At 52.0% G+C, this 70919-nt stretch overlaps 3 protein-coding genes and 1 long non-coding RNA gene across 4 annotated transcripts in view; 2 read left to right on the top strand and 2 right to left on the bottom strand.

Annotated features, from left to right (window-relative positions):
• Positions 1 to 2165, top strand: part of LOC119091970 (paired mesoderm homeobox protein 2B) — a 34950-nt gene extending 32785 nt beyond the window's left edge. The window contains exons 3-4 of the mRNA XM_037214911.1: positions 1 to 174; positions 1714 to 2165. The exon at positions 1 to 174 is cut by the window's left edge and continues 31 nt beyond it. Of these exons, the coding sequence (XP_037070806.1) occupies positions 1 to 174; positions 1714 to 2003 (464 nt within the window). The 3' untranslated portion in view covers positions 2004 to 2165. The remainder of the gene's footprint in view (positions 175 to 1713) is intronic.
• A 10056-nt stretch (positions 2166 to 12221) lies between these two features.
• Positions 12222 to 24049, top strand: AIF (Apoptosis inducing factor). The gene is made up of 13 exons (XM_037215030.1): positions 12222 to 12300; positions 15132 to 15222; positions 15972 to 16135; positions 16554 to 16838; positions 17448 to 17578; positions 18316 to 18491; positions 19720 to 19893; positions 20389 to 20585; positions 20917 to 21057; positions 21351 to 21462; positions 21846 to 22030; positions 23261 to 23416; positions 23876 to 24049. The coding sequence occupies exons 2-13, from the start codon at positions 15132 to 15134 to the stop codon at positions 23948 to 23950; spliced, it is 1887 nt and encodes a 628-aa protein (XP_037070925.1). The 5' UTR covers positions 12222 to 12300; the 3' UTR covers positions 23951 to 24049.
• Positions 24050 to 26225: 2176 nt separating this feature from the next.
• Positions 26226 to 57861, bottom strand: LOC119092262 (uncharacterized). The gene is made up of 23 exons (XM_037215233.1): positions 57833 to 57861; positions 56527 to 56735; positions 55751 to 55848; positions 54671 to 54786; positions 54083 to 54225; positions 53629 to 53777; positions 52365 to 52466; positions 51276 to 51463; positions 47072 to 47260; positions 46261 to 46423; positions 42851 to 42979; positions 41682 to 41887; positions 40961 to 41058; positions 38013 to 38137; positions 36760 to 36866; positions 36581 to 36711; positions 34241 to 34348; positions 29954 to 30075; positions 29485 to 29601; positions 28586 to 28703; positions 27922 to 28202; positions 27119 to 27259; positions 26226 to 26476 (listed from the first exon to the last, which is right to left on the bottom strand). Exons 1-23 carry the CDS (start codon positions 57859 to 57861, stop codon positions 26351 to 26353), a joined length of 3195 nt encoding a protein of 1064 aa, XP_037071128.1. The 3' UTR covers positions 26226 to 26350.
• Positions 57862 to 70149: 12288 nt separating this feature from the next.
• The window catches only part of LOC119091203 (uncharacterized), a 7111-nt gene continuing 6341 nt past the window's right edge, over positions 70150 to 70919 (bottom strand). Inside the window, exons 2-3 of the long non-coding RNA XR_005093373.1 lie at positions 70727 to 70904; positions 70150 to 70233 (exon numbers count right to left, since the gene is read on the bottom strand). This is a non-coding gene — a long non-coding RNA (uncharacterized LOC119091203). The remainder of the gene's footprint in view (positions 70234 to 70726; positions 70905 to 70919) is intronic.

Below are 70919 nucleotides of genomic sequence, written 5' to 3'. Positions count from 1 at the left end.
GGAAACAGGAACGCATGAACCAGCAGAAACAGGCGGTCAACAACAACAACACGGGAGACGCGGGCGCAGGCGGCCAGGCGAACAAAACGGATGGCAAGCCACCGACTGGACAGAGCAAGGACACGAAACCGACTCCGCCCGGTCAGGAGCTGGACTCCAAACCACACCCTCCAGGTACGTCCCGTCCGCCTTACCGTGGTACCAGACCGGGGTGTCGGTGGACCTGGGTGCATCCTTGGGTGGTACACCCTGAGCTGCGTTCTGTGTCACTGGACCTTTTAACCTCCGCGTGGTACACCCGTGTCCCGTGCCAGTGGACCTGTTAACCCCTGCGTGGTGCACACCGGACGGCTGCGTTCTGTGGTACTGGACCTGTTAACATCCGCGTGGCACACCCGTGTCCCCTGTGTTTGAACCTGTTTACTCCTGCGTGGTGCACCAGACCGTGTCCTGCGCCACCAGACCTGTTTGGCCACATACCGCGCGCCACTGAGCTATGAGTCGCTAGGACTGTCCACTCCTGCACGGCCGAGCCCGGGCTGGAGACAGCACCGGCGGACCTGTTTACTCCCGGGTGTCGCCGGCGTGGCCGTCGCCCGGCTCCTGGGGCAGACGCTAACCCAGATCAATGGCGCCGGCCGGGCAATTTCCAAGATTAAACGTGGCCGTCAGAGCGGCCCGGCCGCCGACTGTTCCCGCGGTCGATTCGAGGACGGGCCGCCCCGACCTGGGACGGGACTCCCCGACCTGGGGCGTGCCAGGTCCGCGCGGCCGCTGTCCCCGTTCAACTGTCCCCGGCCGGCCGCTGCTGCTCCGAGGCGGGCTCCTTTGGCTGGTCAATCCGACGCGTCGAAGGTGTTATGTCAGTACATTTTAATGCTGTACATGGAATGCAGTAACAAAGTTATTGTACAAATGATCTTAAGAAGGACAGTGATGTACTGGTCGAACCAAAGACGAGGTACAAAGCCGTCACTTCAATAGCGGGAACTCATTAACAATTTTATTGGTGGCATTTAACATTTAATGTGGATATCAAAAACGCTAATACTCATTAGTGTTTTAAATAAAAAAATGCAATAGCACTCTAAACGGGTCACTCGACAAGCGAGGAAAATGCCAGGTTAATCATGTGCTGTGGAATACAATATGCCTTCTAGCGTGTGATGAAATTACAAATGGATTTTGAATTTTTTTATACCAGAGATTGTTTTACGAGCGGGTGGAAAAATGATATTTCAATAGCGCGGGCGCAGTAATGTAATGATCACGCGAAATGCTGCCTTCGGTTCGAAAAGATATGGTATGCCTAAAACATATGTAGTCGTGAAGGTATCTTTTAAATTAAGATGAGAATGAGGCAGCTGTCACCTTCGTCTATGCATGTTTGATATCAGACTGAGACATCTTGTGTTTTTACATACCACAGCATAAAATATCACTCTTTACTCGAGCATGCTCGGTATTAAAACCTTGACGACTGACAGTTATACATATTCTTTTTTGGCAATTAGGAGTTTTGGGAGTGTCATTTTGATTCTTCTTCGTTAGAAATAGATGTAATCATTGATATAATAGAACAAACGAACAGCGTACATTCACGGGAGTACCTGAATTAGGAGGCAACAATATTATGTGGCAGAACCTCGCGCCAATCCGAGTCCCGAAGGGCCGCACATTTCACCCGTTGATGGATTTCCATGTTTGTTTCAGTCTCGTCCCCGGACGTCAACAAGTGGGCCCCTGTGGCGGGCAGCTCCAACAGTCCGTCCCCGCACCAGGTGGCGCCTCCGCCACCACCGCCTCCGCCGCCTCCGCCGCCTCCGCCGCCCCGGTCTGGCCAGAACACGCCGCCGCCACTCAGCACCGCCAGTCACGTGTACGGCCCGCCGCCGCCGCAGAGTGCCCTGCCCGGCGGACCCTTCTCCAGCCTGCTGAACTCGGCCGCGCCCTACCTGCTGGGCGGCGAGACGCGGGCACTGACCCACCACCACCTGTTCTGAGCGGCGAGGCTGGGATCGGCCCGTCACCGTCTCCTCTGATTAGCGGGACTGCGAACTGAACTACCATCTTTTCTTCTGAGCGACTGTCTGTTCCGAGCGACGAAAACAGGTAACTGACCCACCACCGTCTCTTCTGAGCAGCGAGAGCCGAAGACTGACCCACCATCGTCTCCTCTGTGCGTCCTTCTCTTCTGAGCGACGAGACCTGGGCACTGACCCACTACCGTCTCTTCTGAGCGGCGAGACGCCTAAGGCCGTCGGGGAACCCGCAGTCATGCACCGGCGGTCAACTGGCGGGAAGCCGGTCTAGAGCGAGACCCGTCGAATGCGGGAACCATCGCTGGTCACGTACGGACCGCTGGAAGGCTCCGAATGGGGTCGGCAGAGACATCTAGCGGGCGGGAGCGCCGTCCGTGCCACGGCGCCCTCTGTGTTCTCGATCTCGGGGAGGAGAAAGGTGGCGCGCCTGGCGGAATAGGACGCGTACAGAGGCGTGCGCGTGGTGGACGACGAAGCCACGCAACGCGGGATGACATCAGGGATCCGAGAGTCACCTGCCATGAAACGCCGTCAGCCGCCCTAGCGCTGTTCCAGGCGTTTCCAAGCGCCACATGTCCGAGTGTGAGCCAGTTGTCATCGAGTATGCTGCTGAGTTTGAGTGAGGTGGTCGTTGCCGGCGTGACGCGGGGCGTGCTGCGTCGCGGCGGGTCGTTACTCGTGTGACATGACCCATATTTTCGGGATCATATCACTTAATGTGTGTCCAAACCGTCTTAATTTGTTGTGGGCCTTGTTTCCTGTGTCGTGTGACACGCTCGTTTGACCGTGTCATTCGACACTCCCACCCATGTCGGTGTCGCATGCCTGACGCATGAACGATATCACGACGCGAATATGAGACTTTCCGTGTCGTGTCACTGAAGGTGCGCTCGTGTCGCGCCGCACACGCATCGATTGCGCATCGACTGCACGACGCCCACGCCGAGGCTGCTCTCCCGTGAGGCAGGCATGACCGAGACAAGTAGCGCGTGTGACAGCGTCGTGCACGTGCACGCCGTACGTGTGACAGTGTCGTGCACGTGCACCCGTGCACCATATCGCGTGCGTGACTGGATGCTCTAGACGCGGCTCCGGTTGTCTGGCGTGGTTTAGCGGAGGTGAACAGGCGATCGCGTTATCAAATTCGTGGTGATGAGAGCTGTTGTGGACTGTGGACAGCCAACAACTGCCGCTCCACTGCTCCACTGTAACGATGTCTCTGTGGCGTGTTGGTGTTAACTGTGAATCGATGTCCGAAAACCGTAAGTGGCCTCCTGGCCAAATGTTTATATGTAAAACCTACTTAACATCATGTAAAAATACATGTAGTAATACGAATTTATCGGTGTGGACGATGCCACTAACTCCCAGGCGAATAGCCTACGTAAGGCATTTGGCTTCAATACTTTCAGCACCAAGCTCCAAAGCTGATTCACGCAACACCAGAGCTCCTTCAGCACCGAATTCACATCCGTCGCTCCCGGGATAAGACCATCTATCTATGGAAAGAGAAGAAGCCGTGAAAAATCAAACGATCAACAAACAAACGAAACATTTAACATTAAGACATTAAAGCAAACAAACGGCTTCAAGAACATGGACTAAGGATCCCATTATTCTTGATATTTCAACAGCGGCCGGGCGAGAGAGTCACAGAGGCCCAGCTTTTGTGTGGCGTAGCTTTCCAGCCGCTTAACGCCAGATGGTATAATTTCATTCATCGGTTTTCAAATGTTTCCACCCGCTTTGGAAACCTCAAGGCGCTTGGCTTTAAAGGTCATCAGTGGCGATCTCTTCCTCGTGGTCACAACGCCGCACGCCGCATTCCTCCAGCACCCGGCAGCATAGGTATGTTTGTCGTAGAACACGCATCATAAGGTACCTCCTTACATTAGTGTTTATTAGGGATCTTTTCACAAAGCATACAGTGGCGCTTTTTTATAACATCCATTCAGGCCAGGCCGTTCAAGGTCCGGCCAGGTCAAATATACCAAAACGACAAACTCTTCACAACAGTGCTGTTCCTTCCATGACTTGGTTCCAAAATACTAGGTCACAATTACTTGCATTTGGTGCAGGTTGACAAGCTCTATGCAGTGTCGTTGGGTGAGGCCAGCTCCCACAAGGTCGCAACCGACATCTAACCCGTGTGGCCTGATCTGACATATCACGCTTCACACCCGCTGATTGGTTTCTACAGGCATATGACTCCGTCCGCCAGTAGCTACGCAGAACGACGTCCCCACCATCGGAGCACACATAGTTTTGAAGATAGAAAATGCATCTAAATTCACAATATTTACCGAAGTGCCCAGGCTCATTCCATAAAAGATAGCCTATATTGGTATTCACTGGCACTTATTTGAAGCGGATCTTAAAATCTATGATTCAGACTCGTGCTTTCCGCTTAGTTCAAGCAGACAGAGAGTTTTCTGGGTGGTAAAGAAGAAGATAGCACCCTCTTAATCCTCGCCACATCAGGTGAACTAAACAACGCAAGAACGGCGAAGGTAACTATGCGACCCAACGGCGATGTAAAGACGAAAGTGATTTAAACAGCGTGCTTGCCCCCATCTTAGGAAAGCTCCGTCGCCCGTGCCGAGGGCGGATCCCGGGGGTGGCAAAGGGGCAATGGTCCCCTTCTCCTAAGGTCGTGAAACCATGATTCGGCCCTCCCCTCCTTAAATAATGGCCGAACATATGCTGTTATGTGCATGCTACGTCAAGTTTCAGCAATTAATTGCGTGCGTTTCTCGTTTTGCTACTGTTGGGACGGCCCGCTGTGTCAATAGTCGACGCATACCCGAAACTCACGACAGTTGCGGGTCTAACAGAAACAGTTCATTGCTAGTGGATGGTTACCCCTTACCACATTGAAGTCTTGACAAATAGCCTACACGCTTTTCTATTTACTGGGTCCCCCAGTGACCCGTTAACTTCGCCATCACATCCAGCCTACCGGTGACAGGTCGTCCTGCTCCCCGCACCCAGCCGTTCCACACGCGACACAGCGACCTGAGCCCAAGTCACAAAGCCACCCGGCGTCGTGACTTGGGCTCCATTTATGAGACACGACGCCACCCGACGTCGTGTCCCATAAATGGATATATATATATATATATATATATATATATGTATATTACGCACATATCTCTGGAACATACGAAAGCAATGCCGTCTGAGCCTTGTTTTTATTCGCTTTCCGTGGCTGTCAAGCGGCACTCTAAGCACCTCTACCCGTAGAAACTCAGCCACAGCAAATTGCGTGGCTTAAAGTTAAACGGTGCTGGGAGCGATCACTTAACATCGCCCGTAGTCCATGCAAATACACCGACTATTGCGTTTTGGTCAATAAATTGATTTCCCTTGGGGTACCCTGGGTGTAAGGCATTTGAGCACTTTCATCTCCTTTGTTAAAGGCAATGTTTAACATTTGAAGATATTGAAACAAGCATTAGATATGACAAAGCAGACTTCTTTATAACTATTGGTGCACTTTTAAATAGAGGACTGTTCTAGAACAAGGCAGTTTCTTTGTTTAGTAAATATGCCCCTAGATACGGCGTTGTTTGATTACGTCATCGCACCTTGCACAACATTGATTAAGAGCCAGTTAACGGCCGTTATATCTGGAGATTGTGCTCACGAACGTCAGATATTAACGACTCGATCGACATATTTTTATTGGCCATAATCGCCGCATGACTTATGGAATGGCGGATTTTAAATGAAGTTATCATGGCGTCATGTGTGCCAAGGTGACCTGAAATACGTTCCCCATCTTCGCGGGCATGTAGCCCAGGAACTACAGTAGTTTAGGTCTTATGAAGGACGGAGCTGTGAACTGCACCAAATTATCTTTAAGATGGCTGTTTCAGCTCAAAACCCCATAAGAATAGGAAACATTCCCCTTAAATTCACCTTTGTTACCTCAGGACTCGCAATAATTGGGCTCTAAAGCGGGCGTGAGGTCTTCAGGCCCGTGTCATGAACAATCATTTGTCAAAGTTTTGGGTTAATCGAAGGATGCTGTGCAGTGCAACTTTGTGTTTCGCGAACAATTTATTGTTGGTAGAAAGATCGTGCACTGGGACTATATATGTCCATAACTAAACAGCCACATTTCAGGTTTCAAAAATTTCCTAATTTATCTATGCCTTTGTCAATTTAATGCCAGTATGACGGAATAACCTTCGCCCGATTCGCCGTTTTCATAACACGGACTGCTGGGGGAGGTTGATGCAATCCCTGGAGCTTCCAAACTAATAAAAATGGACTAGAAAAAGGAGTGGAATGGTGTTAACAAAATATCGTGATTGGTACCACTTTTCAAGCTTTCATGTCAATAACTGACCCCATTATGACAGGTACAACGTGAAAGTTTTCTGAAAATCGTATTTTTCAATTGAACAGTATCTGATCTTCGAAACCATGTCTTTTGGCGACAAGAAATTTAAACAGATGTGCTTATTCAATTTATAGTAAAATGGCTTATTTTAATGTGTACTCTTAGCATACATTTATGGCACATGACTTCTTTAACCAAACGATGTCGGCCCACCGCGCGCATTCCGCGGCATCGTTGGTTGCGTCGGCCGGCCCGCTTAGGCAGCAGCTTGCTGTGCAGTGCTCCACAAAAACCGCCACTGCTCCGGAACCTGAAATGCTAAGAACACGTTTTTCTGTGTCAGGGCACGCACGATACATGCCCCGTAAGCTTCTAAAAATTGGTTGTAATTGCAAAACGTTCCGGAGAGGTATCCTAAATCCGCAATGAGGTGTGTGTGCATCATCCACCCTCCCCCTTTCAACCTATCAAGGTGAGGGTAAAGGAAACTTTGCCTTAACACGCGCCCGGGTGGCCGGCTAAATACCCTTCACTCGGGTGGGGTGGGGTCAATTTGACCCCCCAAGATCTCGGGAACTAAAAAAGCTCGATACACCCAATTTACAGGGTGCCTTAACCTGTACGTGAACTCACTTAGGTCAAGGTCATGACCTTCGGGTCAAAAAAGGCCAAAAAAGATCAAGTTCCAGGTGGGTCTCCGAAGTGCCCCCAGAACCTAGATAACCGTTTCTAAGCAAAAGGCCACATGCTAAGTTAAGGTCAGTGACCTTGTTTGACCTTTTGAAGGTCAGGGTGACCAAAATAATACAAGATTGCTTTGAGTTTTGCATCTGACCAAGCGACAAAGATTACGCTAGGCAGTTTGTCTCTAAAACCAAATGTTGACCTGGGTCATTTTAGGTCAATGGCCTATTCTGATCTCTAATAACTCCATGGATGATGTATAATGCGGTTCCTGATATCAATAAACTCGAAATGAGCACCAGAAACTATCCCATACAGCAAGCCCTAGAGTAACAAAACAGGTTTGTTTTGACCTTGGTATAATCTTCATATCTGTCCTTAGGTCAATGTAATATGCCCATTCAACTGTTGTGTTGCCTAAGAAAGCATCTCAGAGATGTATGGCTTCGTCTAACACTCCGTTGTCGGATCAGATTGAAGGATTCCTTAGAAATTGCCCTCGTTGAAACCATGGCCTGACTTTGACCTGCCAAAGGTTAGCAACCTTACAAGATGCATCTAAATTTTTGATTCAAAACGATCCGCTATCTAATTGTCTACAGCTATGCAAAGTTTGGCGCGGCTGCGCCGCGCCGTTCGAGAACCACTCTGGAAAAACCTTTCCGGGGGGGGGGGGGGTCAATTTAACCCCCCACCCGAGCGCGTGTTAATAAATGTAAATTCGGTTGACGTTTATATAACTTGATGATGCACTACATGATAACAAGAACAGATGGCTACATTTTAGCATTTCAAGCTGTTGGGTATGCTCGATCTCTGGACAGATAGTGGTGCATAAGTGCTCCTGCTCCTATTCCTTCTCCCATAAGTGCTCCTATACCTGCTCCAATCTTTTTTTAGGTTGAAACTTTGTGGTACATCGCGCACTGTAAACATAAAAAACCTTAATAGCTCCCATGGGCTAAGACAAAGCAACAGTTTTCAGGAGTCAGAAAGGTAGACCATTTCAGGAACACTGTCCATGGCTGAATGCGACTATGTTGGCGTTTCGGTTTTTCTTAGACTATCCCCCTTCATATGATGAGTATTCCAGAAATCCTGATGAAAGCGTCACGTCAATGATCAGAGGTTAAATATGCCCGATGTCACAATGAATAGGTCTGTTTATATGCATCACTTTCATCTTACGCTTTAAAACAATCGCGAATACCTTTCCTACTGTGTTTTTTGTCGATATGTGCCGTGTGCCATGTGCCGCTGCTGAGGCGAAGTCATAGCAGTGAAGCGAACCAGGCCAAACGTTAAGTGTCTTTGGTGAAGCGCTGATACGCTGGTCTTTGAGCTTCTTTGTGACGTCAATTTCCGTCAAATGGTCGTCAAATGGTGGGTAGGCTGGTCAAACTTGGTTACAGCGACTTTTCTTGAACGTTGGAGGTCAAAATGCTTTAAGTTCCAAACAGCGTAGGGACGGCGCGAGAGCACCATCATGGAAAAAATCCTTGGAAAATTTATTTTCAGATTGGAGGTTCACGAATACCGCCTGCCTTATCCAGGGGAAAGGCGCTGAACTTGTTACCCAGGGGCACTGGGTACGAGTCGCAGGGTGGGAGCGCTGTTTGGCCCGACTGGCATAGAAACGTCAGCCGGCATCTGGCCAACGATGGCCGACCAAGGCCGGGGGCGGCCGCTTCGCAGTATTGTGCGGCACCCAACGATGGCCGACCCAGGCCAGGGGCGGCCGCTTCGCAGTATTGTGCGGCACCCAACGATGGCCGACCCAGGCCAGGGGCAGCCGCTTCGCAGTATTGTGCGGCACGTGCAACAACCCTTGGTTCTGTGAGGTTGAAGGACGGAGGCAAAATTATTTTTTAGCTGTGTGGCACAACGTAGACGACGCTAAGATTACATGAAATAAATCGCCGGCACTCTTTATTTTGCAGTGGTCCAGTGGACTATTTCTCAACCGATGTAACTCAAAAGCTTTGTCAGAATCTTTATCTAGGCTGCACAGAGATGTCACCATGTCCAAATGGAAATGGATTCCCAACTCGGTAAATCGAAATTGGCGAATCGAAATAGGTCACCAACTTGTAAAAACATGGATGAGCCGTGTTTGCCCGCAAATTTTCAATATTCAGCCAAAATCGATTTGTGATACAAATCATATAGCGCAGTTTTGATCATACGCGTTCGCAAGTCTTCGCGGCAAAAGTCTCGATGCCGGGTGGTGCAGTCTCCGCCGTGCGCGAAGCGTCGACTCGCTGCTTATTTTAAGTCGTGGACAACGTGCATACAAAAATTATGACACACTTGAAAGAAGTACATTTGAACGTTTTAGGACTTTACATCGCCCATTTAGAAGGTAGCCCGGCTGTTAACTTCACTTGTGCGATTTCTAAATTATCGTTAATAACGGACTGGCCTTTGGTACACACCGCAACACCGCAAAGTAGCGCTGGAATCTAGTGGTGGAATTGGAATAGTGAAGGTATGATATATATTTTTTCGCGTTGCTGTAACTATTAATATGTCCGAAGGAAAGTCTTAAAAATGTAGAAATGCGCCCAGCCTCATCTTTCAAAGGTACGGATTAGTTTTGCAAGACATTCGAAACCATTATTTTGCAATGGTCATTCGCGCGCACGGCTTCCTCTGGTGCTACTTGCAGTAGCCAACGCCTTTTAGTTTTACGGAGACTGCAGTCCAGGCAATCGCTGCCCTTGCTCCGGAGATGGCGGGCGCGTAGGCTCAAACAATTTTCTAGTGTTTCACTAATTGATTCCGTAAGAGTAGACGTTCTCAGACAAACATGGGATGGTCTCCTTCCTTTTTTAACTCATGCCGACCAGTTCTATTCAACACCATTGAGACCCTTTTTCTCTTCGGGAAAGGAGACCACTTGATTAGCACACTAGGGGGCACATTATTGTACCCGATCAAGGGCTGAAGGGCCATTCCGTCCCACCGCAGGTTGTCTTCCGGTTGCCATTCTGCCGACACGGGGCGTGATCCCCTGACCGATCCGGAGGCGGAGGCTTAGATGAATAAATAATATCCCATCGGTCCCCTCACTAACGCGGGAGGCCTTCTGACCCGCACCGGTAACCCCGAAACGACGAAGGAGTTCTCATTGGCGCAACAACATCCCTGATAGGCGCAAGTGGTCCAATAATAGGCACAAGGACTCCAGTTCGGCTTAACGGGCCATTGCTGGAATTGGGCTGGGGGCCCACCGTTCGGTACTGGAGGCCTGACGGACACAGGACCCTTCCTTTGCCTCAATGTGAACGATCATCGCAAGCTCTTATGTTTCCTCTCATTGTCAAAGGACCACGATCAACGCAAGAGGCTCTCTGTCATTCTGGGTCCCGTCCCGTTTCTGCTGAGCAAATCTTTCTCTGACCAACTCTGGACCCCTTGCTGACACAGAATATTCTGTTAAGCACTGTGGGACACTGAGCGATACAGAAGCCCCACATTTTTGTGGGGTTCTCGACCGATATAACTCGCGGTCCCGGCCGTGTCCCCACTTGAAAAATGGCCCTAGAGCTCAAACCAACATGGAGCCGACTATTCGGTGCTTCTGACCTCTGGCCGAAGCGGAGGAGCCCTCTGCCCCATCGGTCCCAAATCGGTGCAAGAGGCATTCGAACTGACAGCTGAAATCACGGCCCTACGGGCGTAGATCCTTATGTGACCTACAGCCAGCGCTTTGAACTCTCCAACCTTCCAAGCGAATGCTTGATATCTTGTCTTAAGAGACCCGTCTGTCCCTTTTCGGACCCCCTCAAACATCGCTCCTGGCCGACTAGGGTCTACTTTCCCTACAGGACCCCTGTTAGGGACCGTAGCCTCTAACCGTTGCAGGAGCCCATCACTGTGTCAGGGACCCCGCACATTGGAAACTGCATGCCCCGGCCTTGTTCCTGCTTGGGAAATGGGATCTCAGGGTTCAGACTGGCAAGGAGCCAACTGCCCGGTGTTCGTGGCCTCTGGTCGTCTTAGATACTCGCATTGCCTCAGGGATCATCAAATAATGCAAGAGGACCTCTGGCTGATACTTCAGATCACAACCCAACGGGCCGCGATTCTTTATGTGACATTAAGCTAGTCCTTCGGGCCCTTATGCTCTCCAACCGGGCCTTTGATAGTCTGTTCCGGCGGGCCGCCCCGGGTCCCTCCTTGGGGCTCATCGAACCTTGCCTCATGCCCTTGTTTGGCTCTGGTTCTTGCAAGCACAGGACCCTCCGTTCGGTTCCGTGGGCCTCTGAAAGAAACAGGGCCCCGAGCTGTTGAAATCACTGGCTCAGGCTTTGTGGCTGATTGGGAAGTGGGCCCTCATGCCCATACCGACACGGAGAAGACTGTGCGTTGCTTGTGGTGCCTGCTACAAATATAGGCCCATATCGATTCAGTGGGTCCATAGTCGAGCGCGAAGGGCCCTTTGACTGTCACTGGAGGGTCCGTCCCCGCAGGCCGGGGCCCCTGAATAAGATTCCGACCAGCCCTTCGCGCCCTTAGACCCTCCAATCGGGCCTTGATCATCGGGCTCGGTTGATCCTCCAGGCTCTTCAGGCCTCTTCGAACGCTGCGTCGTGCCAAATCGGGGCCCCTTACTAACACAGGGTTTCCGTTAGTTGGCTGTTGGGCCCTGGCGGACGCTGGGCACCGACCAATGCAAATCGCTGTACAAGGCTCTGTCCCGCTAGGGAAATGGGTCCGCGGGCCCATGCCACCACGGAGCCGTCTGGGCGTTACTGGTGGTACCTGACCGACATGAATACAAAGGCGTCAATAACATCAGACACTATTTTCAGCCGACCGACGCATGGATGAAGATGACTTGAACGATAATCAGCGTAAATATGACTTCTATCAATAATGACCGACCAATGCAATATGCCGGGGAAAAATTTCGATATCTGCATTCAACATGATTTGAGTATTTAAGCAAAGCGAAGAGTTTACCAACACAGAGCTTACCAAGAATCGATGACATTGAATGTCAAGAAATACGCAAACATAGACAGGGTATGGGCTATGCACGATCAACGTTTTTGAACGATCAGATGCTTCAACGAGTATTTTCAAGCAGTGTTTTAGTAGTTCCTGAAGCTACTTACCTGGTACCTGCGCGCCATCTACATTTTACACTGCTGCCGTGGCCGGTGCCCGGGGTTGACATACCCGCTTTGTTTTTTCCTTGCGTGTCTGCACTGCTGCAAGGTAACCTACAGTTTCAGTGTAGTGGTGGCTTGGACAAAATTATGTTGTGCATTGTCTTGTTTGTTGGACTGATTGGTTGCGCGAAGATGTTCTTATTCGGCTGTGATTGTGGCGCATAAGAGACGAGATAATGGCACCTAACAGTGCTGTCCAGTTACGTGCTGTATGTGTATGAATTAGTATGTTGAATACTTTTGCAGGGCACCATTTTTCTCATATTCCATTTCCTTAGTATGACATAATTTAATCAAAGTTGTAAGTCTTTGAGGGACTCAGGTGGATTGTATTGTAAGAAGATACTGGGGGTTGAATATGTAGGCACTAAGATCAGGTAATGGCTGAAAAGATTATATACAATTTGACCACAAAATGGGATTTAAGTCAATGATAATGCATGATGGTTGTGTGTAGGAAGTAATTCCTATTTTGTGCTTGATAAATTTAAGAATTAATGTACAGGATTTGGCATGTTTTCAATAACCTAAAGGGCAGCATCAGCAATTGGTAAATATTTTTTATTGAAACAATGTTTCTTCATTTGCTCCAGGCATGTTACCATTGGGCTAAACAGTGCTGGAAACTGGCAAACTTAGATCGGGCCTTTTGTACTGGAATATAGCTGGGCAGCTACCAGTTTTGTCCTTTCATGTTCCTTCTTTGGTGTACTGGAACATAGCTGGGTAACTACTGGTTTTACCCTTTCATGTTCCTTAACATGAAAGGACAAAACTTGATCAGTCATTTGTCTCCTTGGTGTGTTTTATATTTTTATGTGAACAAAAGGTCTGATGTAGATTGCCCACATGGTTACTAAGCAAGCTTTTAATTCATCATTTTGTTAGCTTCAAACAGATATCACTGATATCATGTGAATGCACAATTGGAGACAAAATGGTCTGGGGGTATGTTTTAATTTGTTCACACTATCTGTAATTCTGATGGAATTGTATTTATGGAGTTCAGTAATATGTTATGCTTGTGAAATGTTAATTTAGATCTTACCTCACAACTTAACATAACAGGCTTCCAAGTTTGACTACCAAAACCTGCCTATCTATCACAGTTGTCTATCTTCGTATCATGGGCCTGTGCACATAACCCAAGGATGGCAATAGATGTACTCAACCTGGTATACCAGCTGCAAAATATGTTGGCAAGTCTTTGAAAGCCTTGTTGCTCCAGCTAGCATTGGGCAACCTAAACTTCATTGCTGCCCACTGACCGGTCTAAAAAACATGGTAGATCTTTCAATAATTAGCCTTCACCCGCAATTTGACTTTCAACCCAGGAAAACTACTGCTGCTTTAACATATCTTTTTGGAAACTCTGGAATTTGGCATCAGTAAAAAAGGACAGTATTAATTGAACAACCAGAATGGTCACTTCAGTCACCAAAATCCACACCCTGCTGAATCACCAGGTGATCACACACACACTGATCACTAGCTAAATCAGTAAGCCGAAAGGCCAGTCTATCACTAGAAAGCTGACTCATACACAAGTGGGGGAGTGGCATCCCAGTGAGAACTCATCATGCAGGGGTGGTGATGCAGCGATTGTGATTATCTGTATTCTCAATCTTGGCTGCATCTATGTGTACTTGCTATTTGATTTCTGACTTGGATGGTCTGTGGCCAGTCAAAGAAGTCATTCATTATTAGGGAGGTCAAATGGCAGGCAGACCATGCCATGCATTGTGGCACAAGCAACTTTTCTGTGATACTGTTCTGTTCTGTAAGCTTACAGCTGATTATGATGGCCATGGTTATGTGAGCAGGCTCTTTTAATGGGATGGACAGCCAGCTTTTGTGAACTGTTTTTAGGGTTGGCTGGAACAGACCACCCAACCCACTCCTAACTGTAAAAGGTTTCTGCCAATCTTGACAATGTAAGTTGACACAATTGCCAAAGTGCAATGATCCATGAGTGCCCACCACCGGAAGCTTCAATGTTTACTCCAAACTGGTGAATCCCACCAGTTGCAAGGTCTTCAGCCTGCTGGCCCTTATAAGAATTTCAGAGTAGTCAGAAAGTTGGGGTTTGCTGCACTATTGCCAGACTGAGTGGTATGCCTTAAACATGACAAACAACAGTCAGCATCACTGGTAGTGCTGAGTCTGAGGACTGTCAAATTTTGGCACATGAGTGGTCAGGCAAAAAGGCAAAGAGAAGGAGACAAATGGTTCCAACCTGGTATATAAGCCTAATGTCATGACACCTTGACCCTCTTGATTTCATAAGTTCATCTCAGGAGATTTATAAGAATATTTATTAGTGAAGATACCTAAGATTTATAAGAATATTTATCAGAAGAATATCCAAACATTTGTGAATCCACCAAAAACACCTGTTTTGGAGTAGGTAATCATAGATATGCTGGATAAAACATATTTTGGGCATGGAGGGGGGCTGGGGGTCGAAGCTCAGTGTGTATTCATGACAAAATACTACGCGTAGGTTTGCTGATTGGCTGTTGAAAACTATGCTTGAGTGCGGTGTTGGAAAATTTGACATTTCCTGTTATAATGTATACCAGGAGATTTTGTACTCCAGGATTGTGACTTGGTAAAATGAAATATGTTTGTACTGCAACATGATGCAACAAGAACAGCTTTTGGAATTCTTATTTTGCCTCTTTGTGTCAGGACAAAATAAAACCAGCGCATGCAACAGCTGGAGACTTGAATGTGAGAAAATGAAGCTGTTGACTTTCAGCCAGGTTTACATCATTTATTATTTTTATGAATATGACCAGTATGTTTCAATCAGCTCAGGTCGTCCTGACGTTCCCATGCTGAAGTGTCCATCCTGACTTAATTTTTGTATTTCAGATGTTTCGCTGTGCCCATGTCCTGCACCAGTCGCCACTCACGGCTTCCAATCTTCTCACTGGCGTCAGGTTTACCGTTCGAAATGGAACAAGTGAGTATGCCTAGTTGGTGATTAGCATAAATATCCTAAGCTGTGCAAGGTTTTGTTTTTTTATCAACAGGTTAGAAGTTTATGCAGCAGTAGCACATATTTGTCAGTTTCTTTTTGGTTATGCCAATTAACACCATTAACACAGATCAGAACTTTTCCGTTTTTTTTTTTAAAGGAAGAGCATACCAAATCACACTCTTGTCCATCTGAGCAGTTTGAAAAATCGGTAACAAGTTTGCCAGGCACCTGTGTGTGAGCTGGATAGCTTGCATTTCTGAATTATGATCATAGTTTTAGTTCCTGGGCCTGAATTCAATGAGAACACAATTCAAAGCTGAGAAATACACTTTGAGAAGACTAATAATGTGTCATTTGTTTGGTGGGCTAACCCTTTTGGTGGACGACCCATTGGTCCAAAAACGTGGCTTGTTATCACACTTCAAAGTTCTCATAGAACTTGAATGTTTTCCAAATTCTGAGTATGTTTATGGCTTACAAATGTTCTGAACGAATGATACTGAGCTGTATGCATAGTGCTATGACATAAAGGCGTCAACCGCACGAAATTCGGAACTCAACGCAATTAGGGAAAACGCCATGGGGCTCGAGTGCCTCCGACGTCTGTGATGTTCTCATAAGCTCCCCTGTGGTCGACAAGGGCTGCATTTTCAACGTGGGGTAGACGGCCATGCAGTGACATGCCATATAAACAAGATCGTCATCTTACAGTCCCATACTAATTGTTTCAGAGAGCGGTCGGCGGTTTTACAAGCAGGAGGCGTACAAGCCGGTGACGATGAACGACCTGCCCGTGCCGCGCGGCTCCTGGGCGCAGCTGCACGCGCTGAAGCAGAGGAACTATAACCTGACGCTGGCCGGCGGCCTGGCGTTCACCGGCTTCACGGCGTTTGTGGTGAGCTCACGGCCGGCCTGCGTCACCGGCCGCCGGTGGTCCGCCCGCCGGCTGGACCCGCTCACCGCTGTCTGGCCTAAGGGTCGGAGGACGCCGGTCCTGCTGAGAGGCGCGTGGTGATGGCCTTCGAGCTGTGGGCTTTAGCTACGTATGCCTGTGGTGGGCGGAACGTGGGGGCGGCTCTGCAATCCTGCAGCCAACAACCAGCGAGAGAACCGGTAGTTGAGGCGTCATAAACCTTTCGTGGTTACGTTGTTGACTTATCGGTAATGTATGAAATTGTAGTTTGATGGAATGTAGAATTCGCATCGTGTCACAACTGCATGGCATATGCTGGAGATTTTCACCTGGTTGGCTGTGGTTCATGCAGCGATTCCTCGCTGGTCTGAATTATCTGACCGCACCCTCACATCCGCAGGCATACCAAAGCAACTTGATCGTGTTGAATACGACTCCCGATCTCAAGAAGATGAACATCCGCACGTCTGTCCCCGAGCCGGCGTCCACTGCCGAGAGCGGCGCTGCGCCAGACGACGTCGCGGCGGCGTCGCCTGCGCCGGCCGGCACCGAGGCGGCGCCGGCAGCCGCGGCGGCCGAGCCGCTGCCTGAGGTGCCCGCCCACGTGCCGTACCTTCTGGTGGGCGGCGGCACCGCCTCGTTCGCCGCCTTCCGCGCGATCAAGGCCAAGGACGCCAAAGCCAAGGTTGGTGTCGGCCGTGGGGACATGCAGTGCGCTGGGCCCTGGCCCCGATGCAGGGGCTTAGCCTTGATGATGCCCTGATGATGGACCAATGTTGACACAATGTTTTCTTTGGACGCAAAGTTTCGCAGACATGAACCCGAAAAGCAGCGGCCATAACTCATACACAATTTAAGGGTAGCCCTTCTAATATCTCAAGACATATGCATACAAATGGAACGATTTTGTCGAATGGGCACTTAAGCGTCATTCCAAGCAAGTATGGAAGAAAGGCCTAGATAGGACGCCTCAGCACCATGCCAAACAAATACCGAAGACGGTCCATCAGGGAACCCTCGAGGCTTGTCAAGGAGGACGTAGTGGACGAATGTTTAGCACCTTCAGCTGCCACAGGGGGGGGGGGGGGGGGGGGGGGGCGGCGGCGGATTCAAATCACGATAAAGGCATGGTCTCTGGGCGCTGATATGGTCTCTGCAGTCGCTGGCGCCCCCATGAGAGGGCGCCCGACGACGTACGTCGTGTCGCATTCAAAAAGGAGAAAAAAAGATGTTTGTCAGAGTGAGGCTCCCATGGACAAGTGGTTGTTAAGTTTGCCGTGGCGTGACTTGGCAGGTTCTGGTGGTGACGGAGGAGCCGCACCTACCCTACATGCGACCGCCGCTCTCCAAGGAGCTGTGGTTCTCTGACGACCCCGAGACGCCCAGCACGCTCAAGTTCAAACAGTGGAATGGAAAGGACAGGAGGTAAAGCGTTGATATCGCATCGACCAATGCGCGGGTCTCGTGGAACTGGTGCATGAACTCACGCCCATCATGTCCCCCTCCTGATGTAAGACAGTTGCTTCTTCTGACGTTCTCTGTTGTGCTGCCAATGTGCGGCGTTGCGGGATAACTCGCGGACGCCTCGTGCCCGGCTACGTTTTACGCGATTTTACTGCTCACGGTCTCCCTCTCAGCCGGTGCATGAAGTCTGTGTTCCGAGCCCCCTCAGCCGGTGTGGGGGTCTGTGCCCGCAGTCCCCTCAGCCGATGTGTGGAGTCTGTGTCTTGAGTCCCCTCAGCCGGTGCATGAAGTCTGTGTTCCGAGCCCCCTCAGCCGGTGTGGGGGTCTGTGTCCGCAGTCCCCTCAGCCGGTGTGTGGAGTCTGTGTCTGGAGTCCCCTCAGCCGGTGCGTAATGTCTGTGTTCCGAGCCCCCTCAGCCGGTGCGTGAAGTCTGTGTTTCGAGCCCCCTCAGCCGGTGCGTGAAGTCTGTGTTACGAGCCCCATCAGTCGGTGTGTGGAGTCTGTTTGGAGTCCCCTCAGCCGGTGCGTGAAGTCTGTGTCCGGAGCCCCCTCAGCCTGTGTGTGAGGTCTGTGTCCGCAGTCCCCTCAGCCGGTGTGTGGAGTCTGTGTCCGGAGCTCTGAGCTCATCTCTCTGAGCTCTGAGCGTCAGTAGCGTCAGTAGAGCGTCCGCTGACACCGCGCCGTCGTGTGCCCGCCAGCATCTTCTTCGAGCCGTCCGAGTTCTACTGCCGGCCGGCGGAGCTGCCCGAACGCGAGAACGGCGGCGTGGCCGTGCTGGCCGGCCGGCGGGTCGTCAAGCTGGACGTGATCAAGCGGCGCGCCTACCTGGACGACGGCTCGGAGATCACCTACGACAAGTGTCTGCTGGCCACCGGTGCGTCTGGCCGGGACGGCCGGGTATACCGGTGCAGATAATGCGCGAGGGGGGGGGGGGGGCTGTAGTGTACTATGTATGCAGGGAGTTTGCTTACACCCTTACCTGTGCTGTCAGGTTCTGTCAGTCAGGTTTCGGTACCCAGAATTAAGACATGCTAGGGTATTTGACTGCGCTCTGGACTGAGCATCTCTGGTTTGATATGTACCGACCAGTCAAATGAACAAATTGTTCTTTGATTTTAACACGTGAGTCGTTAGCATAATTAAGTCTTTTACACGGTTAAAGGTGGCGGTCGCGAGTCAGCCGACTGTCCCGCACTCGTGAGATGTCATCGTTCGAGTCTGAGCACAGCTGCAGATCAGTTTGATGTTGCCACGTCACCGGTCGGTGGCCAGTTGTGCGCCAGCCGGGCGGCCAGCGGTGGCGCCGCCGCACGCACGTCCCTGGATAGGGTGGCCCCGACGCGCCGGAACAACGTCACAGCATTGGCTGCACCTGTTATATGCCCGTCCCCTGTGGCAAACCGGCTACCCAAGTGGTGTTCCTTGCCATCGGCATCAGCCGGTGGGACGACAGACGGGACGGGAGACCGGCGAGACGACAAGCGGGATGGGGGACCGGCGGGACGGCAGACGGAACTGGGGACCGGCGAGAGGACAGACGGACGAGGGACTGGCAGAACGGCAGACGGGACTGGGGACTGGCGGGCGACAGACGGACGGCCGCGACCTCACGGCTCGCCCCGTGTCGTGACTCCACTAACCGTGAGGCTCGCCCCATGTGACTGTACTAACTGTGCGGCTTGTCACTCCACTCACTGTGCGGCTTGTCACTCCACCCACTGTGCGGCTCGCCAGTCACTCCACCCACTGTGCGGTTCGTCACTCCACTCACTGTGTGGCTTGTCACCCCACTCACTATGTGGCTCGTCACTCTACTCACTGTGCGGCTCGTCACTCCACTCACTGTGCGGCTCGTCATTCCACTCGCTGTGCGGCTCGTCACTCCACTCGCTGTGCCGCTCGTCACCCCACTCACTGTGCGGCCTTTCACTCCACCCACTGTGCAGCTCGTCACTCCACTCACTGTGTGGCTTGTCACTCCACTCATTATGTGGCTCGTCACTCCACCCACTGTGCGGCCCGTCACTCCACCCACTGTGCGGCTCGTCACTGCACTCACTGTGTGGATCGTCACTCCACTCACTGTGCGGCTCGCCCGCCAGGTGGCCAGCCACGCTCGCTGCCGGCGCTCGAGGCCGTCCGAGACAAGGTGACGCTGTTCCGCACCATCGACGACTACCGCTCGCTGGAGGAGACGATGCGCAAGGCCAAGTCGGTGGTGATTGTGGGCGGCGGCTTCCTGGGCAGCGAGCTGGCCTGCGCGTTGGGCAGGAAAGGTATGTGCTGGCAGCCTCACATCGGCCCTTCCGCCCACTCAGCACAACGTCCGGACGGGCGAGCTGGTGCCATATCCTCACCGGAGAGGTATCGGCCAGGCCTGCCGAGGCACCGGCTCCTTGTTCATGGCTTATTGCAGCGTTTCATATCTCTGCTTATTAGATGCATCATCACACTTCGTCATCATCTCACTTGACTGCATCTCACTTCATCTAAGCAGGCTAGGTAACAGTCTGGGACCACACCCCATCCCATGGCGCTACTTTGCTCCCACTTGTTAGTGCTATGCTGATCCTTTTTACAAAGGGTGCTCTGAGTGATATGCGCAACTTGGTGGGTTGTCCCAGTGGCGCTCGTCAAGAAGATCGGCTGAATTGTCCTGGCCGACCTGAGCTTTACTTCAGGACGCAGGCACACCCGTAAGACGGGGTGGGGTCCCCCGTGCGAGCGCCTCCGTCCCTGCTTCACCGCAGCCCGTCCGGTCCGCCCCTCAGGCAAGCAGACCGGCCTGACGGTGACCCAGACGTTCCCGGAGCCGGGCAACATGGGCCGGGTGCTGCCCGAGTACCTCAGCAACTGGACCACGCGCAAGGTGCAGGCCGAGGGTGTGCAGGTGCTGACCGGCACCAGCGTGAAGTCAGCCCGCCGACAGGGCGATGCCGTGGAGCTGACGCTGGACGACGGGCGCCAGGTCGGTCGGAGGACACCGGGGCGGGGATGGGAGGCCGAGCCGGAGCTCTCCCGAAGTGTTTGCTACTGCGAACGACGCGTGGGGTGTGATGTGGGTTTAGAGCAGTCTGTCCGTGCTGTCGATAGTGAATACGGTTTGCCACCAGCGCTGTCTGGTCTTGGCCGTACAGAGTCGCCTCAGTTTCTCATCGTGCGCAGTGTTCACCTTCAAATCGCCCATGGTCCCGCACAAGCTGACGGTGCCCGCTGTCAGCGTCAGCTGGCGGCGGACCACGTGGTCCGCTCCCGCCGCTGGTCCCGCGACAGCTGACCGTGCATGGTTTACTCGTCAGCTGACGGCGGACCACGTGGTCGTCTCGGTGGGCCTGGCGCCACGGACCGAGCTGGCCGCCACCTCCGGCCTGGAGCTGGACGACACGCACGGCGGCTACCGCGTCAACGCCGAGCTGGAGGCGCGCTCCAACCTCTGGGTGGTGCGTACAGCGCGGACCGCCCCCGGCCGCCGCATCCAGTCCTTCGGGTGTGCCGCCACCGGGCGCCCATCCCTCTCAAAGCAGAGTGTTATTGTCTGTTAATCAAAGCAGTGTTATTGTTTGGCTGTGCGGATCTGCCCTATGAAATGGATAATCGTGTCGTTTGTTCGTGATGTGCGCCTGACATGGAAAAAATGCGCGACTTGTTGGGAACTCGAGCCGTCTTTATCAGCCATAAGGATCGCTGAGCCGGACGTAGGTCGGTGCGGCTAACCCGGCCCCCTCACCGCCAGGCCGGGGATGCCGCCTGCTTCTTCGACGTCCAGCTGGGGCGGCGCCGTGTGGAGCACCATGACCACGCGGTCGTGTCGGGCCGGCTGGCCGGCGAGAACATGACCGGCGCAGGTAACGGGCCGCGCGCCAGACGAGTGGTGCGGGCAGGCTGCACTGCCGGCGGGCGGGGGTCGGTGTAGTCGGTACGCGCTCGGCTTCTGCCGGCACTCGATTGGCTACAGCTCATGGCAGATCGAGCCCAAACGTGAAGCGTGGAAACGGCACTAGCTGTGATGATAGATGCGGCGTTTCCCATGGTCGTGGGGTTGCGTTTTCTGCCGTGGTAGTACAAGGGCTTCGTGAACACGTGAACAGCTTCGTGAACTCCCGTGAACATTGCCGTACATCGCCGCCTGAGACGGTACTGCGCTTCAGCAGCCGCCTCGGCCTGTGTCGGTCGGGGCGTCCAGACGGCACCGCTCCTGACGCGCTCCCCCCCCCCTCGCCCCTCGCAGGGAAGCCGTACTGGCACCAGTCGATGTTCTGGTCCGATCTGGGGCCGGACGTGGGCTACGAGGCGATCGGTATCGTGGACGCCGCCCTGCCGACGGTCGGCGTGTTCGCCAAGGCCACGGCCAAGGACACGCCCCAGGCGGTGGTGGAGGCCACGGGCGAGGGCGTCCGCTCCGAGACAGAACAGGTGGGCGCCGCGGCGGCGTCGGCGGCGCCGCGCGCGGTGGCGGGCTGGCGGCGGCGCCCAGTGTGTCTCAATGGTGCGCAGTTCTGGTGCGGTGGAGGAATCCCTCGGTCACACTGATTGGTTTTGATATTGTGGGTTTTCGTTGGAGTTGCGTTTTATGAAGCAGAAACAAAAAGGAAAGAAGGAAGAAAAAGCAGACTGCAAACGATCCACGCCGTAAAATCATACGAACCCTTAAGTGGATCGCTCATGTAAGGTTTGCCGTTATCGTGACTGAAAAGGTTTGCTGGACTTGCAATTAAGCGGCGCTAGTTAGGAGACCTGGAACGGGAGCGTCGCTTAGCCCGATGCGCACAGAAAGGTCCGCTGGTAGCTGACCGGAGGCAGCCGAGTTGGCACGGGGAGCGTGGCACGTATGTCAATGGCCGGAAGCATAGCCCGTATGAGAGTGGCCGGGAGCATAGTTCGTGTGGGAATGGCCGGGAGCTTAGCTCGTATGAGAGTGGCCGGGAACATGGCCCATATGAGAATGGCGGGAACATAGCTCATATGAGAATGACCGGGGGCTTGGCTTGTACGGGAATGACCGGGGGCTTAGCTCGTATGAGAACGACCGGGAGCTTAGCTCGTATGAGAATGGCCGGGAGCTTAGCTCGTATGAGAATGGCTAGGAGCTTAGCTCGTATGAGAATGGCCGGGAGCATAGCTCGTCTGAGGACAGCTGGGGACGTAGCCCGTATGAGATTGGGCGCCCGAAATATGCAGTCCTGTGTGGTTTAAATAGCTAAGAAAAAAACAGTCTGGTGAACTAAAATTTGAAATATTTGCTAGTGGGCGCGGTGCACGCACCAAGCAGAGCTTGTAGTTTGCACCACAGGAGTACCCCGGAACACAAAACGACTACTCGCATTCTCTTGGATATATTTCTTAATTGAGAGAAAACCACACGATGTTGGTGCAATCCCGACATGCCCTCATAAAGTTCACGTCCCTTAAGCGCACTGCTGCGAAAGTACGCCTGCGCAATAAACTCGTGCTTTTGAAGCTCAGGCCACAGTGTACCATGCTCGCACTCGGTGCAGGCGTGCCTGTGAATCTGGTGGGCAGTGCAGGCGTGCCTGTGAGTCTGGTGGGCAGCGCAGGCGTGCGTGTGAGTCTGGTGGGCAGTGCAGGCGTGCCTGTGAGTCTGGCAGGCGTCTGACCGGCCGCCCGGTCCGTGTCTGGGCGCAGGCGGCGGAGTCGTTGCCGCAGACGGCCCCCACCGCGCCGCGGCCGCCCCGCCAGGGCGAGGAGTACGGCAAGGGCGTCGTGTTCTACACCAGGGACGACACCATCGTCGGCCTCGTCCTATGGAACGTGTTCAACAAGATGCCCACCGCCAGGAAGGTAGGCCGGCCGCAATGCGCCCGAGCTCAGGCGCGGTGTGGTGTCAGCCCTGCACACACGTCCGACGTTCAGTTACGTGCTTATTGGACATGCCGCCGCACCGCTTCTTGTGAATGGACGTTCACAAGTAACGGTGCAGCGTTTAAGTTCGCGGATGTGCCTGCGTATAAGTAATGGGCTGTGAGGGACTGCGTCAGTGTCAAGCAGGAGAAGCTGTGATGTGATGAAACGCAGCTTGTTCTTAAGTATGATATGGGCAATTCTGCCCCAGGTACGCTTCCAATGTAATTTTGATGGCATTGTTCGCTCGATTTGATGTAGGTATAGACTGTACTGTACGCCCTCTTTCAATTCGGTTTTCTTGTTTCGGGAACTGATCTTCCTCGCAGCCACGCGCGCATCGTACTTTAGAGACTTATCCTCCACTGTTCTTCGCTGTAGTCGGAACGTCTGTTTCAGATCATCAAGGAGGCGAGAAAGTCCGACGAAATCAGCGAGCTAGCCAAATTGTTCAGCCTATACGACTCAGAATGAGCGTCAGCGGGCTGTTAGTGCAAGCGACGCGGACTGGGCGGCGCTGGCGCGGCCACCAGCGGCGCACGGTCGCGCGCCGACCCGGCGGCGGCGGCGGCCTGTCGCCTGCCGGGCCGCTGCGGGGCGGCCGGCTGCTGATCGGCGGGGTGCCAGCCCCCCGGGCGTCCGCCTCCTGAGTACGCTGGTGGGACGCCGCGAGCGGCCGTGCCCGACTGCAGATGTGCCACGGTTGCGCTGTAGTTCGCTGGGCCGGCGCGCCCGGCCGCCAGCGGGCTCAAGATTGTCCGCTTTTGTATACTGTTGGTGTGTGGCTGTACGCCTTGTTACGTGTCGCGCGCACCCGATCCGTGACTCGCAATGCGGTGTCACAGGTGTGCTGCTGAAACTTACTTGTCGCAGGTGTGCTGGTGACTGCCTGTAGGGGGCCCGTGTGCCGCTGAAACTTACCTGATCGTAGTGATTGACCTACAGACGTGATGCATATATTGTAGACAGCACAATATATTTATATGGAGATGGATGCGCTGTTTGGATGAACACTCGTAATCCTGGGTCTAATGTTCGTCAGAGCGCGTTGTCGCTGTAAGCGGGGTCCTGGACCCCGTCTTTATTTTCATGGTGGTTTGAAACATTGCCCGGGTTATTCGATAGCACCGCCTCGTCCGTTGGTTTCTGGCCCTTGACGAGCTTGGCCACCCAATGCTGGGTCGACAAACCCACCGACTGTCCACTGTAGTGGTGCGAAGTCACGCTTCGACGCGAGACACTGCCGTGGAAGACACGCATTTAACATGGCTGAGCAGAGCGACTGGCCTATGTATGCCGTTGAGGGGGCGATTGACCTCAATGTTCCTGGTCACCGATGGTCCTCTTTTCTTTGGGTGGCAGATGTAAGGTCGGAAAAGAGCTTATCTAGGGCATCAATATGTCGGAAGTGACACCACGCCAATAGACAATACAAATTGCCTTATGAAATTACATCTGTGTGGTGAACGTCGACATACACAGCAGAAGTACGCACTGCGTTCGACGCATTCGCACATGAAAGACGGGCGCCACTGGGGGAATGGACTCCTCTTTGCGACTGACACATCAGTGGTGCAGCCAGTGCATACGATGCCTCTCAGTAAATAATGCGTGGCGAACAATCACTGTACGGAAATACTGTGCGAACTAAGCGACGGAAATTTTAATGTCTGATTCCGCTTTACCAAGAACTGGTTACACGTTTTGTTTACACCAAACGGTGGCACCCACCACAAGCTCGCGTTCATGTTTTTTTCTGTACATGTCCTTTGCCACGCGCCGGCTGCCATGCACCCGCGGGTCACGTGAGGGTGCCTGTTTCCTCGCCACCCGTTGGCCCGGCCCTTGCCCATTCCACAGCTACCAACAGCTGCTCGCCGCATTGATTATGGCGTCGGCGCGCGGCGTATATCCGGCGGCGGCCGATGACGTCAGCACATGCCGGCCGGCCGCAGTATGGGCAACTACTGGCCGGGATTTCTCAGCGACAGGTGTGTCCGCCCGTCGGGCACGGCCGTCACTCGGCCGCACGGCCGGCTCCGGCCCGGTGCGCCGCAGCCGGCCGGCAGGGGGCCACGGGCGGTGGGCGCAGGGGACTGAGACGCGCTCGTTGAATGAAGAAGAGGGAGAATTGGAAAGGACCGTGGACCCGGACTGTGCTTCGACGCTGCGGATTGTGTGCGGCCCACTGATTGTGCCTGGTGTTGGAACCGAGCTTTTCGGGCATAACGGTACTTGCTTTCCTTGCAGCGTAACGTAACTCAACGAAAGCGTACGGTGGATACACGCAGTAGACGAGTATCCACATATAAATATTTCAGCAAACCGCAATATTCGTTTGGGTTAGACACATTCTGTGCCATATTGGTCTGGTTGTCGCAGCCCATTGGAATATATGAGGTCAGCTCTTGTCAGCGAACCACCTCTCCGTAAACAGCGTTGCGCGTGGAACCAACAGTGTGGAACCACGTCCCCGAGGTTGGTGGGCAATTCAAGCTGCTTGGGTCCAAATCGAATCTGGAGGGGCAGCCAGAGTGGTGTTTGAATGATAAAAGGTGAAAACGTGTATTGTTCGGCCGACATTGGAAGGACAAAATCCAGATGTTGGAAATATTCAAGAAGACATGTGCCTGCCTGTGCCCCCGCCACCAGTGCTTACAACCACAGTGTCCAGAGACACATGGCATTATGTGCTCAATTCCTTGATCATTTTCTGATGGTCAGATTTGTTCGTGACACATAAATGCCAGACGTTCCAATATGTATTTCAGTGAGTTTTGCGTAACGCATGCTGTATTTTTCGCATCAATTTTCTAAGGCAATCGACTCACATATCCGGGGTGAACACACACAGTCACAGCGGACAACTCCGGTCTATTTCTTTTTCTTGCTGGGTTTCTCTGCTTGGACTTGTTCCTGTGCGGCGAGCATTTCCGACAGCCGGGTCCTGTAGTTCTCCCTCATCACGTCGGCGAAGGCGCGGGAGGTGACAACGGGCTTCTGTTCAGGGCGCGCGATACCAGTGTGAGCCAACTGAACAACGCGTACGCGTGATTCTTGGCTGCCGCCCCTGCGCTGTACGCGCAGCCGTTCGTTCCATGGCGCCGCCGCACGCGCTGTTCACCGTGTTCTACGCGCCGTATATCACATGCACGCGAGAGTCTCCAGCAGTAGTCCTATCGTGTTATCTATTAGCCAGGTATTCACAGCTTCAATTTTGTTTCAGCTGACGACCGACACGTCAAAAAACCAACCAACAAATAAAACGATGAGGATAAATATCTGGGGACCACTCTAACGAGGCGCACAGACAGACAGACCACTCTACGAGGCGCAAAGACAGACAGACCACTCTAACGGGGCGCAAAGACAGATAGATCACTCTAACTGGGCGCAAAGATAGACAGACCACTCTAACGAGGCGCAAAGACAGGCAGACCTCTCTAACGAGGCGCAAAGACAGACAGACCACTCCAACGAGGCGCAAAGACAGACAGACCACACTAACGAGGTGCAAAGTGCGCACGACTGAACACACGGCCTTTTTCTTGGCGTGTTAACAGGATCGCACGTTTCAAATCTCCACTGAATGATGGCGCATGCCAGGACAGAGCCGGAGGCCTCTGCCCCGGGTCGACTTACCATGGAGCCGTGCAGTGACGTCATCTGCTCTACCTTGGCCACCTCTCGGCCGCCATGTTCGCAGGACATGAACGTGTTGACGGCTGCCCAGCGCTGCGCGAACTGCCGAATCCGGTCCTCGTGAAGTGTATTTTGCTCCTCCTGCATGAAAATGAACACGAGACTGAAGGCTAAGCTGCTATCGGCCGAGTTCTGCTTTTCTCCCTCAGTTGCTAAGTACGTTTGTGAGGAGCATTATGCATATAGATGAGAGAATATTAATATCATTATTCCTCGTAGAATAAACAGGAGAGCAGATAGATACATGTGATATTTCGGCTACATGCTTGCATCGAAACAAATATCGGTAGTAAATTCAAAATTACCTGTTTATGTTCATTGACATTTATCGCCATTCTCCTTTTGGCCACGAGCGATAAGGCTTTTATTAATCCCTCATCTCTCTCAACGTCGGCGCGGATATCTGAGCCACTAAACCCTGGAGTTAATGGGAGCAACGCATGCTGTTGAGCTGCTTCCTGAAGTGTATGCGTGCTGAGGGCGCACAAACTACAAGAACGACTACGCGACGCTTTCATTACGACTGCTTTTACTGTGAAGTGGGATCTCAGCTGCCAGTAGTGCTGAGGTCCCACTGAGGTCCCACACTAACAGCCCTGCTGCAGTTAACTGCCCCGAACGCCACTTGCACGCTAGATTATTTGTGGTGTCCCTAGGCGATGGTCGCTGGTTGTGCATAACCGAGAGAACAGGCTTGATAGGACTCCATTGCTGTCTGGAATATAACCTCGGTCCATACAGACCTTGTACTTGTCGTCGTTGAACCGGATGCGGGTGGGTTCGTCTCGCTGGAACTGCTCCGTGTCCACCTCCTGCAGCACGAACGCCGGTGGCAGCTGAGGCTCAACGAACAGCGGCTCCTGCTCCGGTTCCTGCTCCTGCTCCAACTCTGGCTCGGGCTCCGGCTCCGGCTCCGGCTCGGGTTCCGCCTCCGGCTCCAGCTCTGGCTCCTGCTGCGGCTCCGGCTGCGGCTCCACCACCCTGCCTTCCGCATCAGCTTGAAGCTCGAACTCTTCCGAAGCGCCTAACATGCGAATCCGGTCAACCGGTCCAGGTTACACCGACATGAATGCCATCGCCTGTAATTGCAGTTGTTGCGATGATAGCATGCGTGTCGTCGCCTGCAGCTGCAGATGGTACAAATGTGCGGCCGTATTCCGTCCACATCCCCTGCCTTGCAGTTGGTTGCGATGGGTACCATGAACTGACTTACAGGGGCTAGATGCTAACTCCCAAGTAAGCGGTCTATTTGTCAACCTTATGTTCACGCAGGCGTGCTTAACACGACATAACCCTTCTCTTCGCTGTATTATGAGGCTCGCGTACATTTCAATACGTATGAACCGGGGCGCGCCTGAATTATTGTCCCTCTCACTCGTCCGTGTGGCCGCCTTTCCTCACGCGTACCGGGCGAGGCGCGGGGCGCCGCCTCCGAGTGCACCGCCGACAGCTCGTCCGCCTCGTGAGATGATGCTGCCGGCGCCGAGTGGTCCCGGGGTAGCCGACACGTCTTCTGGTCCAGGTACTGCTCAGGGTCAACAGCCATCCACGGTTACAAATTACAAGTGGCTCCCACCTGTTGGCTGTGCGTTGCAGTTTTAGATGCTCGGAAACGGGGCGCCGCGTCAAAATTTCGAACACCGTGGGCTCAAACCGGGGCCTGGCATAGATTCGGTACGCCCAAGCTTTGGCTGAAAGAAAATATCGAAGATAATTTGCGAAACTGTGAGCCATGTGAAAGATTATAAACGGGCAAACATATGATCATGCTCTCAGCATCAAATTACAGTAGCTAGAATAGATTGGCTTCTATGGTATCAGCGCAAGTATACGCCACATTTACGTCAGCTGTGCGGTATCGGAGTCATGCATGAAAATCATGGGCTGTTACCAAGGCTCGAACCTGAGCCATCAAAGCCAAACTGGGTAACTGCACATAGCTGGCATCCATAGTTTCATCGCAGGAGTATGTAGATATTGCATCTTTTCCTGAGTTCCCACACGATAAAAAGGCTGCGATGCAGTGAACATTGCTACCTTCGGTACCGCTTATTGAAAGGCCCTGGTCAGTTCGCGAGGTGGTTATGCAAAACCGAGACCCGCATGTAATGATGCTGCCTTGCTTCATGAGCTATTGTGGAGCGGTCCAATTTTGCACGCCAGCCCACCGGATACGTGTCCTAGAGCACGTCCCCTATAACAGCCAAGCTATTCCTGGCGTCGTCAGCTAGGCAGGCATGCGCACGATCACGACATCCGTGTCGAACCGCTGACTGTCCGCGGCTGGCGGCGCGGCCCGTGCTGACCTCGAGCCGAGTCTTGCGCGCCCTGTCCCCTCGACCAGCGTCGGCCGTCTCCCAGGCAGACTTCTCCAGCTTGATGGCGTTGATGCGGTCACGGTTGTGCAAGAGCTCGATGTCATCCTGGGAGAGGCGGCAGTAGTGGCGAGTTACTTGTGAATGCATAGCAGGGGGACGGTGATCACAATGGTCGCAAGTGACACTACGCCAAAGCACCAACTGCCACAATTTCAAGGAGCAATGGGAGAAAACATACAATATAAATACAGAACATGAAAACATCAGGGCGATTGTGGACGGCAGACGTACTGCGTGCACCTTCATGACATCGTCAGAGCCGCCTCTTAGGGCCTGCTCCACATAGATTCCCTCACGGGTCTGCTCCACAATGTAAATAGTCCGCGGAAGACGCTCTCCATGGCAGAGAATGCACGCCGCCCTGACCCATGTCAGCTGGACCAGGTCGGTGACGTACTGCATGCTGCTCGGCGCTCACGAGGCGCAGTGTCAGGTGCGGTCGGCTGGTGTCCAGGTCAGCCCGGCTCCGGACCGGCTCGGGCGTTGGGACTGCCGGCCCGCGAAAGACCGGGGTCGCCGCTGCCGGCAGACCAGGAAGCGACCGTCAACGTCGCTGCACAGTTAGTCACCGCCGCAGCCCGCCGCTGCCGGCAGACCAGGAGGTGGCCGTCAACGCCGCTGTACAGTTGAATACCGCCACAGCCCGCCGCTGCCGGCAGACCAGGAAGCGACCGTCAACGCCGCTGCACAGTTAATCACCGCCGCAGCCCGCCGCTGCCGGCAGACCAGGAGGTGGCCGTCAACGCCGCTGCACAGTTAATCACCGCCGCAGCGCAGTTGGCCAGCGCCACAGCGCAGTTCTCCAACACCGCAGCGCAGCTGGCCACCGCCGCAGCGCAGTTGGCCACCGCCGCTGCACAGTCAATCGCCGCCGCAGCGTAGTTGGCCACCGCCGCAGCGTAGTTGGCCACCGCCGCAGCGCAGTTGGCCACCGCCGCAGCGGCTCGCGGCCGGGACCGGGCACGTGACCTGAAAACACCGGCCTGAAAATCAGCAGCGCCTCACGGGCCCACATCAGTGACAGCTGCTTGGGTGAACCCCTGAGAAAACCGACTGGAATGCATTCTTGCGTTCAGCGCAGAGGGCGTTTTCTATTCGGAGTCTTGGACGCATCGACCGTCTCACATCACCTGGTGCCTGACGCCGGTACGCGTGGTCTGGTCAGCACAGAATCTCACAGCCGCCTGGAGGTCTCCTGCTGTGGCAGCACCTTGGGCGCCGGGGCCGCGGACAGCCTGACACTTGCCACTGCACAGGCCACCGTCACGGAGTCTGCCGTCAGCGTTACGAAGTCTGTCGTCAGCGTTACGAAATCTGTCGCCAACGTCACGAAGTATGTCGTCAGGGCACGACGCTGCGTGACAGCCAGCCGGTCTGGCCGCGTGGGGACTCACAGTATGCCGAGCGCCACCAGTTCCAGGAGACCGGGGCGAGACCGCCGACCCCGTCCTGGAGGCCACAGACGACAGCCAGATCGCCTAAGAGATCGACGTCTCCATTGACGTGACCATCAAGTGTGACTGCATGACTGAGACAGGCTACGACGTGCCGCTGGGCGGACCCGTGTAGAAAGGCTGATGGCCACATCAGCGGTTACATGTTCATCTGCCCGAACGACGACCACGCGTCGATGCACGCAGCAGACGTGAGGCGGCCTGCGGTCTCTGGCTGAAGTCACCCAGGTGGGCATCGGTGGAGCAGGCGGCGACAACTTGACTATCAGAGTGATTCTGCCGGGGGAGCGACGCCTGGGTCGCCAGTCCAAGACCGCTCTGCGATCAGTATTGGCGTCACTGCACCAGGCAGCAGCCACAAAGTACTTGCGTGCATTCTTTTCTCGACGCCGTCAATGGCGATGCATTTCTCTAGTGGCCGACGAGCCCTAGCAGTGGTCACCACACTGGATGCTGTCCGATCCTACGCGCCATTTGTTTCGCACATTCTGGAAGAAGTACATGACTCAACATGCACGTTTGCACGGACGAGATATTTTCAACATTCCATGCTTTCATGAGTTGTCTTGCTTCTTCATTTCTGTTTCTTACCGCTGAGTGATTCCTACTTGCAAGAAGATGTCAAGTTGACGGTTCTGATTTTCAAAAATAATAATTGCCTATGTGTTGCTCAACCGGACCATAAAAGAATCTGCATGTTACTATCCTTTTCTAAATGGCTCACAAATCTGTAAGGGCTGCCACTTGAAGACAGGAAAAAAAACAGAGCACGCTCGCTTTGGCCAAGGTCATCCATCAGCATCAGCGCATTCGTTCTTGCTTTAACGAGCTGCCTTGATCACCGGGTTGACCGACCCCGTATTCCTCGTCTTGTGCCCCGCCATTCCCGACACCATGTCGCCTCAAGCTTTGACGCTGACCCTACTCGTGGTGATGACGTTCCGGTGCCGGTGCCGCAAGCTCAAGGAGCTGGAGATGATCAGCTGCGCCGAGCGGAACCGCCTGGTGGGAATCGCCAAGCACGACCGGGTGGTGACGGTGGAGCGGCTGCCCGGCTCCGTGGTCAGCCTCACCTGCCAGTTTTGCGGCGAACGTGACGACGGCGCCGCCAAGCGCTGGTACAAGACCAACGACCTGTGGTGCGTGGACGTGGCCGGGCAGGCCGTGGACGTGGGCGTCGGCAAGGCGCGCATCACGATCGGCCGCGACCACACGCTCGTCATCCGCGAGCTGGACGTCAATGACACGGGCATGTACTACTGCTACGACCGCTACCACGCCGACGACCAGCACAAGTTCATCTACACGGTGGACATGCTGTTCCCGGCGCAGACGCCGCCAGTCGAGGGCTCGACGGATCGCGACCTCAAGGCGTACACCGCAAAGTATATCAACAAGACCACCAAGTTCAAGCTGAAGACGTACTGGCGGTTCAAGGACATCGAGCTGTACCTGTCGTGGGCGCCGTGGTCGTCGTGTCACGGCTGCAAGGGCCAGCCGGGCCAGATGTGGCGGATGGGCACGCTGCGACAGCGGCACGTCGACTACGAGCAGAGCAAGCTGGTCAACTCGCGCGGTAGCACTTCCGTGTCATACAAAGTTGGCCTGGCCGCCCGCTCCATGCACATCTTCCTGCACGAGAAGCAGCTGAGCCTGGTGCTGCGCGAGCTGCCCGACTACCTGCAGCGGCGCAATTGCTCCAACCCGCGCCGCTGCAAGAGCAAGAAACGCGCCGCTGACTCGCTGCGCGAGCGTTCGTTCCTGGCCAAGCTGGGGCCGGCGCCGCGCCAGAGGTTCACCGCGGAGGTGTTCGAGGCGGACCCGGCCATACTCGAGTGCCCGTGGCCGCCGGAGAAGACGATGCGCCAAAAGCTGCGCCGCATCGTCTCCGAAACGACCATCGGCAGCATGCTGGGCGTGCACATGGACCGGCCGCGCGACCGCGACATTGCCTGGTTTTACTACAACCGCGCCGTCAACCGGTCGTCGGTGTTCGCCGAGAGCGGGCACCGGATCCGCGTGTCGCGCGACGGACGCCTCATGATCGCGTCAGTGCGCCGCGACGACCGCGGTCGCTACAGCTGCGCCGAGGACGGCATCGAGTTGGCCGTCATCCAGCTAAAGATCAAGCCCACCTACAGCCTGCGCCAGTCGTACACATCGTTCCGCGTCCTCGGCGCCAGCTTCGTTCTGGACCTAGCCATGTTCGTGTTCTTCCTGACGGTGCTGTACCGGCAGCGGCGCGTGCAGCGGCTGCTGGCGGGCGCCAGGTGGCGCCACGAGCAGCGCCAGGAGCGGCGCCGTGAGAAGGGTCGCAAGCGTCGCTTCCTGCTGCAGCAGCGGCGCCAGCTGACGGCCGATCGGGATCAGCTGACGGCGGCCGGCGTCAGTCCCGACGAGGTGATGCACCTGCTGAGCGAGACGCTCCTCAAGGAGGACGACGAGGACGAGGACGACGCCGAGGAGGGCGACGAAGATGAGGAGGCGGATGATGAAGACGAAGAGGACGAAGACGAGGACAATGAAGAGGGGGAAGATGAAGAAGGGGATGAGGCCGATGAGGGACAGGTATGAATTCTTCGAGCATGCTGCAGTTGTGAAGACCATATCCCACTAACTCTAAGTGAAGGGCATCTGTCTTCCGTGCCCACCGATGCGTAGCGCTACAGCCATGGCGTGTGTGGTACGTGATGTATGTCGCAAAAGCACACATCACTTGCGCGCATGTGCGTAAGCGCTCACACTCGCGCACTCTTATCAGTAGAATGTTCATCACACAGACGGCATATATCCAAGATATTAGACGAGAAAGAAACACCGGGATAGCCGTTACCACTGACAACGAAGGTATGTTACATAGCACAGCGCACCGCAGATGGGTGCTGCCGAAACCTGCGGATGCTTTGTTGCGTTTGCGGGTACGCTGCAATGCTAGCTTTCCTGCCAATAAGACGCACAACGCGTAGCATTTTAACCGTGACCACGTGTGGTGTTGTGACAACTGCACCTTAAATGCGGCGCATCTGGAAGTGGTATTGTCACCTAGTGTTGCAGTCTTGGCTGGTGTTCATATGTTCTAGTATGCTAGCATATTCGAGTGCAAACATAAGTCTATTTAGTGTTTTTATTTTCGTGTCAACAGACAGGCTCGTTCGTGCGATGCATCCTTTCGTGTGACACAAACGTGGAACGTTCATCATCAGTTTTAAACATTAACACTTATCACTCACCTGCATTGTTTTTGGTTTTATTTGACGCCGGCGATTTGCTGCGACCCTTCTTCGTTTTCTTAGCAGAAGTCAGCACCACTTGGGACCTGAACTCAAAGGGGCCGAAAACTGTGAAACGGGATGGATGTAGTTAAAAATGATTGTTTCATTCAAAAACTGCGGTGGCATTCTGGATCTCATCGCTTGAATTGGCTGGCTATCGAACTCTTATTTTAATGAGGAATTCCACGCGGCATTGTGCGCTCCTAAATCGCCTGGATTTCGGTGGAAAGGTGGTAGAGGAACACCAATGTTGCCTCCCCGACCCAAATTTCGGTGTCAGTGGTTTCAAAAAACATGCACGATTTCTGTTATAATAATCGGGTTAAAAAATACGCAGTATTCGGAGAGCAAAACGGCAGTTTGCTTGATTTTCGGTGCCACACGATTTTGAGCATTTTTGGTCAAATTGCTGAGTAACTGCGTTAAATATGGACATGTTCTTCTAACTGCCATATCTACTGAATAAACTGCCATAATCAGTAGGAATCGAATTTGTCTGCTGGTGGAAGTTATCACCACAGTTACTTCACTTGTATGAATTAACAGTTCAATAGGCATGCACAACAATGTTGGAATAGGCATGAGAAAGTGAACAATATTGAAGTAGATCTTCTTCACAGAGGTAAATTTAAACAACACATTCACGCCCTGTTTATGAAAAATACAACATCGGCAAAAATGATCAGTAAATTTCACGTAAAGGCAAAGCTTCGACGTTCGTAATCCCATGTCCAAATGGATTATTTTGAATGCAAACATGGACCTGAATACTGGAGAAAGAAAAACAAAAAGTGGAAAACAAGTTGTCAATATAAGCAAAGAATACCATGTCTGTTTCCCGCCCTCCCTCCCCGCAAGCTGGTCGCGGTAATGAAATCGGAACCCGTCATTGTAACCATGCGTTTCTTAGGAGTTAAAGAAGAAGAAGATTTAAACGCTCCAATGTCCCGCATACGAAGAAAGCATTTACAAAAAGCATACAACACTCGTTCAAAAGTGGTTGTTTTTCAACAGCCTTGTGGTCTGTATTCACACGTGGTATTCTCCAAGGTTATCCGACCCCGCGACCACATCACGTTCAGGTCAATGCGCCACGAAGGACATCCGTTCTCCCTGACTATCTACGTGGACGGCTGTGACGTGACTAGAGTGAGCCAGTGTTGTGAGTACCGCCGCCAGTGCGGTGAGCACATCGGGGGCCCACACGGCCACTTCATTATGGTGGATGTGGAGGGAGGCTACCCATGCTCGCGCTGCATGGCTGCCAGGGACTACCGACTGCAGCGCCAGGAGAAGGTCTTCCGCAAGCTGGACCGGCAGCTGCACGACACCGTTCAGGCGGCGCGCAGCAAGATCAAGGCACTGGAGAAGGACTACCGGGCCGACATAAACTCCCAAAAATCTCTGAGCAGGCGCTCCACGTCCGCCAGCTTGGGCAGCGGCCTGTCACCAAAGCAGGTGGTATCGGTGGTCGTGTCATCGACCAAGAGGAGATCCTCCACTGGGGCGGAAGAGGTCAGTGTGAGTGCCGCAGGTGAGGACAGCGGAGGTGAGAGTGACAGCGGCAGCGTCAGCGGCAGCGGCAGTGGCAGCGGCAGCGGCAGTGGAAGCGGAACCGGCAGCAGTGGGGGGTCAGGGTCCGCGTCGGCCAGCAGCACCGGCAGAAGCGACGACGACTCAGGCAGTGGAAGCGACTCTGGATCAGACAGCGACTCGGCATCCGATGAGTAGCGACAGATCATAAACAAATAGGTTGTACTTGGCCTGCTTGACGGGCTCCGGTCTCAAAGTTAAATCAATAAGTCCAGTTTATGCAGACAGCATGAACTCAATTTAAGGATCTGTATTATCTGGGAGTCAAGTTTCCAGTTGGTGTATATGTCTTATCGGGCAATTGTTAATATGTACATGTTTTATAAGACAATTTTGACCCGCAGCACAAATTTTGGAGTTGATGAGCCGACCTGACAGACGCAACGACTCAAGAGCATTTGATTGTTCGTATTTGGCATGGCATTTCTCCGAATCAATTCCAATGTTTACGTGTATACGTGCCAAGTATTTTGGTCGCCATGTTCCATGACACGGGGAAATTTTGCTTCATACATACCAGCATGCAAATTTGGAAGTGATTTGCTATCCATGCTGTCCTGAGTGTACAATCGTTTCCTGAAGGTGAGATCCCAGGCGACAAAGGCCGCCCGCGCTCTATCGGAAAACAACTGCTACCCTGCGGACGCTTTACCGGGTTAGCGGGGGGGGGGGGGGGGGGGAGAGAGGGCGGGGAGCAACACTCACTGTACTGCTGGGCGACGCTGACCTGCGTCAGTTTGTTCACGAACTCCCACTGGGCGCGCGTCAGCGGCCAGGAGTCGCGCCGCACGCGGCCCACCAGCCGGTAGCGGTCCCAGTGCTCGGGCCGCGCCTGCCTGTCGGCCAGCTCCGAGCTGCTGCCGCCCCCGCCGCCGCCGCCGGACCCGCCACCAGGCGGCCAGCGGTCCTGGTCGGAGGGACGCGATCGCCCGCGCGACTTGGCGGTGCCCTTCCTGCCTGTCGTCTGGTCCGCCGCCTGCGTCCGTTCTCTCTGCGACGAAGCGGTGCGGACGGTCAGGCCGGCCATGGAGGCTGGGTACGGGCGATCAGGTCAGGTGTGGAGGCTGGGTACGGACGATCAGGTCAGGTGTGGAGGCCGGTTACGGGCGATCAGGTCAGGTGTGGAGGCTGGTTACGGGCGATCAGGTCAGGTGTGGAGGCTGGTTACGGGCGATCAGGTCAGGTTTGGAGGCTGTTTACGGACGATCAGATCAGGTGTGAGGGCCGGTTACGGATAAGCAGCGCACAACACATCAGAGGCGGCGCGACATGGAGGCAGAAGGGTACGAGTATGCTTTTGCCCTGGCCTTAAATTCTTGAGAGATGCTTTTTCCAAACTAAAGGCATTACGACTATCAGGACATCACCAAATTGTAGATCAAGGAAAATCCTATGAGTGAGCTAAATAGTGATAAAAGGAGCTCAGAAGACCTTTTTATTCAATACGAAGCCGGTTTTCTGGATCATGAGGCCACCTTTATGAATGAGGTTGCCCGTGATCTAGATAAGGAAGCCCAATGCTGTGTTAAGAATGTCCGTTTGCTGGCTCAGGAGGCTTCCGTTACAGAGAAGGAGGCTCTGTACTGTGTTAGCAGGCACTCTCTATATTCAGGAGTCCCCATTTCTAGGAAAGCAGGGCCCTCTGATGCCCCAGATGGCCGCGATTTCAAATCAGGAGGCCTTGTGTTAGGGATATCGAGGCCCTTTGGCTATATTGAGGCCTCCTTCGTGAATCGCAAGCGTCTGTTCTGGGTTTGGATTTGGAAGCCCCTATATGCATCAAGAGACCATTTTTACAACAGGTGGTCCTGTTTTATGTTACCGAGACCTTCGGTTGGATAATCATAAGGCCCCTATGCTGAACGTTTTAACTCTCGACAGGAAATTGCTCGAACATGGTACATTTCACAGCTTGGTAAAAAAGCCAATGTCCTCTGAATTCCTCCCTTGAATGCGGCACTTCCTATGGGACCTCCCGTGAGGAGGTCCTGTTTTGTCCAGGAGGCCGGCTTGAAAATCTTGCCCCCAACTCAAGATCGGTGTCGCTGCCTGTGTAGCACGGCTACAGCATAAGATGACTGCAGTCAATAAAATTATTCAAACGGATACGCGACGCAGACGACAGCAAAGTTAGCACCTTATATGCCGACATCTTTCTTTTCTTGTCCCTCGGGGCTGAGGGCACAAACGGATCCTCGCCGTCCAGCGTGAACAGGGGGATGACGGCCTGACCCAGGCCTTCCACGAAAGCCACCAGTTTATCTGCCACACAGAAATAACACAGTCAACATCGGATGCGGCAACACAAGTAAAATAAGACCCATCTCACCAGCCATCAATGATTACGACATACGCGGAAACGCAGAAATCATGGTCTGTTAAATTAGAGCGAAGCGGCAGAAAAACGCGGCAAAGTTCAGACTGGTGTGGAACATAGTTGCGGTACCGGAGTGCCACTGCAGCACGATGGTGCCGCACCCTGGCCTGGTCTGGCTCAATGGAATGATATCAGACTGTCACTCCAGCACGATGGTGCCGCACCCAGGCCTGACATGACCTTTGCTTTAAGACAGCCTGAGGGCCTTCCCTACTGAGCGCCTATCATGTGTCTGACCGGCCAATTAACGACAATAAAATCCTCTTATCTCAGTCGCCATGTCAAAAATGCGCCTGATTGATTTCTGTGTTTGTATACTCCGCATGTGATACTTAACGTACTACCTGCGATGCCTTGTTGCTCGTTGACCAACATTTCAGCCAGATTTGACTCAATACCTCAGGTTGAAAAAATAATCCCGTTTCCTTTGACCTTGACCATCATCCCTTGCATGTCCCCCTCCAGGCTCGGCTCAGGTTAAATCTGCCCTTCAGGCTCGACTCAGGTTAAGCCTGAGTCGAGCCTTAAGCCCTCTCAACCATAAGCTCGTCTCAAATCAATATGTCCACAGAGACGTACTGCGTAAGCCGACCAATTAGAAGGCGGCCGGCCGGTCATGCGTCCGATAGGTCAGGACCCAACAGACGGCTTTTCGGCTTTGATCCTGTCATGAGGCACGGCCTGTGGCGTGCTCCGCGGCGCGCATCAAGCAAGACGATTCTTGGAACTGGCACTTGGCCTGCCCAACTTTTCAAGGAGTCAAATTTGAAGGAAACACTGACCGGCGGCTGACCCGACAGGGTATCGGCCGACCGACAGATTGCGATCGGCAGCTGACCCGACAGAGTATCGGCCGACCGACAGGTTACGATCGACAGCTGACCCGACACGGTGTCGGCCGACCGACAGGTTACGATCGGCAGGCGGCCAAGGAAAGGAAGCCGGGGTCTTGCGGCTTTTCAAAATGCTCCCGCACGCGGATCTACTGCGATGAAACATGGTGGTAGGATGGTGACCACCGCCAGGGACGACGGAAAAGGCACTTACATGAAGCCTCTTGTTTCACAAATTGTGGCACACGGCATGCGGATGTGCTACATTTGGACACACGTGTGGGCATAGTCCTCCCGCGTGAGTTCAACCGGTTGTACCAGTCGGTCAACTATGTTGATGCACTATGATTTGTTGGTTGTGGATTGCGTGCAATTTGTTTGGTAAGTTTTAAACATGGGTTTATTTCAGCACCAAAACGGTGTATATATCAAAACAATGTTTACTGGGACCAGAAGACCAGGATGGCAGTGCTCACTTTTTAAAAATACCTTTGGTTTTCAGGTATTTGGCGGCCTGAACGTTGAATGCTCTCGTTTCATTACTTGACAGACTTTTTGCAACTTAATGCGGCTTATCTGTGCTTTTCCACGATTTGGGATAGCTAGGTAGGTCATGGCAAGTTCTAGATCAGTTCCAGATCATCTTGAAGCCGACCTGGCTCATTTCTCTTCCCTATCACCTTGGTCAAAATTCTGAAGAACACTACGTCACGAGCTGCAGAGCTAAAGCTGGCTGCCTTTATTGGGTGACCTTTAGCACGCACCGATCGCGTTCGCTAGTTAAACTGGCCTCCGATTCGCAACCGTACGCGCAGGCGGTCTTGGATGGCCAAAAATGTCAAATATTGTATATTACCGGTACTTTATTACTTACACCCGTTATGAACCAGGTGACACAATGGCTTACCATATAGGTAAGCTTTAAAATTATGCTTTTTCAATCACTGAAGCAACATTCACGCAACGTGTTCACGTACCTGGAGTAACATTCACGACTGCGCATTGACATTATGCCAATGCGCAGTCGTGAACACAGCTGCAAATGAAGGGGACAGTTTTCATCAACGAAAACACACACGACTTCGGCAGTACACGTACCATTTGACCAAAGCGTTCTTGGGTGTAATGGACATATTGCAGCTTTCTGATAAAAGCAGCGGATTGACCAAAAGCTGACCAATTGCACGAAACATCACGAGAAACACCTTAGCTACCAAAACACTAATTAGTCATCGTGACGAGCTCTAATTGTCCTGCGTGACAAGAGAACTGAACCTCCATTGATTCTCACAAACAAAATTACTTTCAGGGTTGCGAATGTCCCTCTCTATAAGCTCTGAGGTTTGTTTTGATGAGAAAAAAACATGTCGCTACGAAAATATGCCCCCCTCTTTCCCGCCCAAACTAAGGAGACACGTAGGGAAGTGTTGTCCCAAAGCAGGATGTATGCGCAAGCGCGTGATGGAAGGCGATCATAATTCACAATTTTCCAATTAAAATCAATTTTAGCGTTCCACTAGCTCGCAAAATTATCGTATGGCGTGAAATGGCATCGCATTTATGAAATCCATAATCTTTTCAAGATATAACTCCATTTCTCAATACCGATACTTACATTTGATCGCTTGATGAGGAGATACACGCCCCAGGAGCCCTTGAATACGCCATTGCCCAAGAGGCTGCCTGTGAGGAGACCCCATTTTGTCCCGGAGACCCCTTGCAAAATTCTGCTCCAAACTCAAAATCCGCGGCGCCGCTCCTGAAAATAGGGTGAGGACATGCGAAAGGTTGAGGAGCTAAATTTAAGAATTCGGCAAACCAACGGATAGACGTTCGTCACTCTCAGCTAAGCCACAGCCACCGCACAGGCCATACTCTCATTGTCGAAGATCTGGACGTCCACGAGCGCCTTCTCGTGGCTGGCCTCCATCTGCAGTGTGAGCTGGTGTCCCCTGCCGGCCCTCATGTAGTAACTGTCGGCAGAGAGCGCCGCACATCGACAGCCTGCCACCGCCAGACGCTGAGCTTAGCCACAAGGCAAGAACCACGACCCACAGCCTGCAGTGTGCCAAGCGAACCACACACCGACATTACGGAATAGTTTTCCTTCCATTTTCCACATCACGGACAATTCGAAGCAAGTCATTGATCAGACGATATCTGTTGCATTTTCCAAATTCTTTGCACTATCTCGTTCTCTTCCTATTTATGAACTTCTTCATCTATGTCAATGCTAATCGCAGCCTGTATTTCTATCAAAATCGTCTATAAGACTGTGTTCAGCGTGACAACTATCACACCAAAATGTTATCATGCAGTCTGATCAGGAGCACCTACTCTCAAACGTCAGCACTGTCCACCAAATTGAATCGGAATAATTTGTCGACCACGAGGTTCTGCCACGTCAGCCGCGTGAGCAGCCGCCAGGCAAGCCCACGTGAGCCAGGCCAGCCGTCGCAAGGCATGGTCACATGAGTCCTGGATTGACCACGAGGTGGGGGACCGGTGGCGCTAACAGCGCAGTGCCTGTTTATGAACATTCACGGTTCCGGCCGCGTTCCGATTGGAGGAGCCTGGAGCAGGCCTCGCTGCCCACCTGAACACGACCTCGTCCGGCCGCGGCACGTAGTAGTCCCGGATCTCCATGGTGACAAAGGTGGAAGAGCAGGCGGCCACCTGAATCAGCTTGTTGTTGGAGAACATGCTGAGGTCGCGGACCTGGTCCAGGAGCCAGCACGTCCAGTGGCCGCCGGGGGGTGGGTCGTGCCGGGCCAGGCCCTCGGCCACCAGGCAGTACCCCTCCTATGCGACGAGGAAACACTGTCTCAGCACGCCCAGTGACGGCTGTAAACACGTGCTGGCGCAGGCAAGCATGGGTTGGAGTCCCAAAACCCGTGTCTGATTCCGCACGCGAGTCGTGGTGCCTCCGCTGTGAGTTCCGAGCCCTGCTTGGTGATATCGCAGCAGTCCGAGTCCGAGTACATCAGCATCACTGCACACAATTCCATGTGCGAGCCCTGGGACCTTGGGTCAGATCCCGAGTTCAAGTCAGTAAGACTCAGAACCATAGTGCTCGTACACAGATCCGCGTCCGTGATCCAGAACCTCTAGTTCGATTTTGAACCCGTCAGTTTGCACAAAGATCGTGCGTGATACAGATTGAGATGGACTAAGATCGTAGGGGGTCATAGCTTAACCTAACCTCGCATGTTAGCAGCACGTGACATATCCCATGGCATAACATGTATCATACGATATGTCACGTGCCCGCGTTTTTGTGTTGCACGAAACTTATTCCAAGTTAGCTTTTTCACGAAGATCTTTGCGGTTGCGATTTTTGCTGTGCTTTGTTGCCTTGTGAGATGCTTGTGATACGATCTCCATCACCCAGTCTGATTTGCGTTATGCAGTTTGCATTTGAGAGGAATCAGGATCTGAATCGTGGGCCGCCAAATATTTGTGCGAGCATCTTTCATCTAGGATCGCGATTGGGTTCGATTATGTTTTTATGTCTACCTTCTGTAAAAGCAAGACACCGAACCTGAATACCCCAAGAAACAATCCTAATGTCCCCAGAGACCGGTTTGGCCCAAACCCACGCTTGGTAACCTCGCGGCATTACTTCAAGGAGCGTCCCTCATGTCTGCGCCTAATCAAACCGATGATGACCCTTCTCCTCGTATACAATCGTACAAAAAACATAATATTTATTTGAAAACGTATCTTGACGAGATTACTTGAAAATATGACCCGACGCCCTTTCACCTGCGTTTTCGTCGCTTCGATTGGGTATCCCATGTGGCCGGGCGGGTCCAGGATGCACTTCTTCTCCATATCGACCAGGTGCATTCGAACCGGGAATCCGGCCGACACGAAAGGTCTCACCAACACCATCTGGTGTGCACAGCCGTAAACATGTTGAATTTTGAATGCAACCCAGCTGGGCGAACGACTACGTTGTCATTGTCAATCTTCACGGAATGTCCATCTTTGTTCAGGCTAAGTAACATGGTGATAGTGACAGTTCCGAACATAACATGCATATCAACTGTAAACTTAGTTACGAGACAAAAAAGATGATATCATTCCTTGAACTCAAAAAGGAAGGTTGCACCAATATAAGTTGCATAATACTTAAAAGATATTCATTAACATAACACACGCACAAACGCACACACACACACACACACACACACATACACACACACACACACACACATATATATATATATATATATATATATATATATATATATATATATGTAGTTTGTTGTACACCAAAGCAAAATCAGCGCTTATCGCTTTCTTAGTCGTTTGTTCGAGGCTTCGTATGGTGTGCTTGTCGTTTTCGGTGTGTCGGTATGGGATATTACCAATGTTTCTCCGGTGTCACGGGAATTCGTGCTACGGCAAAACTGTTACCGACAGCCGTGCTACGACATCAGTTATACGCTGCATTACTTTTACTGGAAAAAAACTTATACTGACGCTACTTATACGTGACATGACTTCTACTGCAAAAACTTACATGCGGCGTAAGTGGTGCGCGACAAAACGTATGCTTCAAATGACTTATGCACGTTATTACATCTACTGTAAAAACTTGAATAGCCTTTACTTATGTGTAACACTGCTTCTATCGTAAAAACTCATGCACGACATGAGTACTTCATGACAAAACGTATGTTGCGAAAACATATGCCAGTCATCTCTTCTCCAGTGAGGATCTATACTGTCTTTACTTATATGCGATATGATTTCTGCTGCAGCGAGTTAAATGTCATATAAGTCCTTCAAACCAGAACTTAAGAGCAATGGAAGAATTCCAGGTGAAGAAGCCTATACCATTTACATGACATAACGTCTACTGTACCTTCGCATTCTTTTCTTGTCAGCGATATGACTCCTCCGGCCAGTACTTATAAGAAACATTTGTACAAGATGATGCAGGCCAAAATTCACAAGTTGCAACCGTCAGTACTTCAACCCATAGGTTTAACCTCACACACATAGCCTGGAGAGAACGAACACATGACAGCGTTGGGTTGCGCTAATTGGGGATGCAAGTGCTCGCTCCATGATGTCGATGAATTATTGCTGCTCTAAATATTGCCATCGACAAATCCACGACAACAATAGTCCTATCCAACATTTCTTCTGAGAAAAAACATGTGGTGCGCTCTCGCATTGTTGCAATGCAAGTTTGAGGGGTTAAACAGGGAGTCACGACCAAACTTGCTCTAAAATGATAAAACATGGCGTTGGTCCTGAATGTGACACAGCCTCCTATAACAGATGAGAGGCAGATGCAGTCCCCGACTAAATCTAGCAACACGCCCTTGGATTGGTGATCACTGAAACGGGACACTACTTGTTCCACAATGACTTATGTAAAGCTTCCGAGCTGCACGACATAACTTATGCCCAGAATGTTATACCCGTCTCGGTATTTTGGTAATCAAATTTTAGCCTTTACCCCTGCGCCAAACACCACAGATCGGCCAAATCACGCATTATAATGAATAAATACTTTTCGTATCAGCACCAAGAACTTTTAATTGCAGCATTGCCCAGCCGGGGTTCCGCCCCAGCATGTGGCCTGTTCCCACACCCCTGCTAGGTGTCCGCGCATTTTGTATCCCAAGGCAAGCATAAACGGCAGATAAAGCGTTGCGAATGCGTTTAGACTATATACATTTTTGCAGCAAAAGTAATGCCAATTACTCATTTTTGAAGCACCGATTTTGTCACATAGCACTAATATAGCATTCGTGTCGTTGCAGCAGAAGCAATGTCATGTATAAACATCGGCTGCGTAATATTTTACAGTAGAGATAATGACGGGTACCCATAAGTTTTTGAAGCAGAAATTTGTAGTGCAGCACCAATGTAGCGTATGAATCTTTGCGGTAGAAGTAATGTCGCGTATAAGTGATAACTGTTCAAGCATTGGTAATAGGAGTAATGACGGGTTAAAATTTTGGCGGGATAAGTTCTGTCGTGTAGCCCCAATGTCATGTTTAAGTACTGACAGTAGAAGTAATGTCGTGGTACTCTTATCGCAAGGGGTTTTATTGCAGCACTGTCGTGGAGCCCCTTCACCCACATGTCACGGTTTCGATCGATTCAATGAACATTCTCTGGATGGAATATCACACTGTAAACACGCGCATATCTAAACGACGATACGCAGAACGTATATACAAGTTTGGTTGTTATCACATTTCTGCCAATCACTTTTTGAACCATTTGAAAAATAGCTTTTCTGATGCTGCATGAACTAATTCGAGGCACTCTTCTGTGCGGCTGAAGTTCGTCATTTGTAAAATCGATCATCCCAGCTAGACGAAACTAAAAGCTGTCTGTACTTGATAACGCTTGCAGCGTGAGCATGTGTAGAGTACATGTCAAAACGTTGACGTTTCGCTGTATGAGCAAGTTAAGCCATAAGATAGATAGATAGATAGAAGTGCTTACGTCACAAGTGGTGACATAGGGCTTTTCCAATGCTCCTCAGATCAGAGCTTTGCACAGATTTGTCAGCCAAGATTCACTGCACATACTAAACAGTGTAAACTACCAAATAACTATGCTTATTTCTAGTCGTAAGAATCGTGACTAGTCGCAGCATCTCGTGACGAACGTGATCAGTTTGCTGCGAAGCGTTTTAAAGCGTCGTTCCAGTTGAGGCGAATGGCCTCGATTGCTCGCCACGCGGTAATGCGTTGGGTTCAGTGCAAGGCTTTGGTCTGCCGTTGGTTACGTTCATGTCGTGAGAAGCTGACTAATTAGAAAAGCATAACCAATCATCAGCTTTTTAAGGTAAAAAACGTTACAAAACCTTGTCGATCTCAAAGGGTTGTTTGTAGATACCATAGCTGTAACCTCAGAAGTAAACGAAAGACGTTGGAGCGACGCGTGCTAAGGATTCACTGGGGCTATATCATGGGGCTACATATATATATATATATATATATATATATATATATATATATATATATATATCTATATCTATATCTATATATACAAGAAGAAAGGTACGAGCACTTCTCTTTATCTTTATCTATATCATTACATAGATACATAGATAAAAATATACATACATAATCTAAATTACAGCTATAAAACAGGGAAAGAACTATATGCTGAAAGAACCTGATCAGTCAGCGCGGTACCTCATCAGTCAACACGCGGAAGCCGAGCCGGAAGAGCAGGAACCAGCGCTGACCGGCCACCTCGGGCGTCGCTCCGTTGACCTCGGTCCGGTTAGCCGTGTGGAAGAGGTCGCCATAGAACTTGTACCGGTGCACCAGAGACCGGGTGGCGTCCAGCATGCGCCTGGGGGCGTGCCAGCACCGGTGAGACGGACACAAAGGAAGGGCGCGAAGGAGATGAGCGTCGCCACAGGTCGGGCCCCTTTTACAGCTAACGTGGAGCGCGTCGCCAAGAAGCACTTCGCGGGACGCCGCCGGCTCTCACGTTAGCGCACAGCGTCTATGACGAAATCAAGATAGATCTGTGGAATCCACCCGCGAGGCCACGGTCCTCATTGCACTGCCAGCTGCCTGTGCGCAGCGTCAGGACTCGGACGCGGGGTCGGCGCTCGTCGTCCCCGCTCACCCACTGGGTGCCTTGTGTGATTAGTGGTGTGGGAGCGTATGATTGAATGCCTTTTAGCCATGCGCCAAGCGTCTGAGCGTGTGAAAACACGCGTCGTGGTAATCCCCTCGTGTCGTAGCGTTAGATGCCCCGGAAACATGCGCTGTGAATACAGCGTTATCCATCATGAGACATCAGCTGTAAGTTTCATGTTGCGCTTCGCTCCCGCTCGCCAGTTTTAGTCTGAACTCCTACCACGGACCAAAAGCGTCCCTAACCCAGTCTGATGAACCTCCTACGGAGAACACCGCGTGAAACCATTGTATATAACCCCCCAGTCGGTCCGAGATCAGGCTTCGGCGGCTGCTCGGCCGCCACCCGGCTCACCTCAGTATCTCAGAGGCCAGCTGGTCGGCCTGCTGTTGCAGCTGGGGCGTGGCACGCGCCAGCTCGGCCTGCACGCGCTGGTGCTCGGACGTGCCGGCCCGGTGCGCGTGCAACATCCGTTTGGCCAGGATTTTCCGGGCGAACGCCTGCAGCTGGATGATGGCGGCCGACTCCGCAGCGCCGTAGCCCCTGCGCCGCGACAGGCGCCGACGGTGAGACGCACATGCGGCGGCAGTCAGTCGTATGTGTCCCACTTGGCAACAGAGACAGCCCCAACACACTGCGCGGGAGTCTGCAAACTACGCCACGATGAAAGATCGTATTCGCTTTGTGCATCCGGTCTTTGGCAGTCGGCAGTTGGGAACCGTTGCATTTGATGCTATCGGGAGCTATCGGGAAGCCGTTTTGGTTGGAAGTTCGCGTCCTACTGGCCTCATTGGCTTGGAAAGTTTCTGCAATTTACGAGGCCAGCCGGCCGAATCGACCAACATCCCGGCTAGGCCAGCCGCTATCACGATTGTCAACTGGAGCGGCGCCAGCGTGGCCGCGATAGCTGAAATATTCACATCCACATACATTTCACAAGCTCACAGTCCCGACCTTTGACACCCATCCTGCAGACATCAGGCCCAGGGACGCATCACGGCTTCAGAAAACAAGATCGATGGAGAGACAGATGGGCTTGGCGTAACTGTAATAAGGTATGCAAACGAATGTCTGTATCCGGGCACACCTAATAAACATTATATTCGTGCTATTAATAGGTTCGTTTTTATTTGATAAGCTTTTAGTTAGATTGTTTTCATCCTAGTTCGAAGACAGCCTTCTGCTCTAGAGCCACCATGACCTCAAGCGTCCAATATCTCTACAGTATACGGCGAGGTTTTTGTCTCGGCCACGTTTCTTTGGTCACTGGCCGCTACTTTGGTATCATATCTGGCCCAATACATCTGAGGAGCTGCTCGCCCCTAGTGTCGTCTCCATGGTGGTAAGCGCCTTGGTCCTCTCGCAGATCCGATGCTGATTGTCAGTTCATGGGAATAACACCCCAAAAATATCTTTAGGACCTAAAGAGTTATCAACTTTGCAGCAAAACTGGTTTTTGGGCGCAAAAAATTCGGCCAGGCTTTGGATCTGCAGGAGAAACTCGGCTGAGTCTCGACGGACGGCATTGCCGAATGCCGCGCGGTGGCGCTTTTACGTAAGGTACGCATTCTGGTGAGTCAGAGGCGCCGGCCCGCGAGTTCTGGGAGATACCCCAAACCTGACATCGTCACACACGGCAGGATGAGGATTTTTTGACTCTCGGTCACGCACTGAAACGCGAAGGAATCGCTCGTGTTGCCGGGCTACCACCTAGTATAACTCCCCTCCCCGTCACCTGATGCGACTAGCTGGTATGAGATTTGGCCGCGCGCTGTGGCGCCACCTACTACTTCGACGTCCATTGAGTACGGAATGGTCCGAGCCGTGTATGCGTGCGTGCGTGCGTGCGTGCGTGCGTGCGTGCGTGCGTGCGTGCGTACGTGCGCGCGCGCGCGCGCGCGCGCGTGTGTGTGTGTGTGTGTGTGTGTGTGTGTGTGTGTGTGTGTGTGTGTGTGTGTGTGTGTGTGTGTGTGTGTGTGTGTGTGTGTGTGTGTGTGTATGCGTGTGTGTTTCATTTGTAGCCCGTGACACCTTGCTTCAATGTTGTGATGTTGGACTTGAATAGTCACGAGTCCATCCTGGGTAGTCCAAATGCACATCAATGTCTATATATGTTATGGCAGGGGTCTCCTGCTGTGGCATGGTCTCCAGCACATTAGGTGTTCATCTTGTTGGGGCGTGCTGTAGTTCATGGCGATACCTCCATTTGGGAATCAACTGCACCTTCTTTTCGCTGGACTGGAGCATTCCGCTGCAGGCTTGCAGCTATCCATCTGACTTGCTTGACTCAGCTGTGCGCTTCGCTGGGCCGGTGCCCTCTCGGCGATCAAAATCAGACCTCTTGCCTCATCTGAACTCTCAGTCACCCCCGATACTTTTATGATGGAAGACTGCTGTCATTGATAATAGGTAGCTCTTGCAGCATGGTGCCTCCGGTGCATATAAGATTCTTTCATAACTGGGACGTCTTCCCGATCAGTGTTTTGCATGGTTGCTCGTGACCAGGCATTCTGGCCGCCCCATTGCTGCTAACCAGCCGCACCCAAGGCGCTGCGAGTCCCGTTCACTCAGTCTGTCTGGCGTCAAGGGTGGTCGAAAGTTTTGATCGCTCAGCCTGTTTGGCGACTGGGTGGCTGAAACCTTCGATCACTCAGCCTGCCTGACGACTGGGTGGCCAAAAGCTCTGTTTACTCAGCCTGCCTGACGACTGGGTGGGTGGCCGGCCGCCCGCTCCGCCTGGCCGGTGGGGCCGCCGTCCGCGGATACAGCTGCGGGCCAATATCGCCAGAAAACACCCCGTGCATGCTTCACACACTCCGCAGAAGCAGGAACGAGTGAGGCAAGGCAGACACCGAGTCCCTTTTGCAAATTACCTCGGGGTCTGTGACGAATGTAACTGCTTAGGCCATTGCTGCCTTTTAAGACTGATCTACTCATACTTTTTTCCCAGCATGGAAAAATTCCTATCGGTGCAAGAGATCATCTTACTGAACCGGAAAACACACCGCGGTGGGACGGAATAGCCCTGTAGCCCTCGACTGGGAACAACAATGTGCCCCATAGTGTTGTACTCAAGGGAGTCCCTTTAGCAGAAATAAATAAGGAATCTCAGTAGTGTTGAACGGAATGGGACGGAATGACGTCAAAACGCACAAGGCCATCCCAGGCTTCCTGAGAACGTTCATTGTTTTGCAGAATCGGCCAAAGAAACACGTATAACATGACAGATTAGACCCTGGGCACCGGGTGCCGCTAGTGTAGTGGTTAACGCGCTCGTGTCTGCGCCTGCCTTAACTACTGGACGTCTGGGAAACCACAGGTACAAGATTCGACTCCCCACGGTGTCCGCACTTCCCGCCAGGGTGAGAGGCTGGCGGAGCCATATATCCCCAACAACTGGGTGCGTCATAAAGCCCCAATGACAATCCCATCATCTCGGGGAATAAGGATAGCGATAGCTTAAGTCGCAGCTTTCGCAAAACCGAACGGCGTTGGCCACTGTAAGTAACGCCAAGGAACGGGCGCAGTACGCGCTTAAAACTTTGAGGTTGTCCTCTGGACAAGCTGGCAGTTACAGCAATACAGAAAATAGCGATTTTACCCTACTCTTCCAGTTCCACCACGAGATTCTAGCACCACTTTGCGGTACTGTAAAACTTATATGTTATCATCGTCAGTCTAAAAACCGCACAGGTGAAATATACGCCCGGAATATCTCTAAATGCACGATTTGGCGTCCAAATGCTCTCAAAGGTTCTTCTTTCAGATGGGTCACCATTTTCGTCCACCTGTTGGCCACGGTCCTGTTAAAGCCACGGGCTCAAGTTTCGCGGCCGAAGGAGACTACAACGCCTGGTGTCGAGTTTTTTGTTTCTAAGATACGCGGGCGCACATGCTCAAAACTACGTTGCATAATTTGTTCCACTTCTAAATTCTGGCTGAATGTTGAACATACTCAGACAAATGTGACTTGGCCATGTTAAGACAAACTGTTGACACATTTTGACCTTCAGTCTACATTTGCGGAATCCTTGCTATCTCCGTAAAACCCACATAAAGTTGTGACACAATTTTTGAGTTTCGTCTATTCAGAAGTGTCACTGGACGACTGTAAAATGAAGAGCATCGGACATTTAATTCATGCAGTCATTTAAAGTAGGATCTTGTCAGTTTATTTACCGTAAACTTCAGGCAGAATTGATCTCGCGGTAGTGTCTGGCCAATGCGCCTGTTATAGAAAGTAAAAATGTGTAATGAATAAATAATATATAAGTGAACATATATACATATATAAAAAGCATGACCTCAATAACCAATGCGTCATCTCCGGCGATTTTTTGGGGGGGAAACCCTCACACTATCAGGGAGCCTTTTGTCAACCCTGTGCCCCCTGGCAAGTCTCTGGCTGTGCCCCTGCTTACGATACTAAGCTCCCTTTTCGCTCCCCTTGTCCCCAACAGTACAGGCGACCAGCACCACCAGCAAATATCAGCCCCGGCTGTTGGCAGTACCGCAGACACGGTCCATCGCCAAGCCGGGTGGCCGCACGTCTCCTCACCTGCTGGCGACGTCGTCGGCGGCCGTGCGTCGCTCCGAGTCGTCGCGCGCCTGCTTGCCGCCGCGTTTGGCGGTTTGGGCGCTGCCCTTCGAGCCGACATCCTTCTTGGTCTGCGCCGGCCGCTTGCTCTTGGGCCGGTCTTTGGACGGCGCTGGGCTGGTGGCCCGCCGACACCGCATCGTCTGCTGCTGGGACGAGGCGCGGTCAGACGCGGCAGCCCGCCGCGCCGGGCGCGCTCCGACAAACACTGCGCCGCGTCAGGCCCAGCCGGAGCATTGTGCCGAGACACAAGCACGGGCTCTGCCGGTCGGGGCCGGCTATAAAGCCGCACAACCATAATGATGGGTGTTATAAATACATGCATGCCTTCGAAGATTTTGGTGATCATGGTGCTTTGCGTGACCTGTGACATTAGCGGTCATGCGACACATATTGACTCGACGATTCTTAGATGAGATTAAATGCAGCTATAAATTGCCACTTGAACTCTTATTACTATAATCACAGCTACAGGTGCGCACCATATCGGTGGCACCAGGGATCACTGATATGCTGATAGCGGTGACCCTGACTTACACACGGTATCCAGATTTGTTCCAGTCCGGAACGTACGCAGGAATTCGCAATGGTGGAACTATACAAAATTCCCTGAAATCCAAGGTTAGCGCACCGCAGGAACGCAAAATTCCTTTCATGGCATGAACTATGAAAAGTTCTTCATTTTTTCAGTTTTGTTAATCTCCCTCGAATATGAGTTGCCAACATGTATATACTTACATATTGATAGGTTTTGTAAAATGTTTGAAACGGGCGGAGGAGGGGGGGGGGGGGGGAGGACGCGCGCACTTGAAGACCAATACGTGCGATCCTATATTCAGCCGTGAAAAACATATATATCCCGTGCCTCGCACTCCCGGATGTCAGCGACAACCATGAGGCCGATCAGCCGCCGACTGACCGGCTATGGGTGCTCTCAATGCCTTCCAATGTAAACAGCGAACGGCAATCCAGCTTGTTTATCAGTTACTTGCGACTTTCTGTGAACACGCCCGCAAAGCAACCCAATCCACATGTGTGCAGCAGACGTACGTTTATGTTCATAAGGAAACAGCGCCAGGGAAAGACGGACTCGCTGTTCACGGTGCTGCCCAGCAGCTGCGGCAGCAGCTCGCACAAACACTGCAGGAACGTCTGGCGGATGTGGATGCAGATCATGAGCGGCTGGCATTCACAGGACATGTTCAGCAATACTTCGTGGTAATAAGACAGCCAGTCTCATCACCACCACTGCCGTCATGCGTTTCTCCAAAACATTTGCATTGCATACAGATTATGACATAAAAAACACGTTTGAACACTTCGAGAACGAGCGTGGAAGTCGTACTGTGAACGGTGTGAACGCTTTATACCTGCACTCTTCTTCGGAAGACAGGAATACTGGAAAGCGGAATGTCAAGCGAGCGTAAATCGGTTTTAAAGACCACTAATCGTTTTCACAATGGTTTAATGCGTTGAGAGCCTAAATTAGTTTTGAAATATTCCTATAAAGTTTCAGTATATACCAAACGCTCTGACAAGGAAATGACTGTTTACATGCAGTTGCATTTGATATAAGAGTTAACCCACACATACCCAACTAAAATTAAGTTAATGACACAAAATGACACTCTTTACAGACATTTTGCTCTCAGTCCATGTCTTTAGCTTGCCCCAATGCTAGGACAATATCTGGGCTGTTAATCAGCCGCGTCGATCTGTCGAAAGCGTTGGATGCTGGCTGTGTCGGCATTGTTCACATCTGTTCGGCGTGAAGCAAGGCGAGCTTCGAGCACAATTTAGTTCAAGTATCGTTCTCCATGGAGCATGTTTAGGTATGTAAGCCGCATGCCTATGAACAGAGACGCAGACAAGATATATAAGTTTTTTTTTGTCGCGTTGGTATCAGACATGCCACCGCATTTTTTTAAAGTTTCGAAAAGTCTGGATATCGAGGGATCTGGTATCACACCTTCCCATAACAGCATGATCTTGCAAATAGCCAACCAACCACATTTTAGCGGAAAACCACTAACAAAACTTGTGTCGTTAAAAAACAAAGGTTGAAAGCATTTTTTAAAAGTTTCGCACCATCATCCTTTGGTAAACGACCAGCATCTAAGATAAGTGTTAACCTCACATTCATTTTAATGATAGCACGGCTTAGCCTGAAATTTAATAAACGTTTATGAATCATTTGCATCAGCTCTTATTGCCGAATTCACCGGTTGCCATCAGACATTGTTGAGAGTGTTCCCTGAACAAGCCAAAAGCCCTGCATTTGATGCTGGTCTTACGCTCTGGCCGGACGGCTAACCTCCTGGTAGAAGACACGCAGCGCCTTCTCGTCCGGCTCTGTGACGGGGCAAAAGACCTGGTAGAGCGCCGTCATCCTCTCGCGGTATGTGCTGACGTTGCCAGAGCAGAAGTCCTGCATCATCTGCAGCAAGCCGTCGGCCACATCGCCTGCAACGGCGGCGGCGGTAGGAGGCGGCGGTCAGAGGAGCGGTGGAGCGGCCCGGCACATGATGGGCTCAGCTGGGCCGGCTGCAGCCACGTCAGGCTGAATCAACAAAGGCTGTCTGCTGCCCGCGCAGATGACATGGGAATTGGGAGACCAACGACAGAGTACACGGCACCGGCGACAGTCGTTGCCATATCGACACGTCCTGTTGGCCGCGCCCAACACAGCTGACTCCAGCCCCATCTGCCTGAGGCTCGGGCGATAGACAGATCTGGGGGAGGGGGAGGGGGGCGCTGGTCTCGCTTACTTCCAGTCTTCAGGTAGCGCAGCGGCGGCTCTGCCAGCCAGTGCAGCAGCTCCCGGACGGTGCCGCAGCGGAACTGACTGCTGGAGCCCAGCCGGAGCGCGAACCCGCGGCCAGAGGTCACCAGCAGCCGGGCCACGTGTCGCCTGGGCACAGAGCAGGCACGGTCGCCGGTCAGGGTCAGGTTGCGGCCAGAAACAGCACAGGACCCTGGAATGCGATGGCCAGTGCCACGCTGACTGTCGGCCAGATTTACGCCCGGATGGTGTGACTGTGCCCCGGACGTTCGCTGGGCGATGACAATCTAAAGACTTCACTGCGCGCTGGCGTGTCGCACGCGGTGCGTGGGCTACAGACCCGGGCTGGAGCCGGATGCTGCCGGAGTCGGGCGTCCTCCGCCCCAGGGCCAGCAGCACCGGGCCCGGCTGGGCGTCGCTCCAGCAGTACGCGGTGGCCACGACGGCTCCCCTGCGCTCCGGCGGCTCCGACTCCGGCTCCGGCTCGGCGGGAGCCGGCCCCGGCCCCGGCCCCGACTCTGGCTCCGGCTCCGGCACCGGCTCCGGCTCCGGCTCCGGCGGGGCGGCCAGCGACAGCGTGCCGCTGGCCAGCACGGACGGGTCCGCGCCCGGAGCGCTGTCACCGCTCTGCGTCACGGCGCTCCGGCCAGTGCGGATGCTGTGGTCGGTCGGCGACAGCGACTCGTCTGTCTGACGGTCAGCGACAGGGACCGTCACATAGTGACCGCCATGGCGTGGGTTGTTCTATGAAACGCACGGCCATATACTTCATTGTTTCCAGAAACTCACTAAAAACATTAAAGGTTTTGCTATAACTATAGTAACAAAAGAGGTTCTCTACATACCAGTTCTAGCACGAACTGCCTAGCTCTAGCACATGGCTTGAAACGGGGAATATGACATCTAAACTGGTTGGATGACATCTATTCTCGGGACATCCACATAGACAGTATTTTTGAAGCATTTTAAAATGCCACAGAAAATCGGTATTTCACGCCATAAATCACCGCGACCATGTCATCATTTACAAAACTGTATGCCAGCTTTATGCTCCTGTACCAAAACTCTGTCATGCAATACAGTGGGAAAGAAAATCAGAGGCAGCATCGGGCCTGAACATTATAAACCTATTCCTGGCGGAGGGCTTCACTTTGTCGCCGAGCTTCGGCGTACATGGCGCCCATCGGGCCTGAACATAATAATCCTATTCCTGGCGGAGGCTTCACTTTATCGCCGAGCTTCGGCGTACATGGCGCCCATCGGGCCTGCACATAATAATCCTATTCCTGGCGGAGGGCTTCACTTTGTCGCTGAGCTTCGGCGTACATGGCGCCACGAAGGCGCAGGGGCTCCAGGCATCAGTGATTAGGTGCGAGCATGTAGGCAGCACAGATGGCGGAGCATTGGAGCCAGGGTAGTGATGGACTGGCTAAAAATCAATGTGCGTCGCATTTCGCCGGGCCTGTATTGATCGGCTGAAGAGGCTGCAGAGGCATAATAGCCTTTGGTAACTTGGCTGTGCAGGCCGGCGAACGTGTTGAGCCAAAGGTTTTCACCGCAGTACGGTTGGAGCAGCCGCAGGACAGTCAGTGGTTAAAGACCAGCAGCTCAGGGTCTGGCTGGGTCTGAGCTGGCCGTCTGGGCGCCTTCTCACCCCGATGGGCGGTTCAGGAGTCGTAGGTTCAGGTGGAGGTTCGGGGGGCGCAGTGTGCAGATTCAGGTAGATCACGGAGCTCTCCAGGCTGTCCAGGACTGAAAGCTTTCGTCAAGGAGTGCGACTGACCGATGTACGAGTACAACGCCGTCTACGAAATCTACGAAGTCTACGTGTACGTCCCATGAAGCTGTCTACGTTGGGCTATATGCAGACATTTCCGACTAAATTAAGCAAAGCGCGCACAAGCACAGACCCTTGGTCAATTACATGATACGTCTCCCCTGCTCCTGAGTCTCTGTTCCTGGAAAGTACGTACAATCAATTCTCAGGCTGCCATGGTCGCCGAAAACGGTGCAAGCATCTTCATCAGACTGCAACCCGGACCGGTGACGGTGGGTGACGTCACCGACCGTACATCTACATCACACTGCAGCCCGGACCGATAACCGACGTTCACTGGCTGGATGACGGTGGGTGACGTCACCAACCGTACATCTACATCACACTGCAGCCCGGACCGATAACCGACGTTCACTGACTGGATGACGGTGGGTGACGTCACCGACCGTGCATCTGCATCACACTGCAGCCCGGACCGATGACCGACGTTCACTGACTGACTGACGGTGGGTAACGTCACCGGCCGTACATCTACATCACACCGCAGCCCGGACTGATGACCGACGTTCACTAGCTGGCTGACGATGGGTGACGTCACCGACCGTGCGCGGGCCGGCGCGGCGATGCTGCCCGCGGCGGCGGCGGCAGGATACAGAGGTACAGTGGCTCGGTGTGGTCGACTCGCCGCAGGCTGTGCTCGCTGTCCGAGTGGCGGCTGTTGGTCGACATGCGGCTCTTGCCGCCCGTGCCCTTCTCCTTGTCGCGGCCGGTACCGACGGTGGCGGGCGCGGCCGCCGGTGCCAGGTCGGAGAGCACACACTGGTGCCGCAGCGCCGACGTCGAGTAGAACAAGTGGAGCCGGCTGCTGGCGCCCGGCACGAGTTATGCTGACTGCGTCACATGCTGGCGGTGAATAAACGAGCTGGTGTTTGACTGTTTTCGTCTCACATGCGATCGGAAACTATTACAAGCCCCTTGCATTGCGCGCCATGAAGCTCCAACACAACACTCTGATGCACATCTAGAAAATGCCAACTTTCCACTTTACTGTTTGTTGCTAAGTAACAGACTGATGCTTTTTGAAACCGTATTCAATTTTTGACACGGAAAACAATCAATATTTGTTTTTGCAGTGGTAAGAGCTGTAAATGGCGTACAAATGTATCAGTGCTACTTAGTTTTTAATCTAATGAGTTTCATAAACTATCAGCATCAGCGTCACTGTCAGAGATTATAGAAATGAATGCTTCGTCGAGGATGGCATGCATCACTGTTTTCTGCACATAGCGTGGTAGCTATTCCGTCCCATGCTCGCAAAACAAATAAAAGAGGTGGAATAACTGACTCGGCTGACGCTGCTTGTTAGCACCTATGCCGACTCCGAGACACTACTGTTTTGAGATAAAGACATTTTCGTGAGTTACTAAGTGCTTTTGCCAAGAACACTTCGCATATAAAGACAGATTTAGAAGACAGTATTAATCGCCTTATTCCTCGAACGGAAGAATGGAGAGATAGAGTGATATTTCAGCTACATGCCTCTATGGAAACGAATATCAGCAGTGACTTCAAAATCGGCGTCCGGTTCGAATCGGATCGGCAGGTAATTTTTAAGTTGTTACTGTTGTTCGTCTCGATAAAGGCGTTTAACCGAAATATCACACCTATCTCTCCATTCTCCTGTTTATTCTACGGGAAATAGATCATTTATACTGTCAAATCTGAGGGGATTTTCATCAAGGTCATCGGTTTCCTGGACTTCCGCTGTCACATTCTGCTTCTTTCGGGATGGACGCCGCCGTCGTGGGGTGACCCTTCTAGTCAAGATTGACGCTGCGTTTAGTGATGTTAAAGCTCAATCAAATGGGCGCCGGCGCAGTGGTGTGTGCTGAAGGGCTTAAGAGCCTACAGTGATCTACATCAGACGACGATGTTGACAACGATTGCTGTATGTCGTACCCAATGCCAACATGCAGCATGGGAGGCATGTTGGTAACCTGCCTGAAAGTCTTGCAAAATTCGTCCATGTGCATCCAGGTTTTGGTTTCTCGCGTGTTGGCCATGATGATGGAAGGCGCCGACGGTGACATGGCCCGACCGCGTGGCGATCGCGGCGCAGGCTGAAATGATGACGTCACATCTAAACGAAGTAATGACGTCAGAGCGCACAATCAGCGGCGTATTATGTGAGAGCGGGATGCCGAGCTATCAGCCAAGATGCGGGAGGCATGCAACACGTGCTTGGCATGCTGAAGCAGGTGAAACAAGGATCTGGCCAACTTCAGTACTCAAATATTCGCGCACATGAATGCACACGCAACATTTATATGGGCGTGTAGGAAGAGGCCAATGGTGTCGTTTCCGACCAAGATGCTTTTAAAATAGTGTATTCGTTCAGCATTTTACAGATATGTACGTGGACTATAGATGGAAACTTATGTATACAAGATGTAGTTAAGTAGGACTGGGGATAGCTAGCTAACCTTGCCTCACCTCCGTCTTGGTATTTATTCTGCACATAATTACACAATAACATGTTGGGAGTAAATCACTAATCTTCGCTTATAGCATTCAAATTGTGGCCCGTCTTTTTTGCATCCTTACTTAATGGTACAATGTCTTATCCCAGGGTTACCGGTTGGCATAAGGACTGCGTGTGCGAAGGTTTCGCTTTCGGTTTCGCTTGTCGCTTGGCTTTGCGATTGGGTAAACTTGGCTTGCCGCTGGTTGCGGAGTCTTGTACCGTTTGATCCTGTGTGCTAGGAACAGACGCAGGAACATCCTCGACCTGCAATTTTTCAAAACATCTTTCAAAGGGTGAAGAAATTACTTTTTCGAACGCAACTAACTTTGGGTTACTCGGCCTGGGCCAGGAAAGGAAGATCAGGTCTAGCTAATGCTAGACCTGATCTTTTTTTTAGCCACGTTTAATTCAGGGAGATGCTACATGTTAAGAGATGAAGTATAATATGTGGTTTTCAGACCCCGGTTACATTACCACATAGCTACCATAGTCTAATATCTGATAACGGTATACTTAAGGATTTTGCTTGAGTGTAATAGCATGCTCCACATGTAGGAAAGAACTTACAATTTTGTGGTCGGACGCTTGGCCCGTGGTGTTTTTTTTTAACTGCCCCGAATTGTTGAGACCAGATCTGTGCGGATCTGATGTTTGACTCCTGTCTATTGGTCCTCCGTCCAAGTCAAATGGCTTGACCGAGAGCAAAGACAGCAACATGGTTATCCAAGTTTTGCATATCATCTCACTTATAAAATATGTTTTGGTGCATCATAAGTGCGCATGATTTTGTATGGGTGCAAACTGAACGGTACTGGGTATTTTTTATCCATATGGAATGTTTTATCCAAATAACAGTTTCCATCATGGACTCAGGCGCTGAAAAGTTTTCTGATGTTTAAAAAATGGCTTTAGAAACGGAACGAGCCTCTTTATGCACGTTTGCTCTTCAGTCCATGCCTTTAGTTCACTCAAAGTCTGGGATAATACTAGGCTCGGAAACGGTACGAATCGCTCGAGGGCGTCGGATGTTCACCGCAACATTGTTTTGCACCGGTATCATGTGCTGTAAGATGGGTTTGAGGATTCGTCAATTCAACGGCTGTTCACCAGAGTCATGTTTAGGTATGAACGCTCTTTAAGCGCGTTTACCTTTGAATCGGGTCGCTGCCAGGACGTAAAAGTCTGTTTTGTCGCCTCTGCGCCATGCATGCCGCTGATTTCTTTTGTAAGGTTGGAAAAGTTTCGGTGGGAAGAGATCTGGCATCATAACCGCCCGTACAAGCATGGTCTTGCTAATAGCCGCAAACCGCAGTTTTATCAACATATACGTCTTTTGCGCCTTTACAAGCATTATTTTAGATATGTACAACACATTTCTAGACGAAAATTGTGCATACAAATTATGTCGTTAGGGGATAGAAGCTGCCGAATTTTTAAGCTCTGTTTAAAAGTTTCGCCTCGTAATCCATCATTAAAAACGGAAAACAGCTATCGCCTGAGGGCAATCACAATTTTGTTCACGTAACAAAGTTGCGGTCAGTCACAAGAATGCGACCGTTTGCCATAAAAACAAAAAGCCTCGGCGACATAGGCCGGAACTAGGTTAGTACACTCATTAAATGACGGCACTAAGGGCGACCACGCCTTTTCAGTTTCGATTTGCCGATTATCGATCAAGCAAATGCGACACCTCATCCGAGAATTAAAACATGGTGCATCAGAATAAAAAAAACTCAGCGAACGACGGCCACCATTGTAAACGCCAAGTCGCAGGGCCGGTCAAACTCCAGACACTTTTTCCTTTTGGTGTCCACTGTCGAGCGTGCGTCAGCCGGATTCGCTCACTGTTTCCCCGGCCACGTCGGAGGAGAGGGCGGTGGCTTCAGAAAGCTCGATTTCACTGGTCCCAGACGCGACCTCTGTACTGGACGGGGTCAATGACCCGAACAGTTCAAGCAGCGGACTATGCACTTCCAGCATCTGAATAGGCCGGGGCGGATCTGAGGCAGAACAGACTCGGGTAGATAATATAGTGCAGGGGACGCCAGTGTTTTTAAAATAAATTTTTCTCGCGTTAACAGGGGTATTACATGCGTGCTTAACATTCATTTTGCGTGAACATGCGATAGGATAATCAACCCTACGAGCATTAGCGCTAATTGGAAATATCAAATAGGAATTGTTCCTAAATTACATAAATTAGCTCTTGGTCATGGAATTCAGAAGTCTTTCCTTTCGACAATTTACTGGGAGTGACGGAATAGGTGTGATGCATGCTAAAGGTGTCTTCAACAGCCACGTAACTGTTCAAGTGCTCAGAGGCAGACCAGTGAGTGTTTGTACGCCGACTGTGGACGCACTGGTGAGGTCGGGATCCCACAGGTAGCGGCGCACGTTCTTCCAGGGCGGCGTGGGCGGCCGCGGCGCCGGCCGCTGCAGCGGCACGTCCCGGAAGCGCGACACCAGCACCAGGTGGGGCGTGTCCGCGCTCAGCGGCACCTCGGCCGGCGCGCAGGGCACGTCCTGCGGCAAGACCGCGCCGTGGTCAGGACGCCGCCACGTCCCCCGCGACCGGCGACAGGCAGGCGCGCGGCCGACCGCGGGGAAGCGCGGCGAGACCGCGCCGTGGTCAGGATGCCGCCACGTCCCCCGCGACCGGCGACAGGCAGGCGCGCGGCCGACCGCGGAGTAGCGCGGCGGGATCGTGCCGTGCGGCCGGGCGGTTCTCTCTGGGGATATGGTAATTTGGTGAAGTCAAATAGAGGAATTCATCATCGGCTGGTGACGCTCAGCAGCGTTCTCTTGCCCACGAGCTGAGTTTTGCGAAGTAAATTGCGGACTGTGGAGGGATAAATGACGGAACCTGCCCTCCAAGTACGCAAAAGAACCAGTTCCTCCCCAAATTTGCATCACCATTTGTCAAACGTAAAGGGGGCCACCACTAAATAACTGCACCCCTGCTCTCGCCTTTTATCATACACACCTGTGCATCTTCCATCATAGCGAGCACGAATGGCTTCTTTCGCAGAAGCGTCACTGATTCGGGCTCCTCAAAAACTTCGTCAGGAGGCGGCTGGTTGATCGATTTTTTACCTTTCCCTTTCTCGAGTTTTCCTTTCTTTTCGTTGCTGGCGTTTGCCACTTCCCCTGAAATATGATTCATGGTGCTTGCATAGCATCACATGATGTGCCTGACCCTTACGACCCTATAAAATCCCGGTCCTGAGAAACACCGAGCTGGGAATCTTGAAAGCTATTGCATTATTATGGAGCTAATGCTATACCATCTGCGTGCAAGCATGACAGAGCGGCAACAAACTGCACAGCGGAGTTTATATTTAAAGTGTCCGGAGTATATTTTTAAAGTGTCTTTTCGGTGCATATACGCAACTCATCAAATTAACCTCAATGAAAGAAACGGACCAGGGATGCAGAATGCTACTGCCATAAAATAGATGAGGTGACGAGGCGCGACACAGTATATGAAAGATTAATTGCTTCTTTCCGTCCAGGTTCCATGTGTTGCAAAATGAGAGGTCACAGATGCCTGTCCGTGCCCACGGGGCGGTGCGGACCTGGCTTGACCTTGCCAGCGGCCTGATGCGGCGCCGAGGGCACCGGCTGCGGCGGCGGCGGCGGCGTCTGCGCCGGACTCTCAGGCCACTCGTACCGGGGCAGCACCTCCTCGCGCAGCATCGACCACACCTCCTCCGCCTTGTAGTGCCTGGGCAAGTAGACAGCGCCACCAGAGCATCATCACATGCACACGGCCGCTGGTGACGCTCCTCACGCAACAGAACAGCGTTTGTCCGGACTGGCAAGCGTTAGCGTACCTCATTAATACAGTGAGCTCCATGCAGCCAGTCAGCATTGTCACTATTTCGTGGCCCTCCACTTCGGTGCTGGAACGCTGGCCGGCTGACAGTACCTGGAATACCATCACTGGTCATGCGCGTTTTGTATTGCTAGGTAAGGACTTCGGCTGTCCACCTGTGTTCATTGTTCATTTGTGGATGGGGATGCTAAGAAACTTTGCAGACCCAGTGTAATTACGTCCGCAATTTATACACAAGACGCCTCATATGTGCAGGTACATAACCAGACCGATTACAGAGTTTATCGCGTGAAAAATATGATCATGCATAGTTGTGCATACTTACCACAAAAATGTGCCAATATTAATAAGTTTGTTATGAGTGTTGTGACAAACTTTTAAGTCCAAAAGTTAAAACAACCCTCCGGGCCTCGTACAAACTGGAGTCAGGCGGCTATCAGGAGCACCGTATGCAGCCAACACGCACGCGGGAGAGTAAGGAGAGTTGCATCAGTTTTGCCCTGAGATTTCTCCTGCTACAGCTATTGAAGAGGGGACTATGATTCCTACGTCTGCAGACAGCTATAACATTCAGCTTCACATACAGGGGTGAAGTTTTTGTTGAGTATTTCTTCGTTTTGGGTGAACAACTTTTTCTGAATAAACCCCTTTCAAATCAGACAACCCGCCCCACCCTGGGTTAACTTGTTTCAGATGGCGGGAAAGCTGTGCTAAGTGTTTTTCGTAGAGACAACTTCATCGCAAGCAAGCTAAGTACGTTACAATATGCAGACCAAAGATGCTCGTCAGTGCTATTTCGTTAGTCGTCGTGATTGCGTCATGACAGTTTCAGTTGTTTTACGATTTCTGCCACATCGGTTTGAGCTGCTCGGATAGAGCCAACGAATCTACATAGGTAATATAAATGTCGATTTGCTACCTAAATGACAATAAGTCATGGCAGTTGTGACAGTAATTCATTGACAGTGAGTTAGTCAATGACATACACCCGGTACACTATATCAGCGGTACAACACGTCACATTCACCTCTAATACAACATATCAGACCCAACATCTTGGAAGAAGTTTCACGTTATCCTGAAATCCCTGGCTGGCAGAAGCCAAGTGCTTGGCAGTAAATACGACACACGTACTTCTTCACCATTCAGTATAACACCCATAATGGTTTAGCTATACCGTAAGCACTTCAACACACATGTACACCGATCGCAATGGTTTTTAACGATATACTTAAAACAGATTTGTATATACTTAAATATACTTATATTTAATTATACTTAAATCAGGTATACTTAAACTAAAACTGATATAATTAAAACAGATTTGTCGCGCTCACCTCGTGATGCGTGCTTATGCAGCCGCAAGTACACTGGCTAGTAAAGGATGCTGCTGTGCGTTAGCTGAGTGACGCAAGACTGTTATCCGTAGCATAAATTTCAGGTGAGTCACTCTGAGGCTTCTCGGGTATGATGCAACTCACCGCGCCCTGCATGTTGAATGCAAACTGATCATATTTCGCAGACTCAAAGGCAGCAACTCACAAAATGATTGAACAATGTTATATGACTTCTGCTGCCTGCCGGCCTGAGCCCACGTGCGCTGTGCGAGATCCATATGCAGTGTCCGCGTGCGCCATGCGAGATCCATGTTCAGAGACCACGTGTGCTGTGCGGGATTCATGTCCAGAGTCCACGTGCGCTGTGCGAGATCCATGTTCAGTGTCCACGTGTGCTTTGCGAGATCTATGTCCAGAGTCCAAGTGTGCTGTGTGAGATCCATGGGCGTCGCCGAAGGTGTGGGAGATAGGGACGGGGGGGGGGGGGGGGTGCGTCCCCTATTCTCAAAAAGATAATTCCTTCCTATAAAGAGCGAAAATCCAAACAAATTTTCAATAACCAGCGTGCAGAACTGAACTCCAGCGAAGCTGTTTGGGCCGCACTATTGAAAACTAGATAATACAATTTTGTATCCGATCCAAATTACAAGGTTTGTAGCATCTCTAATTTCTTTTTCGTGACAGCACGACACACAACGAGAGAAATTGCGTTGTACACGATTATATATGGGAGTTTCGGATTGCACTAAAGATAGGGATACACGCAACATTTCCTAGCGTTCAGCAAGGGTGTAAACCCGATCAGAAGACTGATCAAAACACTGTTCGCTGCCGGCATCACACTAACGCGCACATATTTCCACGCGCACACGCCCTGGATGGCCGGTTGAGTATTCTTCGCTCGTATGCGGATTAAGTGGGGATAAATTTAATCACCTGAGATCTCAGAAACTGAGAGCGTTAGAGATACCAAATTCACAGGGTGGTTTGGCCTGTGTGTATCCTTACTTATGTCAAAATGTGAGGTTCGTGGGTCGTGGCCTTCCGATCAAATAAGGTCATGATCTTCTGGTCAAATGAGGCCAAACGATACAGCTCAGGACTGGCGTTCAAAGTGCCACGAATCTCCTCATGCAACTGCCTTGAATCTAGGCACCTGTTCTAAACAAAGGGTCACTGGTGTTTATTTAAAGTCAGTGACCTTGTTTGATTCTTAGAAGGTCATGGCGACCAAATTTTTCTCTCTCGAGATTCTTTTGATTTCTTAGTTTTGATAAGCATTAAGGCTTACGCTAGGCAGTACATCCCTAAAAAAGAAAGGGTTGATCTGGGCTATTTTAAGTCAGTGATCTACACTGACATTTAAGAAGTTCATCGAAGATGTCTGTTCCTGGTCCCTATTATCAAGAAATTCGAAATGAGCATCAAAGTCGACGCTATCGAGCAAGCTCTCTAGTATAGAAGCTGGTTGATTTGACCTCGCTCTGATCTTCATACCCGACCCTCGGTGAACGAAATTTGCTGTAATCCGAAATTCCTTTGTTTTATTGCTCAAGAAGCTATCTCAGAGATGCCTGGCTTCGACTAACACTCCGTTGTTGCATCAGAACAATTCTTGGGAATTTGCTTTCGCTGACAGCTACGGCCTGACGTTGACCAACCATAGATCACCGACCTTATAAGATGTATCTAATTGCTGTATACCAAAATATCTACTGTTCAATTTCGGACGGTCAAGAAAATGTTGACGCGGCTACGCAGCACCGTTCGAAATAAAATCATTTTGTAAAAACCTTCTGACCACCTACGAGCGCGTTAACATTGATGACCAGCGAAAATCCTACTGGTTGCAACGCAGAACGCGTCGTTGGTTGAAACTTTGGAACCAAGGTGGCAAAAACCAAGGTCGGTTAAGTCGGCACCTGGCATCGCCGATTGGTTCGTGTTAATAGACACGGATGGGGTTTGAGAACGAAACACGAATGAGCAACGCCAGCAATGGGACCGGGAGCCAATTGGCTGTCGGCGGCACTACCTCACCCCAGCGTAGACCACGCCCTTAAGGATGGCGCTACCTGAAGCAGCGCCTTGGAGACGATGAAGGGCCAGATCTCGGTGAGTTTCATGGAGCGCAGCAGAAGCGGCCGGCCGTCCTTGTCCAGCGGGCACCGGTCATCCACGCAGATCCTTCGCCAGCAGCCCTAGACTCAGACCAGTCCGGGACGCCGAGTCAGCCGTCTATTTCAGTCGGAGGACACGTGTTGACTACACGGACGCGGGTGGTCGCCAGGCAGCCCTGACCATACAGCAGGTCAGAGCGACGGAGCCAGCCGGCCATCGTCAAAAACGCGACGGCCGTCCTGTGGCCACAGATCCCCAGCCAGAAGCCATAGTCCTGACAAGCAGGGGCGGTTATGAGTGTGTGACCCCGCTACGTGTGCGCCCTGATGCAGGCGGACCAGGTATGTGAGCCCCATCTCCTCTGGCGGAGGTACACTACACCCAACACAACGTCCCGAGCAACACATAGTGCTAGCACGCAGGGTAGGCCGCCCGCGTTTGTGTTGTCAGCTGTTGCCGTTGTGCATGGTAAGAGATGCCGGTTAGAACTAAGTTCAGTACAGAAAACTGCCGTATTTAGCTAGAAATACACGAGCAGGCGGCTGTGCTGTATTTTGCTGTGTTACTGCGCTCCCGCCCGACTGGCCTGCCGGGCCGCGCCGGCAGCCGCAGGACCGCCGCCCGGCGCTGTTCGGCCCGTTGCCTGAGGCGCCGGTCAACCGACCGCGCCAGGGGTACCAGGGCCCTATAAAACTGCTATTGACTGGCAGTGCGCGAGGTTACGGTGCGTGTGTGCCTGGCTGTAAGCGCACAGTCGCCCTTATCGACTCTGTGGGGATGCGCCTATGCTCGACTGCTGTCTCCCGAGGGCACGACAATGTGCAAGGTAGGCTAGATTTCTAGTTTGTACTAAACATTTGGCAGCCGGTAGCTAAAGGTAGTATGGCGCAGTGGCCACTATAGTAAATGTATTTGAAATTTTAATAAGTTTTGTGCCAAGAAAATTTGCAAGAAACTCAAGAAGTTGTACAATACTTTACGCTGCCATTACACTGGTTCGGCTCAGGACGATTAAACAATCTTGAACTCTGAGCTCAAGTACTGGTTCAGAGCAAATTCTCTCTAAATACACGAAAAGAAAACTGCTTATATGCTCGTTGGGTCAAAGTAAAAGCTAAAAAGTCTGCTGTATTCCACTTCAAAGTATACGATTCGACTGTGCATGCCTATAGTAGCACCTGAATTTTCGGCCTCATAGTTGACTCCGGTCTGTCATGGGGTGCCCATGTCTCGAGCGTCGTGGAAAAATACAATGGCATCCTCGCCGCTTTTTAGCAATTCTTTCCGGGGCCGTCCACACTAAGTTTTGGTTCTTTTTATTTAAATGGAGGTCCTTACGCTGTTGTGTGGGCCCCAACTGATAACCTGCTTGGGTACACTCTATCCCTGGGGAAGCCCCTTCATTGGGTTTTGCGTGCTTGCGATTTGAATGGAGAGCCCTACGCCCTTGTCGGGGGTCCTATCTGTTAGCCTGCTCCAGCCCATCCGATCGTTGGGGGGGGGGGGAGGGACTGTACATTGTGTCGTGAGTATTTCTTATTTGAATGAATGGTCCTATCCTCTTGTTGGAGCCCCATCTTTCGAACTGCTCGGGACGATGGTGAATCCAGAAGGGCAGGGGACATGGAGCCGTGCTCCCCTTTTGCCTCGAAGGGACCCACAGGCTCTGAAGGGGCTCATAATCAGGCGAACAGACGCAGCTTCCAAGCACAAAACACAACCAACTTAGACGTTTTTGGGCCACCAGGCGACCAAGAACGGTCACAAGCGAAAGTGAAGCCCGTTAACAGACAAACTAATTACGGTGTCCAGAGGCGGTATGCTGTTGCCGGGGCCCTGTATGTCTACTTGCCGGGTCAGTCCGATCCCTAAAGGGTGTTCTACGTTGCCCTTGATCTCTTTACATTTTCCCGTGCGGCCTTAAGGTGCCTCTCGGGCACTATCTGCTAGCATTCCTGAGTATCAAGGACCAAGGAACAAGGAACAAGGATCAAGGATCAAGGAACCCTCCACGTACCCTTCCCATTTGCCCGAAGCGCCTCACACGCTTTTGTAAGGGCCGTAGATGCCGGGATACACTCAGTTAGTCAGTGGCCTTTCATAACTGTTTCGAGATCTTTCTACTTGTTCGGAGGACCTTGCACTGCTGCTGAGGCCAATATAACGTAAGACATTGGGGCACTCGATGCTCAGGGACCCTCTGCATTGATCCAGGGCCCTTTCAGTTTCATTCCGTTGACGGAGGACCCTTTTTCCCATTACGACCCTTTCCGTTAACCCGCTCGGACACACTTGATCGCACAGGGTCATTCCTTCACACACACTGGTCTTGGGTGCGCACACGCACACTGACCCCTTTGCTCGATTGCCCAGTGGCTCAACGGCTAAATGGCAGTTGACCCTACGATCTACCCAGGGTCCTATGCGGCAGCCTGCCGGGGCGCTCCCAATCGTTCAGGGGCCTATCACGATGGTCTTGGGTTCTCCTCGCTTGCTCTGAGGACCCTAGTTGTTGACGGCAGCCTCTTTGTCGGCCTGCCACGGCACCCATGACCGCTCAGGTTTCGTCTCTGTTGGCCTTGGTGCCTTAGTCTTAGAGCAGTAGTGGGATTTGCGCCGATGGACTTTGTACGCGTAGTTATCGAACATGATCTTACGTGCCACCGGTGTCGTGTGCCATATTTCGGTTGTTTATTGAAATTTTGCCGCATATTTTACTCGTGCATCACATTATCATTCATTCCCTTTAATGTTTTCTAACTGCTAGAACAATTGTTACTACATCAAACAAAGCAAAAGCTCTGTATCAGTCATCAGCCATCAGCTGTTTATATCGACCGGCTGGCCAGCTGTAAGTATGCCAGGCATCAAGTTCGTGATTGAATTTAATGACATTCCGCAGCAGGGTTAGCTTATTTTTATTATTTTTTTCCGAAAACCTTTACCTCAATATGACAGGTGACACCATGATCTGGAGAAAACTAGTAAGCCCCACGTTTGTGCATGTGTAGCAGGCCTAGTTGTCTGGGGTTGCTTACACTAAGATGGGTTTCCGCATGAAAATAGTATACCGAGAAGCTTAGAATTTCCTGACCGGACTTTGAGGATTTTTTTTGGGGGGAGGGGACTAAGCAATGTTGTGTGGCCCTTCACAAAATCATAACTATAGATCTACCCCTGGTTACCGGTTCCAAAAAAACACCGTCATGTAACTCCGGTTCTAAATTCCCCTGGATGGCCGAACATCGAGGCTATGGTGGCGCGTCGCGACATGATTAAAGTGTCAAGGGTGCTGAAGGAGGACCGCGCGCTTTTTGTCCCACGCACCGCTGTTTCGACCCGTGCAACGCGCGGCTCGGACAGAGGCAGTCTGCATCTGCGCGCACACCGGTTAACCGCCACACAGAGGGCGTTTTCGCATCGAGCCGCAACTGCCTGGAACGGCCCACCAGCGTACACCTGTGATGCCACAACACTGGGAACGTTTGTGACCTCCACACGCATTGTGAATTTAACCACTAACCACTAGTCTGATGCGGCCGATAGTGCATAGCTAGGTCTGTTTAAACTCTTTTCCCATTGTCCATATAATTTTATTATATACTCGAGGTGTGTGGCTTTTTGTACTTCCCTCTACGTACTTTTAAACGTGAACATAATCGAAACCACAATATCCACCATGTGTATGGTTTCTAATATACCTGATACTGACAGTATGTATTCGTTGGTAGCAAATAATGCAGCATATTGGATGGGAACGTAGCAATAGAAAAGCTATAGAACACCCCTAATTCGAACAAACAGCCCTTCGATCATACATCTGGCCGGTTCTGAGACCAGTGGACGTGTCGCGAAAGTAATAAAGTTCACGGCGTGCCGTGCTGGAAAACTTTGACCCGGTACGCAGTTGGAGTCCTGTTCTGCAGTCAACAAGTGGGCAATGAATCATCTCAAGATGATTAAACAATCTTTCGTTTGGCGCCAGGCTCATCGAAATTGGCCTGCTAAAATTCGATCCGTAGCTCTGCGAAAAGCAGGTCTTGACACCTCAACCATACGGGCTAGAAGGAAAAGTGCGCCATAGAACGATTGGCTACCAGCGCGTTTCGGTGAGGTCTGGCTATTGTCTGCGTGCGTCCTAACGCCCTACACCCAAAAACGCATCGCCTTTTAACTTCACATAATCTCAAGCATCCCCTAGCGAACGTGCGATACAGTACAGTGCAATGCGCTACGCTTCACTGACCAGCACGAACAGGCGGACGAGGTATTTGCCGGTGGGGTTGTAGAGCGGCTGGTGCGGCTGGCCGGCGCCGGAGCGACACAGCGAGTAGACCAGAGACCACGGTCGCCAGGCGCGGCCCACGCCGCCGCCTCCGCCGCCGCCGCCGCCACCGCCGCCGCCACCGCCGCCGCCACCACCACCGCCGCCGCCGCCGCCGCCGCCGCCGCCGCCAGACGCCCAGAAGTTGGTGTTGAGCAGCACGCCAGAGTTGCCCAGCTCCCAGAGCGCGTGCAGTACAGACACCATCTGCCGCATCACCTGCCCGGCGCCGGCAGCGGCACAGTGCAGGCTTGGCCATCGACGGCGGGTCTCGTGTTAAGGGTCGAAGCTTCAAACTGCTGGGTGGGATCGTGCCCATGTGGGCGGGTACGTCACTTTGATTTTTCTACCTTGTCTCAAACTTCGACGGAAATGTATGCCAATTAGGGAGAGGAATAAATGGTTAAGTCGCATTTTGAGGTGCATCAAATGTCGATGCATGACATGTGTGATGCACACGACAGCAAGGAAATTTGCCTTGCGAATGTACTTTATACCCTTCTGGAATTGTGCTGGCTTAGTCCATAACGCGAGAGACTCGCCGGAATTTTTCAGCTGATTACTTTTGCGTGGTCCAACCTGGCAGTGTAAACACAAGGATAAAAGGGTAGAAGGGTAAGGATTAAAAGCGGAGAGCAGCACGTACCTCCTGAACACAAATACTTCTCCATCATAACAGGACAGGTAGTCTAGTGATTTTTTTCTTTCTTACCTTGTACTTGACAAGATGTTTATTTGGCGACAACACGTCGTACACAAACTCCCTTTCATCCCATATAACTGGAGCGACGTCTTCACTCAGAGACGAATAATACTCCTGAAAGACGCGTCCAGCTGTTGGCCTCCATGTCAGAAAACAGAAACTTCTTCCCCATGGCATCTTCAAAAAGCTGTCAAAATAGAAG

The sequence above is a fragment of the Pollicipes pollicipes genome, unplaced genomic scaffold (assembly GCF_011947565.3).
Source record: "Pollicipes pollicipes isolate AB1234 unplaced genomic scaffold, Ppol_2.1 Scaffold_3447;HRSCAF=4054_pilon_pilon_pilon, whole genome shotgun sequence".
NCBI classification, from domain to species: Eukaryota; Metazoa; Arthropoda; class Thecostraca; order Pollicipedomorpha; family Pollicipedidae; genus Pollicipes; species Pollicipes pollicipes.
This window is presented reverse-complemented; position numbering and strand designations above follow the sequence as displayed.

Coding starts and splice junctions, on each gene's coding strand:
- AIF (XM_037215030.1), top strand. CDS start 15,132: ATGTTTCGCTGTGCCCATGTCCTGCACCAGTCGCCACTCACGGCTTCC. Junction 17,579..18,315: donor TGGAATGGAAAGGACAGGAG/GTAAAGCGTTGA, acceptor TGTGCCCGCCAG/CATCTTCTTCGAGCCGTCCG. Junction 18,492..19,719: donor CAAGTGTCTGCTGGCCACCG/GTGCGTCTGGCC, acceptor CTCGCCCGCCAG/GTGGCCAGCCACGCTCGCTG.
- LOC119092262 (XM_037215233.1), bottom strand. CDS start 57,861: ATGCCTCCCATGCTGCATGTTGGCATTGG. Junction 30,076..34,240: donor TAAAACCAAAAACAATGCAG/GTGAGTGATAAG, acceptor GTCTGCCGGCAG/CGGCGACCCCGGTCTTTCGC. Junction 26,477..27,118: donor CGTCACTGCACGGCTCCATG/GTAAGTCGACCC, acceptor CGCCCTGAACAG/AAGCCCGTTGTCACCTCCCG.